Here is a 66784-nt window from a genome sequence, read left to right on the forward strand (position 1 = left end):
CGCTCCCTAGGGGCTGCTTTTGAACGGCCGGGGAGGGGGCGCTGCTGGCTCCACCTACACCTCGTCAGCCTCCCTTGCGAGGGCTGCCGGGTCCTGGCGGCTCCCTCGAGTGGCCTCGATGCCGGAAAAAAAGCCCTGCCTGTCCCGATCCCCCGCTCCGCTGCAGAATGCGCCTGCCCCGGAGCCGATCGCCTCGGCAAGGATCGCTGGAAGGATAGTGCAAGGAGATGTAAGCTGTAAGACCCTCGCCCAGCAGAGCCTGCAGACACACCCCTGGCCTCTACAACAGGAGGGCCGTCCCTACTCACCACTGAAGTAGACTTGAAGAGGAAAACTTCTGCACTGAGATACATCGTGGCAAAATACTACAGTATCATGCTAGTCTGGTTGTCACCTTCCACCACTTCTCACACTGGGGTCAAGAATCACAGAATATCCTGAGTTGGAAGGGACCCACGAGGATCACTGAGTCAACTTCCGAGTCTCCAAAGGACCGCCCAAAAAGTCAGGACCCTGCAGTTAAGAGCGTTGTCAAATGCTGTCTTGAACTTAGGCAGGCTTGGTGCTGTGACCAACTGCCCTGGGGAGCCTTTTCCAGAGCCCGACCGCCGTCTCGGTGCAGAAAGTTTTCTTTCACAACCCAGCCTGACCTCCCTGTCACAGAATCACAGAATCACGGAATGGTTGAGGTTGGAAGGGACCTCCAGAGCTCCTCTAGTCCAATCGCCCTGCTCAAGCTGGGTATTGTCAACCGTAGAGCATGTCACAGAGGATTATGCATCCAGGCAGGTTTTGAATATCTCTAAAGAAAGTGTCTAGACTCTTACGACCTCCCTGGGCATCCCCATTCCAGTGCTAGCTCCATGCCATTCCCTCAGGTCCTGTCGCTGTCCCCAGAGAGCAGAGCTCAGCGCCTGCGCCTCTCAGTTTGACTAACCTCTGTGTCTGCCTTATGCTGTTTTTCATATATAAAAAAAAAAAAAAAAAAAAAAAAAAAAAAAAAAAAAAAAAAAAAAAAAAAAAAAAAAAAAAAAAAAAAAAAAAAAAAAAAAAAAAAAAAAAAAAAAAAAAAAAAAAAAAAAAAAAAAAAAAAAAAAAAAAAAAAAAAAAAAAACATATCTGTAAAAAAAAATTTTGGCAAAACAAAAGAAAACCAAATAAAAAACTACTCCTTGTTTTAACAGCAGTCAATAGTTATCTTGCTAGAACGAAAATCCCTGATTTAAATTTGAAGAGGCCCATGCAAAATGTGTTAGGAAATAAGAGTTTTAGAAAATTATCATCATATGATTTATGTAACAAAAGCAGGAAGCTGTATCTAATTTGAGCTCTATTCCATGGTAAAAATTAGCCAGTCAAATTGAGAAAACTAAAGGTATGGTCTCCTTACTTGAAACTAAAGTGTCATTTTGCATCAAAAATGGAACAGCTTGAAGGAAGTACACAGATTGATAAGACTCTTATACTTTAAAAAAATTTTCTAGACTTTTCACCACTTAAGAAATAATTCAGCTCATTTGTACTATTGACCTTAACTTGGGACAAAAAATAAAAGAAAGTTGCCATCTAAAGCTAACAATTTTGAAAAGATTGAAGCTGAATGAACTTCTCTCTCTAGGTGCATGGCTGGTTCATAAGAATGGCAACATGAATGGGACTTACCAACACTTCCTGGGTGGGCAGAGCTGGACCATTACAAAATGGATCCTGGATAACCAGTTCAGAATCAAGCTGTTTTGAACAAATTAACTCCACACACTAGTCCTTCCTTACTGAACCTTATTTCATGAGTAATTTGGGTATGGCTTTTGTCATGTTTGCTTCCATGCATGGAATTTTGGAAGTTGCAAACAAGCATGCCCTTAATGCTCACTTGTGGCCAAAGTACCTTCAACATTGACCACAGCCACTGCTTTCAGTCCTGAGTTGAGGGACTGTTGGGTAGACCCCGATTTTACCCAAGTTTAGCAAGAAAATTACTTATTGAAGTTGTTACTGATGAGTCCAGCAAAACAGCAAAAACAAGTAAGCTTTAAAAATGGAGATGCATGCTATTAAAAACAAAATCATGTCATTTGGGTATGGAGATCAGAAAAAAAAAAAATACTTTTCAGTAAAAGTACAAATAGAACCATGAAAATACTGGAGACCCCAGAAAACAAACAGGTGTGTAGTTCAATGTTTAAATCTGCTGACCTTCTGAAAAAGAAAAGCATACAGGACATGAGGAAAAATCACAAAAATTTGTTTCCCTATTTGATCAGGGTTTCCTTCTGTGAGAAGGATCTAGAAGCTGCCCCATGTTTGGTAAGGGCCCCACTGCTGACCAGAGCTGAGCCAATAAGTGATGTTGTTTTGCGCCTCTGTGAGAGCATATTTAAGACAGGGAAAAAAAAAAAAAAAAAAAAAACGCTGCACCACACAGCAGCTGGGAGAGAGGAGTGAGGAACAGCCTTGCAGGCGCCAAGGTCAGTGAAGAAGGGGGGAGAGGTGCTCCAGGCGCCAGAGCAGAAGTCCCCTGCGGCCTGTGGTGAGGACCATGGTGAAGCAGGCTGTCCCCCTGCAGCCCATGGAGTACCACGGTGGAGCAGGGTTCCACGCTGCAGCCCGTGGAGGAGACCACGGTGGAGCAGGTGGACCTGCACCGAGAGGCTGCGGCCTGTGGAAGACCCCTGCCGGAGCAGATTCCGGGCCGGACCTGTAGCCCGTGGAGAGGAGACCACGCAGGAGCAGGTGACCTGGCAGGAGCTGCTGCCCGTGGGGGATCCAGGTTGGAGCAGTTTGCTCCTGAGGGATGGACCCCGTGGTACGGACCCATATCTGGAGCAGTTCTTGAAGAGCTGCTGCCTGTGGGCAGCCCACGCCGGATCAGTTCAGCAAGGACTGCATCCCGTGGGAGGGACCCCACAGCACAGGGGACGAGAGTGACCGAAGGAGCGGCGGAGAAGAAGAAGCTATAGACTGACCATAACCCCCATTCCCCCGTTCCCCTGCGCCGCTCGGGGGGGGGAGGAGGTGGAAGAGGGTGGATGGGGGGGAAGGTGCTTTTGGTTTCTTTCCTTTGTTTCTCACTTCTCTAGCTTGTTAGTAATAGGCAATAAATCTTACTATCTCCCTATGCTGAGTCTAATTACTGTGCGATCTCCCTGTCCTTATCTCAACCCTTGAGCCCCTTTTCATCATCGTATTTTCTCCCCGTTTCCTCTTTCCTCTTTGAGGGGGGGAGTGAGAGAGCGGTTGTGGTGGAAAACTTTATAATGGAAAGTGGAGCAGTAAGGTTGCAATAGTAAGCAAGCTGTTTTTAACTGAAGAACCAAGAAGATTATGAGACTTTGATCTTTTTTTGTTTTCTCCTGTAAATTCTAAAAATCTTCCTCTTCCAGATGTATAACTTTTGGAGCCCAATTCTAATAACAGCCTCTGCCATGTGAGGAATTTCCAACGGATCATTAACTGACGTAAGTACTGTAAAGCAAAAATTAAAAATTTATCTGTTTATTTAAAAATTGGGACATTAAGTCTGTAGTTTCTGGCAAATCAAATGCTTGACCTTAGGAAAGCCAGGATTGCATAAAATCTGAGATAGAAAAACATGAGCTTTCCTGCAGAAAGCATTGTGTTCAACAGGCCTTGTTAAAATTTTTCAAGGATTCGTAAAATTTGCTTAAAAATCAAAATGAAACGAAAGGGAAGAAAGTAACAACTTGTTAAACTAGTCTGAAATGAAGCCAAGTTGGGATGCTTTTTGGCCATATGTAAATCAACGTTTGAGAAAAAAAGGAAACCTGTAAAAAGGGAGAATCCAAAAGCCAAGAATTTTCCTCCTAGTAGCTGGCAGGGTGCTATGTTTTGGATTAGGATGAGAAGAGCGCTGATAACATGCTGATGTTTTAATTGTTGTAGAGCAGTGCTTACACCAAGCCAAGGACTTTTCAGCTTCTCGCTCTGTCCTGCTAGCGAGCAGGCTGGGGGTGCAGCAGGAGCTGGGAGGGGACAGACCCAGGACAGCTGACCCAAACTGGCCAAAGGGGTATTCCATACCATCTGACGTCATGCTGAACAATATATAGGGGTGGCTAGCCGGGGTGGGGGGGGGGGGCCGGCTGCTCGGGATAGGCTGGGCATCGGGTCAACGGGTGGTGAGCAATTGCATTGTGCATCACTTATTTCGTACACATTATTACTATTATTATTATTATTATTATTATTATTATTATTATTATTTTTTTTTGTCTTAATAAACTGTCTTTATCAACTCACAGGCTTCACTTTCCCGTTTCTCTCCCCCATCGGAGAGGGAGGGGGGGGGGGGTGAGCGAACGGCTGTGTGGTTGAACTTGACTTCTAAAGCTGGCTGCCCAGATCACTATAAACCACCTCAAGCTTGGCTCACTCCCTAAGGGAAAGGATACATGTCTCTCCACTTCTTGGTTATGCTTAGGTAACGCGATTATTGCTTAGGTAGCAATCATAGAAAAAGCACCCCAGGTGCCAAACACATGTCAACCCCACTACGGCGCTTCTGATGTTACATAACTCCCTACTTCGCCCCCGGACACGAGGAGGGCTGGCGTAGCTATTATGGCATGCCTGCCCTGTAATGAATATCCATCATGGGCCCCACCCGCCCTGCCTCAGCAGTTATGGTCTCTGATGGGCTGAGAGGTGTCTCCGGGTGCCCCGGTGGAGTCCGCCCGGTCCGTCGGGGAACCGGCTGCAACCATCTGGAACAGGCCAGAACCGGCCGTGCAGGCTGTGCCCGGGCAGCCCCAGCCTTGGCTCACCTCCGGGCCGCTCCTGCAGCCCCCCGCAACCCAGCCCTCGCCCCCTGCCCCCAGCGTGGGGCGGGAGGACGAGGCAGGGGGACCATGAGGGGGCAGGCCTCAGCCCAGAGGGGCCGAGCGGCGGCGGTGCGCTGGGCCCTGCCCCGCTCTCCCCTCGCCCAGCCTGGCTGCGGCTGCCGTCAGGCAGCTGAGGCACTCCGTCCCCCCGGCATCGCCCGTGCTGGCTGCTCCCCTCCCAGCCTCGTCTGCACAGGGCTGGAAACGGTTCCCATCCCATCCCATCCCATCCCTGAGGACTGGGGTGAGGCCGACCTGCCCGCAGTGCCCAGGTCTCTCTCCTGCCCCACCTTGACGACAGGAGCAACATTTGCTTTCTCCCGGTCGTCAGCAGCCTCTCCTGATCGCGGTGACATTTGAAGGATAGTCCTGGGAGGCCTCACGGTAAGGTCCGCCAGCTCCTTCAGAACCCATTTGTGCATCCTGCCAGGCCTCGCCCCACAGGCCCCAGCGTGCCCCCCTGGCCCTGGGAAAAAGACCCCTTGTCCACAGTGGTGAGGCCACGTTGAGTTGTATTTCCCCAAGTACACAGCGGTGAGAGACCATGTGCGGAATTTTATTGCCCACAGGGTGCCACAGTCACAGAGGGCTTTGTCTGCCGCCTGCCACGCTCGGGTGTCCTCGGTGCTGCTCCGGCCTTGGAAAGCTGCAACAAGACAGAAAGAGCTGTGAGCAGCCAGCCCAGGCAGCTGTCCCCCGTGCCACCCTGGAGCTGCTCCCCCCTGGCTGGCCGGCCCCTGGTGCCGGGCATTTGCCGGGCTGCTTCTGGGCTCTGGCCTCTGCCCAGACCCACGGATCCGGAGCTCAGCCCCACGTGAACCGACCTGCTATCTGACGGAGCCTCAATTCCTTCTTCTTCTTCTTGCCAGGATGTCATCTAAAGTACAGAGCAAAGAGGCAAACATCAGAGCACTGCTCCACAGCCCTGGCTTCCAGCCCTGCCCTACAGCTGGGACACATACGTGGGGAGCCACTGTGCAAGGCTCTAAATATCACGGCTTGATGGTTGCTAACGCTTTTTAAGGAACTCGGAGGCAGGTTGCAATGAAAAGCCCTGGGTCCCTGTCTACCCCATCTTTAGCCCATGGTACACAGCACGGTGGGTGCTGTGGCTCAGCCTCTGGAGCAGGCCCCGGCAAGGATGAACCAGCAAGCTGGTGCCTGGCAAGCTGCGCGGGCAGGCTGGACCCGCTGCCCACCACGCTGCCTGCACCTCCCCGGGACGGGGCAGCGAGCCAATCTGAGCATCGCCCCGTGAGGGGCCCGGCCACTCTGCTAGCGCCAGCCGTGTGGTGCTTCTCCTGCACACAGGCCAAGCTCTGAGCAACCCTGTCTGCCCTGTTCTGCAAAGGCAGGGCCCAGAGGAAAGAGGAAAGAGAAAGCAGAGGCCCCTCCAGCTCTCTGGTCGGGAAAGGGGAGTGGTAAGTTCCAGTGCGGGCTCTCACCAAGGATTTCGACGGCCGATGTGTGCAGCCTCTGACCGTTCTCTAGGCAGCCTCTCCTGGCGATGGTATGGAGCCTCTCCAACATGGCGGGGGCGTATCTGGCCTAGGGAAAGACAGGAAGGCACAAGTTCATGTGGGTCCGAAAAGATGCCTTCTGTTGACCCTCAGCCAGCTGGCTGGGTGGGCCGCAGGGGGAAGGTGAGAGGCAGCGGGTGGCCAGGAGGGATGGCCATGTCCCAGTCCCGGCCAGCCCAGCATGCGTCACCGCACACTCCCCTCTGGGAGCCAGGGCAGGGCCGCAGGGCCCTGATGTCTCGCCGGAGCACAGCTTACTTACCAGGTGACTGCAGACCTCATACTGCAGCTCGTTTGCACCCAGCCTCATGGAGAGATTGATGATCTCCTGCGCCCGACTCAGCCCCATAAATGGAGCACAGTGACTGAAGGTGATCTTGCACATCTGAAAAAGAGAGTTGTGCCGTCATTCCTCCTCCACCAGAGTGTCTGGGGCCTACCCAGGGAGCTCGTCCAGCTGTGTGCTGCTGAGCTCCACCTGGGGGGGCGCTGCCCGAGGGGCACTCGCTGGCAGGGGAATGCACTGGCGGCAGCAGAGGGGACCTGCTCCATCCCTTAGGCCGGCACCCGACCCAGTCCTGATGCCTGGCGGCCGGATCCGTGGGCTTGCTCCCCACTGCCCTCTCCAGGGGAGCACCGGCTCCGGGAGGCAAAGGCAGGCACGAAGGCACGTGGCCAGAAAAAGGACCAGAGGCCTGAGATGGTCCTGCCAGCGATGCTGCTAAGACTGCCCTGGGCAGCACAGCGGAAGGCTCGGTGGAACACTTTTCGGAGGGATCTGCAGAGACGCCCGGCAGCTGCTGAGCAGGCAGGAGTGGCAGAACGCCTCGGCCGTGGCCGCGCAGCTTTCTGTGGCTTTGGGAGTAAGCTGCAAGGGCACTTACGCTGGCAACTGCAAAGTCGGGATCCCGGAGGTGCAGGAGAAGGCTGACCCATGTTTCTGCACTTCTCCGGCGAAGAACGACCGCTTGACCGAGGCTGAGGAGGCCAGGACTGAATAGAGGCGGAAGGCCGAGTAGCGAAGGTACTCTAGTTCCTGCAAACCAGAAACCCGTTTGTCAGCTGGGTAACGAGGCCAAAGCAGACGTTCAGCCAGCAGAGGCCATCCACGCGGCGCGTGCAGGCCCCTGCCCACCCCACACTCCTCAGACCAGCGGCAGAAAGAGTTGGGTTCACTCACAGACTCGAAGAACATCTTGGTGGACCTGGCGATGTCTTCAAAGGCCGATCCCAAGTTCACTGCCTGCAGCACCCTCACGAGCTCAGCTAGCGCCACCATGCTTTCTGCAACCACCTCGGGACAGGCAGTGTCCGCCAGGCTCTGTTGCAGCACCTGTACAACAGGTCTCCTGTGCTTTTGCACCTGCAAAGCCAAAGACATGCACAGACTTAGGGCTCTCCCTGCCTCAAAGAGCTGCTCTTTACGTGGCTGACGGGTCTGTTACAAAGCATTGTTACTCTGACATTTTGCACCAAATTGTCCCTTGGCAGCCCTGCTGGCATCAGGGAAAGGAGCGTGGCCTTAGGAAAGAGCCCTGTTTTTGCCTTTGCCGCTCTGTCCAGGCTCTCGAAGCAGCTCTCCCCCGGGGTCTTGCTAGGGAGGGGCTGCAGTCAGAGCGCAGGAAAATCCGTCTCACCTCCACGGGCACACTGCTGACTGCGTTGCCCAGAGCTCTCGCTGCCATCTGCCTTATGGTGCTGCTTCGGTGCTGTGCTTTCTCAGTGAAGACACTGAGAATCTTCAGGACGTTCCTCCCCTCGATAGGTGGGTCCTTCATCAGCTACAATAGAGCAACACATCCACGAGAGTCAGGACACAATCTCAGCCCAGGCACAGCACACAAACAGGGTTCGGACAAAGGAGCTTCCATCCGAGTCTCGGTGGTGACGCTTTCTTCCGATCTCTTCCCACGGAAAGAGGCAGCCCAAGCAGCAATACCTTTAAGAAAAGCCCTCTGGAGCCCTCCTGCCCTCCTACTGCCTCACCTCAGCAAAGAAAGCCATGGCCGTCAGCTGCAGGTTTGCTGATGGGCAGTCCAGCCACTGGGAGAAGCTCTCGATCAGCTCCTGTGAGATGAGCTGCGCACGGACCAGGACACTGCACAAAGAGCACAAGAGGCAACGCCTGGTCAGGCGGGAAGGCTGCAGGCTGCCACCCCGGACTTCCCCTCCTCCAGCACAGGCGCTGTTCTGTCCTGCAGCAGAGCTCCCCGAGCACGCAGGAAAGGTTCCCGGCAGCCGTTGCCCTGGGCGCAGCCACCCAGAGGAAGGTGAGACGCTGCCTTGGGGCTCTCACCTCGTCAGGAGGCACATGCCCTCGGCATGAGTGTGGGGGCTCTCCAGCATCGCCGACATTTTTTGCACCCAGAACGGCGTCAGCCAGATCTTCTGAGTGCATTTGCTCAGCACTGACATGAGAGTTTTGCAGAAAGGCCTGGTGAAAGAACAAGAGCCAGAGAAGTCTCAGATCACAGCAGCGTTCCGGAGGGGAAGACTTAGCAGAGCAAGAATGCTCAGCAGCTTTACGAGCCGGTTCTTCACTCATCCCAAGCTCCATCGAGGGAGAGGCAAAGAACGCTGAAGCAACGCTGTGTAGCCGTCAAGTCTGTAAAGCTGGCAAAAAAAAACAACTGTCTTTTTTAGACCTGGCAATGCCCCAAGCCACTTACAGAAGGACAAAGCCCAGGGCCCCCAGGCTCAATCGATGCCAGGCACCCGCAGCCCTCCCTGCGGGCCCTTGCCGCCAGCACGTTGCGCAGAGGGACTTGCAGGCTACAGACGGCCCCGGCTTTCTCCTGCCCTTGAGGAGCGGGAGCAGGGGCAGAGCGCGGTGCTACAAAGAATTCCCGGGATGGGGCCCCCCAGCTGGGCCTTAAGGGGAGGAAAGAGCACGCTGCGGCAAAGTGCCCTGTTATGTTGTGGGGGGACTGATCTGACCACTCGAACCTCCGCAGGGAGGCAGCACCGCCTGAGCGCAATGGATGGTGCACCCTGACAGGCCATGAATTACACCGGCAGAGCCTCTAGGGCAGGAAAGCACAGCTGCCCGTGGCCAGAGCTGGGCCACAAACCCTACGAGGATGTGGTAGCTGTGCTCGTGCTCCCTGGAAGTCACCGCACAGGAAGACCCTCAGCACACAGACATCTCTACCGTAACGGAAACAAACTTCGGACAAGCCATCATGCAATAATTACAGCCTGCCCGAGAGAAAAACAGAGAGAAGAAACCCCAAACAAACGGGGATGGGAGGAAAAAAACAAATCTGCAGCCTCAAGTGGCCTCGTGCCTAGGAAGCAGGACAGGAAGCAAACGAACATGCTTGGCTAGGCAATTCAAGCCCCCCCTTCCCTGCCCCTCCCGCTCCTGACCTGCGCACGTTGTCCTCTCGCCGCTGATCCTCAGAGAGCCCTCTCCAGGGGCTGAGGGGCGCAAACAGCATCTCTTCCCCCAGTGCCTCGCTGACCTGCAGCAGGAGCCCAGGGAGGAGGGAGGGAAGCAAGCTCTGGACCCCCTCCTCGGACTGCACAGACACCACTTCTGAGATGGCGCAGGCGACCTACAGGGAAATTAGACCGAGAACCACCTGTTAAACAAGAGCTTTGCCACCAGCCCCGGCCGCCTGGCTGCCTGGGGCGCTTTTACTGCCTGCACGTCCCGTATCCGTGACAGCCTTGCAGCCTGGGAGCAGCGGCTGTCCCGGCCGTCCCAAGCTGCTAACGCTGAGACACCCCAGCACAGTGTCCTGGCAGTGTCCAGAGACGTTTGCAAAGGGCACCCAACGCCTTTGCCTCGGACTGTGCGTGGGGGAGCAGACGCAAAGCCTCTGCCACTGAACGTACAGTCAAGGACTCCGGAGAAGGCTGCTGGTCCTCCAGCCTGTGACTGGACGAGCTGGGCTCGGAGCTGTTGTCTCCCACTCTCTTCAGCTTCTCCGATAAGCGCTTCAGCACACAGATGCCAATGCTGTCTTTCCCCAGAGTCCTCCACAGCTCCAGTGTGTTTCTGCAAAGGAGATGTGCAACCATGAGCCCGTATGCTCTGTTACCTGTGATGCCTTCACCTCACTCTTCTTCAGCAGCTGGGCTGGGCGAAGATGCCCGGTTCCTACCAGCGATACGAGCACACCTCAGACATTTTGGTGTAGGAAAAGGAGCTGCTGCTTCACTTGGATCACCCTAGTGGAGACAAGCTACGGCCCTCTGACCCCAGCAAGAAAGGGAGTAGTGCATATACCTGTCCATAGGCACAAAGTTCTGGATGATGAAATCAATCGTGAGCTCCTCGTGATAGCGGGCCAGGATCAGCACCGCATCGTGCACAAAGTACATGAACGAGGTCTCCAGCATGGACCATGTGCAGGTGAGCAGGATGAAGAGGACGCCTGGCACCTGAAAGAAGCAGGGGACAAAGAACGTCTTGGTACTTCCTTGCTTCTGCGGGGACGTGGACGTTCAGCCCATGAGCCACGCCTGCTCCCTTGCCACGCTTTCAAGCTCTAAGGCGAAATTTCACCCCTACCACCCTGCCCAAGCCCTGGCTCTGCACCGAGAGCTTCTTTAGCACACAAACGGCAAGACGTGTGGTGCGACAGCCAAAACGAGAAAGTCCAAGTCACGGAAAAATGTCTCTTACGTCTGGAAGAATGTCCTTTCCACATATTTTGAGGAAGGTGATCATCCAGTTCCCTGCAGCACGCACACGTCTTCCTCTGGCACGCCGGAAGGTCTCCTTGATGGCATTCATGAAGTCTGCGGCCTGTTCTTTGGGGAAGTTTTTGCAAACGATCTGGAAAGAAACAAGAAACAGGAGAGATCCTGTCACGGCTCTGCTCCAGCTCTTCAGAACTTAATGCAAACTTGAGGGCACTCTTCACCTCTCCAATTTTGACAGAGGTCTGGAGCTGCTGAGATGTGGCGATCCGGGTACTCAGCCCCTCACACGAGCTCGCAGGGTCGTCTGTCTCGAACACCCTGTTCGTGGCCTTGGCTGGAACGAGCATGGGGAGAAAAGGGGAGTCACACTTAGGGAAACTGAACTTCCGTTCCCAGGCTTTGCTGAAGGGGGACCAGAGGCCAGGGTAGTTAGTCTTGAACTCGGTGCAGCGGGATGTTTCCCTTGCCAGGTTCTGCAGCGGATAAAGCCTGGGCTGAACAGACCCCTCTTTTCCCTGGAGGTGCTTGTTTCAGGGGCTGCAGGCCTCTGCTCCCTGCAGCTGCCTCTCCTCCTGCCACACAGGCCACCAGCGTCTCTGGGAGGCCCACAGGCTCCTCAGCGCAGACAGATGCTGCTCAGTGAAAAGGTGGTAAGAGCTGCCTTCTACGTGATTTCCCGGGGGGTTGGTTGGTGCCCCATCCAGCAGCTTCCTTCAGTACAGAGACTGTTTCTCAAGGGGCTGGAAAGGGGTTGAACCAAAATCCATCGCCTCACGCTCTGGGCCTGCAGCTCAGCTCCCTCCTTCCTAACGCTCCTAACTTTAGGGGTCTACGTCCTGCTGTCAGCAGCAGGGGATGGCCCTGAGTGCCCCCGGCTGCAGGGAAACGCTGCTGGCAGGTGGGACTGGGTGGCCCTCTGCCAGGATCCCTCCCCAGGTGGCTGGGGAGGTGGAGAGGACGAACAGGGTGGGGACAGGGCAGCAGCCGAGCACCGTGCCTCTCCTTTCCCTGCTGGCAGCAGGGCCCAGCCCCTGGGATCCTGGTAGGGCCAGGCGGGGCAGAGAGGGCCGGCAGGCGCCTGCTCTACTCACCTTGGATGTGGAGAAGGGAGCTGAGGCAGGTAGCGGCCAGCTGGCGGGAGCTGGTCACGGGGTCATAGGTCAGAGGCCCCAGCAATCCCGCCAAGGAGCCAAACGGCACGTAGGCACATCTTGTCTGCATGGGGGAGAGGAAGAACAAAGGCTGTAGGTGGCCCCAGCGCCCCCTTGCGTCTCCCACCCGTGCCCCACTCAAGCCAGGACTGGGCAGAGGGGCCACCCCGTAGCGCTGGGGGACCCGAAAGCCCGTGCACAGCTGGGCAGAGCTCCCCTTCCAGGCCCAGTGGTTCCAGGGAGCAGGGGGCACACGGTGGGCATCCTTACTCACCTGGAAAGTGACTCCATCTCTGCAATCCGCCAGCAGCTGGGCGCAAGACCTGCAGGGCCTCTTGCGCACCCACGGATTGTCCGAGGAGAGCCAGAGCCACAGTACCTGGGGCAGAACAGCTCTGTCTCGCAAGGGGCGTCTTTCCCTTCCCGCCATCCCTCTCCATTTCCCTCCCTTCCTGGCACTTTCCCTGAGGGCCTGCCCCGCGGCCCCACCGAGTACTGGCACTGCTGCCTGCACTGCCCCACTCTCTTCAGACACAGCTGCCCCCACCCAGGAGCTCTTTCATGCAGCCATCTCCTTGCTCCAAGCCGGCCCCGGGCTGCCTCTTGGCTTTCCCCCCTGCAGGGCCCGCTTCTTTGCCTCCCTGGGGTCACAGTGACCTGGCGTGGCAGCAGGAGGTTCCTGCTCCTCTGCTAATTCGCCAGGGGCCCCAGATCTCGGTCCCCACTACTGACAGGAGGGATGCTTTCCCCATCGCCCCATGGATACTCACGTGGACGATGTCTACGAAGACGACAGGGGTTGGCTTTGTCTCGAGCACGACTGCCATGAGCCGGCCCAGAGCCTTCGTGGCCACGTGCAGAGACTGGAAGCGGAGGAGAGGGACGGAGATGCGGTATCACGGTTGCTGCCAGCGCACAGGTTGTGCTGGGGGAGGGGTCCTGACCAAGATGTGGGCAGGGAAGGGACAGCAAGGTACCTGTAGCTGCAGCACTGCCACCTCTGCGTTCCCTATCTCCTCCATCTGCTCAGCCGCTGAAGGAGGTATCAGAATGGACTGGCAGCAGTCAGACAGCAGGCTGCAAATTTCCTTCCTGCTAAAAGAGATCTTCAGCTTGCTGGCAAGGGGAAAAAGGAAGAGAGAAAAAAAGAGAAGTTACTAGCGCTCTCCAGAGACGGTCAAATGGCATCTGGGCTTGTCCTCATCGACAGCCCCAAAAACCCAACCAGCCTAGCCTGTGGCGGTGAGTGCTGCCTTCAGCTCCGGCAGCTGCTGTCTCCTCCCCGGCAGCAAATACCCCCCAACTCCAAGTGAGGGAGACCCTGGGGCTCCTTATCTTCCCTGCCAGATGGCAGGAGGACCAGAGCCTTTCTCCCCGCCCAGAACCTTCCCTACAGGTCACTGGGCACAACAGCCCAGCCCTCTCTCTTGTAGATGCTGCTCCTCATCCCCTACCCCCTTTGGGAGCTCCCCGACAGGAGGAACGTCATCCCGCCTCACAGCCCCCGCAGCTCCTCGCTCTTACCTCCACTGCTCCAGGGCCAGAATCACCTTCAGGTGCAGTGACGATGCCGGGAAGTCCCAGAGAGTCTTCTTCATCAAGTTCTGCAAGTCCCAGAGAGAAATTGGCAAAGTGGGCATTGGGCATAGGAGAGCTCTTGCACCCTGCCCAGAGACGGGCACTACTACCAGACACTGGCTCCATCACTCCTGCAGCTCCCACAGAGGCGCTGCAGGATGTAGCAGCTCCCCAGCGGCTGCCCGGCCATGGCCACTGACTGCCAGCACCCAAGGGCCCCACCAGCTGGGGACATGGCTCTAGGAGCTCAGGAGCTCCCACTCGGCTGAGGGAGACCTTCATGCCTCATGGCATGGCCCAAAACTCCCCTGCAAGACAGCCCTGGCTCTGGGCACTCACCTGCAGGATCAGCAGCAGCTTGTGCTGCAGGACGGGATCAAAGCTGCCGAAGTTGCCCACAGCTTGGATGGCACGACCGACCTCGGTGATGCTCTGCACCAGGGCGAGATTTTTCGGCAAGTTCTGAGGTCCAAGAGAGAAGAAAACACTTTGAACTGGATGAAGGGCCACGGGCTGCAAGAGGAACATGTGCACGCGGGGGAAATCTAGGGGAAGGGCTTGGGTCTTCATGCTGGGACAAACCGTTCCTTGGGGGACCTTTAGAAAGAGACGGCCCGTCTCAGTATGCCCTAGCGCGGAGGGACTGGAGCTGGGGCACCCAGCATCCCTGCCCCTGCACGCCCCGAGCTCTCACCTTGCTACTGGAGATGTAGAGCAGCAGGATGTTGCCCACGATGTCTGCCTCCACGCGGGCGAGCAGTTGTTCCTCGGAGGCACGCAGTGCCATGCTGCTGTAGGCGAGCATGGCAGCATTGCAAGCGGCCTGAGCTCTCATGCTGGCCTGGGTCATCTGCGTCGGTAAAGATGCTGTGAGACGTCCGCCCGATGGCCCCCCACACCCCACGATGCCCCTTGGGCTCCCGAGGCAGGAGCTGCCCTGCCCCTGCACCAGCTTCTTATTTCCCCGGGCACGTCCTGGCAGCTCCTCAAGCTGCTCCCCCAGCTCTCTGTGAGCTCTGGGGCCAGGAGTTGTTCCGAGCCCGCAGGTCGGGCTCTCGCATGGGGCTGGGCCGGAAGGGCGCAGCCTCTGTCACGCTGCATTTCAGTCAGGGGAACAGGGCTGTGCGCAAGCGGCCGCTGCAGCTCGGATCCACGAGGCACAAAACCCATCCTCTCCCGAAGACACCCCACGGGCCCCAGCTGCAGGGGGTCCCCTTCGAAGCGCAGGTCTCGAGGGGTTCTTACGCTAGGGGCAACCTAAATGCAGCTGCCATGATTCGGCCGCTACTGGTGCAGAAGTGAAAAGAAGGTGGAAGAAAGCCAATGAGTGAAACCCCAAACACTTCACCTTCTTGCGTCTGGAAACCCCAAAACACCGGACGTTGCACAGTGTGGCAGCAAATGTTGTGAAGGTCTCCAAGACCAGGCGGAAGTGGCTGTCGGCGGCTTGGCAGACAAGAGAAATGATTCCCTGCAACAAAAGGCCGAGGGACAGTTGGCACAGGCCCAGACGTTCAGTCACGGCCAGCCACAGTGGCAGGCAGCGATGAGGAGATGGAAAAGGCCTGGAGCAGGGCCGGGAGAAGCCCTTTCCCCCAGGGACAGTCCAGGGAAACTCACCTGGGCCTCAGATGGCTCCTCAGGTTTTGCTTTCTTCAGATGTTGCAGCAGCTTCTCTTGGACGTGTGGGAGTTCCTGACAAGCTCCCAGCGTCGTCCCAAGAGCCTTGTACAGGAAAGCCTGGAAGGGAAAAAGCCGAGCCCGAGATGCAGCAACAGCGTGGCGTGCTGGAACGGGGCCAGAGCAGGACAGGCCCCAGCGCACGGGAGCAGCCGAGACCGGACGCAGGGATGGGCTTTAGCCAGCCCCGCTCAGCACGGAGGGAAGGGCCGCTGGGGGGCAAGGGCTGGGGAAGCAGCGCAGAGCACCGCCTGCAGCCCCAGCCCCGCAGGCGGGCGCCCCGTGGCTGCGCTGCCAGGGGAGAGCCGGGCAGGGAACCGACCTTCTCCCCAGAGCCGCTGGGAGAGCTGTCCAGCCGCTGGCTCAGCTCACAGCTCAGGCGCTTGACCCAGGCGTCGTCCTTGATGGTTTCCAGTGATGCCCTCAGGAACTACAGGAGAGAACAGGAGAGGAAAGCGAATGTTGCTTTGCCTTTCGCCAGGGCCGTTTCCCACATTCCCAGGTCCCGGGAACCTGCTGGGGGAGAGCTGCCTGGAAGGACAGTCCCTCTCCCCACCTCACCACAACCCTCCCCTCCTTTAACCCGCCTGCGCTCTTCTCCTTTGACACCCCCTTGGCTCAGGACAAGCAGGAAGAGGCAGTGCCAAGGCACACGGCCACGCCGGAGTGGCATTAAATGAGGGCATTCGCGTTCAGCTGTGGCCCGTGTGGGGAGAGACTCCTCTAGGCAGGCAGGCACCTTCTGCAGAAGGAGGCGCAGGGTGCCTGGGAAAACGCCCTGCCACCTGGGAAATGCCACCTCTATATGCTATGCCTCCCAAGGCTGCTGTACCTTAAGCAGACGGCGCTCCCACCCTGCAGAGTCTGGGATGTTCTCGTTTTCTCCTGGAAAGTAGGAAGAAGAAAAAAGCCCTTGCTTGGGATCAAGCCGCAAAAGAAGAGCTGCTGCAAACCTGGCCTGGCCCAGGGAACCTGGTGGCTGCACCCCCTCCAGAGGCAGCCTTCCTGTCCCTCCCCACAAGCGCCGTCCCAGCAGGGACATGGAGGTGCCGCCAAGACCAGCATGCTGTCCGAGGGGACGGCAAGGCCCCATCCATGCGCCGGGACGAATGCATCGCTGTGGGACCACTCCCCCCAGCTTCAGTGCTGGCTCCCTGGAAGGGAAACGGCAGCAGAACAAGCTCCTTCCTGTTTACTGGAGGGCTGATGGCGAGAGGTGATGCCGCTGCCAGCACGGGCAGGTCCCCGTGTCCCCGTGCTGTGCAGGGAAAATGCACGGCCTGGTGCCAAAGCGTGCCCTGACCTCAGGAGAAAAGGCTTCTCCTACATTCTCGCTGTCTCTACGCAGGCCGGAAGGGCCGCCCCGGTGAGCAGGTGGCTTCCCTTTGGCTTCGGAGCAGGAAAACCATAACCACAATTGACCCCTGGCAGGTGAGGAGGGCAGTTCTGCACTTCATCAGGGAGCTGCTCAGTGCCAATGCCCAGAGCTGTTCGGCGTGGGACGTTGTGGGATACATCTTCAGCGAGTTCAGCCAGAGCTCGAGCAGAAGGGTAAGGACAGCGTGCAACATCTTCCCTTGGGAGATCTGCGCTGCCAGGAGGCTGGCATGGGAGCACTGGTGGGGCCACGCCTGAGCCTTCTGGGTCAGGAACTGAGAGCAAGCGGGGGGTTCCCAACATTGTCTCGCAGGCTGCAGGACTCCTGTCTGCCCAGGAAGCCCGGGAAGAAGGAGGTCTCCAAGGGCTGTGCATGGACGTCCTGGGGTCACTGGACATCTCTGTGAGAGGGATGGCCAAAGTAAGTCATACTCTGTCCTGCTGCTGCTGCTCCTCTCCTTCAGGCCATTCGTTCCTAGACCCCTTTGCTCCCCCACAGCGTGCTCTGAAGTGCCCAGGGCTCAGGGGGATGCACACCATCCTCTCCATCTCTGAGCTGAGGCAGAACTGCTGATGGGCTGAATTGTCTCATTGCCTACAGCTCCTGTGGCCGAGGCTGCTGATATATGTGTTGCCAGCCAAGTACACGGGCATGCTGATCCCCCTCTCCCGCTGTCTCCGAGCCCTGGCTGAGAGAAATGAGTTAACAGCAGCGTGTGAGCATCAAGAGCTGGATCCCGATGTCCTCAACTCCCTGTTGCAAGGTAGGAGTAGAAACTCCCCCAATGAGCTCTGCTGACCTCCGTGTCTGCGTCCTGCAGGGACGTCAGAGTGGCAGGGCACGGTGTGGCTTGGCATCTCACCCAGCATTTCTTTCTCCCCGCAGAGACAACGCTGACTCCACATACCTTGCTGGCTCGCCTGCTGGTGAGTAGTGGGGCCCTGGGGAAAGAAAGAGCTTTTCTGGACAGGGCAGCGATGTCCAGAGAGGCCGGGGCAGCGATGCTTTAGAGGCTGGTGCCAGGAGCCCTGAGGAGGGAGCAGCGTGTCCTGAGTGTGCCACCTGGGGACCCCGTTCCCTTCCCGCGGCTGAAGCACGATGGGCGTAGCCATCAGCTGCTCCTTGGCAGCCGGGGTAGCGCCGAGCCGCTTCCTTCATGGGAGAAGTCGCAGGTCTTGCGGCAGAAGTGACCCTGCTTCTCTGTGCTCTCTGTACGCAGGTGGTGGCGGGGTCTCCTTTTGCGGGCAGTGAGCTCCAAGCTGCTGCCTTGCTGGTGATGCAGAGCCTCCACAGCAGGATCCATGGAGCTGTGGGGGCCATGTGGAACACCGAGATTCCCCTGCTGCTGCAGTACCTCAAGGGTAAAGTGCTGGTGGGGATGGAGAGGCAGGGGAGGGAGGGGAGGGCATGACAAGTCAGCTTCCCCGCATGGCTAAGGGAAATCATCGCCTGTTGCCCAGTGCTTGTTCTGCTGCCGTTTCCCTTCCAGGGAGCCAGCACTGAAGCTGGGGGGAGTGGTCCCACAGCGATGCATTCGTCCCGGCGCATGGATGGGGCCCTTGCCGTCCCCTCGGACAGCATGCTGGTCTTGGCGGCACCTCCATGTCCCTGCTGGGACGGCGCTTGTGGGGAGGGACAGGAAGGCTGCCTCTGGAGGGGGTGCAGCCACCAGGTTCCCTGGGCCAGGCCAGGTTTGCAGCAGCTCTTCTTTTGCGGCTTGATCCCAAGCAAGGGCTTTTTTCTTCTTCCTACTTTCCAGGAGAAAACGAGAACATCCCAGACTCTGCAGGGTGGGAGCGCCGTCTGCTTAAGGTACAGCAGCCTTGGGAGGCATAGCATATAGAGGTGGCATTTCCCAGGTGGCAGGGGCGTTTCCCAGGCACCCTGCGCCTCCTTCTGCAGAAGGTGCCTGCCTGCCTAGAGGAGTCTCTCCCCACACGGGCCACAGCTGAACGCGAATGCCCTCATTTAATGCCACTCCGGCGTGGCCGTGTGCCTTGGCACTGCCTCTTCCTGCTTGTCCTGAGCCAAGGGGGTGTCAAAGGAGAAGAGCGCAGGCGGGTTAAAGGAGGGGAGGGTTGTGGTGAGGTGGGGAGAGGGACTGTCCTTCCAGGCAGCTCTCCCCCAGCAGGTTCCCGGGACCTGGGAATGTGGGAAACGGCCCTGGCGAAAGGCAAAGCAACATTCGCTTCCTCTCCTGTTCTCTCCTGTAGTTCCTGAGGGCATCACTGGAAACCATCAAGGACGACGCCTGGGTCAAGCGCCTGAGCTGTGAGCTGAGCCAGCGGCTGGACAGCTCTCCCAGCGGCTCTGGGGAGAAGGTCGGTTCCCTGCCCGGCTCTCCCCTGGCAGCGCAGCCACGGGGCGCCCGCCTGCGGGGCTGGGGCTGCAGGCGGTGCTCTGCGCTGCTTCCCCAGCCCTTGCCCCCCAGCGGCCCTTCCCTCCGTGCTGAGCGGGGCTGGCTAAAGCCCATCCCTGCGTCCGGTCTCGGCTGCTCCCCGTGCGCTGGGGCCTGTCCTGCTCTGGCCCCGTTCCAGCACGCCACGCTGTTGCTGCATCTCGGGCTCGGCTTTTTCCCTTCCAGGCTTTCCTGTACAAGGCTCTTGGGACGACGCTGGGAGCTTGTCAGGAACTCCCACACGTCCAAGAGAAGCTGCTGCAACATCTGAAGAAAGCAAAACCTGAGGAGCCATCTGAGGCCCAGGTGAGTTTCCCTGGACTGTCCCTGGGGGAAAGGGCTTCTCCCGGCCCTGCTCCAGGCCTTTTCCATCTCCTCATCGCTGCCTGCCACTGTGGCTGGCCGTGACTGAACGTCTGGGCCTGTGCCAACTGTCCCTCGGCCTTTTGTTGCAGGGAATCATTTCTCTTGTCTGCCAAGCCGCCGACAGCCACTTCCGCCTGGTCTTGGAGACCTTCACAACATTTGCTGCCACACTGTGCAACGTCCGGTGTTTTGGGGTTTCCAGACGCAAGAAGGTGAAGTGTTTGGGGTTTCACTCATTGGCTTTCTTCCACCTTCTTTTCACTTCTGCACCAGTAGCGGCCGAATCATGGCAGCTGCATTTAGGTTGCCCCTAGCGTAAGAACCCCTCGAGACCTGCGCTTCGAAGGGGACCCCCTGCAGCTGGGGCCCGTGGGGTGTCTTCGGAGAGGATGGGGTTTTGTGCCTCGTGGATCCGAGCTGCAGCGGCCGCTTGCGCACAGCCCTGTTCCCCTGACTGAAATGCAGCGTGACAGAGGCTGCGCCCTTCCGGCCCAGCCCCATGCGAGAGCCCGACCTGCGGGCTCGGAACAACTCCTGGCCCCAGAGCTCACAGAGAGCTGGGGGAGCAGCTTGAGGAGCTGCCAGGACGTGCCCGGGGAAATAAGAAGCTGGTGCAGGGGCAGGGCAGCTCCTGCCTCGGGAGCCCAAGGGGCATCGTGGGGTGTGGGGGGCCATCGGGCGGACGTCTCACAGCATCTTTACCGACGCAGATGACCCAGGCCAGCATGAGAGCTCAGGCCGCTTGCAATGCTGCCATGCTCGCCTACAGCAGCATGGCACTGCGTGCCTCCGAGGAACAACTGCTCGCCCGCGTGGAGGCAGACATCGTGGGCAACATCCTGCTGCTCTACATCTCCAGTAGCAAGGTGAGAGCTCGGGGCGTGCAGGGGCAGGGATGCTGGGTGCCCCAGCTCCAGTCCCTCCGCGCTAGGGCATACTGAGACGGGCCGTCTCTTTCTAAAGGTCCCCCAAGGAACGGTTTGTCCCAGCATGAAGACCCAAGCCCTTCCCCTAGATTTCCCCCGCGTGCACATGTTCCTCTTGCAGCCCGTGGCCCTTCATCCAGTTCAAAGTGTTTTCTTCTCTCTTGGACCTCAGAACTTGCCGAAAAATCTCGCCCTGGTGCAGAGCATCACCGAGGTCGGTCGTGCCATCCAAGCTGTGGGCAACTTCGGCAGCTTTGATCCCGTCCTGCAGCACAAGCTGCTGCTGATCCTGCAGGTGAGTGCCCAGAGCCAGGGCTGTCTTGCAGGGGAGTTTTGGGCCATGCCATGAGGCATGAAGGTCTCCCTCAGCCGAGTGGGAGCTCCTGAGCTCCTAGAGCCATGTCCCCAGCTGGTGGGGCCCTTGGGTGCTGGCAGTCAGTGGCCATGGCCGGGCAGCCGCTGGGGAGCTGCTACATCCTGCAGCGCCTCTGTGGGAGCTGCAGGAGTGATGGAGCCAGTGTCTGGTAGTAGTGCCCGTCTCTGGGCAGGGTGCAAGAGCTCTCCTATGCCCAATGCCCACTTTGCCAATTTCTCTCTGGGACTTGCAGAACTTGATGAAGAAGACTCTCTGGGACTTCCCGGCATCGTCACTGCACCTGAAGGTGATTCTGGCCCTGGAGCAGTGGAGGTAAGAGCGAGGAGCTGCGGGGGCTGTGAGGCGGGATGACGTTCCTCCTGTCGGGGAGCTCCCAAAGGGGGTAGGGGATGAGGAGCAGCATCTACAAGAGAGAGGGCTGGGCTGTTGTGCCCAGTGACCTGTAGGGAAGGTTCTGGGCGGGGAGAAAGGCTCTGGTCCTCCTGCCATCTGGCAGGGAAGATAAGGAGCCCCAGGGTCTCCCTCACTTTGGAGTTGGGGGGTATTTGCTGCCGGGGAGGAGACAGCAGCTGCCGGAGCTGAAGGCAGCACTCACCGCCACAGGCTAGGCTGGTTGGGTTTGGGGCTGTCGATGAGGACAAGCCCAGATGCCATTTGACCGTCTCTGGAGAGCGCTAGTAACTTCTCTTTTTTTCTCTCTTCCTTTTTCCCCTTGCCAGCAAGCTGAAGATCTCTTTTAGCAGGAAGGAAATTTGCAGCCTGCTGTCTGACTGCTGCCAGTCCATTCTGATACCTCCTTCAGCGGCTGAGCAGATGGAGGAGATAGGGAACGCAGAGGTGGCAGTGCTGCAGCTACAGGTACCTTGCTGTCCCTTCCCTGCCCACATCTTGGTCAGGACCCCTCCCCCCAGCACAACCTGTGCGCTGGCAGCAACCGTGATACCGCATCTCCGTCCCTCTCCTCCGCTTCCAGTCTCTGCACGTGGCCACGAAGGCTCTGGGCCGGCTCATGGCAGTCGTGCTCGAGACAAAGCCAACCCCTGTCGTCTTCGTAGACATCGTCCACGTGAGTATCCATGGGGCGATGGGGAAAGCATCCCTCCTGTCAGTAGTGGGGACCGAGATCTGGGGCCCCTGGCGAATTAGCAGAGGAGCAGGAACCTCCTGCTGCCACGCCAGGTCACTGTGACCCCAGGGAGGCAAAGAAGCGGGCCCTGCAGGGGGGAAAGCCAAGAGGCAGCCCGGGGCCGGCTGGAGCAAGGAGATGGCTGCATGAAAGAGCTCCTGGGTGGGGGCAGCTGTGTCTGAAGAGAGTGGGGCAGTGCAGGCAGCAGTGCCAGTACTCGGTGGGGCCGCGGGGCAGGCCCTCAGGGAAAGTGCCAGGAAGGGAGGGAAATGGAGAGGGATGGCGGGAAGGGAAAGACGCCCCTTGCGAGACAGAGCTGTTCTGCCCCAGGTACTGTGGCTCTGGCTCTCCTCGGACAATCCGTGGGTGCGCAAGAGGGCCCTGCAGGTCTGCGCCCAGCTGCTGGCGGATTGCAGAGATGGAGTCACTTTCCAGGTGAGTAAGGATGCCCACCGTGTGCCCCCTGCTCCCTGGAACCACTGGGGCCTGGAAGGGGAGCTCTGCCCAGCTGTGCACGGGCTTTCGGGTCCCCCAGCGCTACGGGGTGGCCCCTCTGCCCAGTCCTGGCTTGAGTGGGGCACGGGTGGGAGACGCAAGGGGGCGCTGGGGCCACCTACAGCCTTTGTTCTTCCTCTCCCCCATGCAGACAAGATGTGCCTACGTGCCGTTTGGCTCCTTGGCGGGATTGCTGGGGCCTCTGACCTATGACCCCGTGACCAGCTCCCGCCAGCTGGCCGCTACCTGCCTCAGCTCCCTTCTCCACATCCAAGGTGAGTAGAGCAGGCGCCTGCCGGCCCTCTCTGCCCCGCCTGGCCCTACCAGGATCCCAGGGGCTGGGCCCTGCTGCCAGCAGGGAAAGGAGAGGCACGGTGCTCGGCTGCTGCCCTGTCCCCACCCTGTTCGTCCTCCACCTCCCCAGCCACCTGGGGAGGGATCCTGGCAGAGGGCCACCCAGTCCCACCTGCCAGCAGCGTTTCCTGCAGCCGGGGGCACTCAGGGCCATCCCCTGCTGCTGACAGCAGGACGTAGACCCCTAAAGTTAGGAGCGTTAGGAAGGAGGGAGCTGAGCTGCAGGCCCAGAGCGTGAGGCGATGGATTTTGGTTCAACCCCTTTCCAGCCCCTTGAGAAACAGTCTCTGTACTGAAGGAAGCTGCTGGATGGGGCACCAACCAACCCCCCGGGAAATCACGTAGAAGGCAGCTCTTACCACCTTTTCACTGAGCAGCATCTGTCTGCGCTGAGGAGCCTGTGGGCCTCCCAGAGACGCTGGTGGCCTGTGTGGCAGGAGGAGAGGCAGCTGCAGGGAGCAGAGGCCTGCAGCCCCTGAAACAAGCACCTCCAGGGAAAAGAGGGGTCTGTTCAGCCCAGGCTTTATCCGCTGCAGAACCTGGCAAGGGACATCCCGCTGCACCGAGTTCAAGACTAACTACCCTGGCCTCTGGTCCCCCTTCAGCAAAGCCTGGGAACGGAAGTTCAGTTTCCCTAAGTGTGACTCCCCTTTTCTCCCCATGCTCGTTCCAGCCAAGGCCACGAACAGGGTGTTCGAGACAGACGACCCTGCGAGCTCGTGTGAGGGGCTGAGTAACCGGATCGCCACATCTCAGCAGCTCCAGACCTCTGTCAAAATTGGAGAGGTGAAGAGTGCCCTCAAGTTTGCATTAAGTTCTGAAGAGCTGGAGCAGAGCCGTGACAGGATCTCTCCTGTTTCTTGTTTCTTTCCAGATCGTTTGCAAAAACTTCCCCAAAGAACAGGCCGCAGACTTCATGAATGCCATCAAGGAGACCTTCCGGCGTGCCAGAGGAAGACGTGTGCGTGCTGCAGGGAACTGGATGATCACCTTCCTCAAAATATGTGGAAAGGACATTCTTCCAGACGTAAGAGACATTTTTCCGTGACTTGGACTTTCTCGTTTTGGCTGTCGCACCACACGTCTTGCCGTTTGTGTGCTAAAGAAGCTCTCGGTGCAGAGCCAGGGCTTGGGCAGGGTGGTAGGGGTGAAATTTCGCCTTAGAGCTTGAAAGCGTGGCAAGGGAGCAGGCGTGGCTCATGGGCTGAACGTCCACGTCCCCGCAGAAGCAAGGAAGTACCAAGACGTTCTTTGTCCCCTGCTTCTTTCAGGTGCCAGGCGTCCTCTTCATCCTGCTCACCTGCACATGGTCCATGCTGGAGACCTCGTTCATGTACTTTGTGCACGATGCGGTGCTGATCCTGGCCCGCTATCACGAGGAGCTCACGATTGATTTCATCATCCAGAACTTTGTGCCTATGGACAGGTATATGCACTACTCCCTTTCTTGCTGGGGTCAGAGGGCCGTAGCTTGTCTCCACTAGGGTGATCCAAGTGAAGCAGCAGCTCCTTTTCCTACACCAAAATGTCTGAGGTGTGCTCGTATCGCTGGTAGGAACCGGGCATCTTCAGCCCAGCTGCTGAAGAAGAGTGAGGTGAAGGCATCACAGGTAACAGAGCATACGGGCTCATGGTTGCACATCTCCTTTGCAGAAACACACTGGAGCTGTGGAGGACTCTGGGGAAAGACAGCATTGGCATCTGTGTGCTGAAGCGCTTATCGGAGAAGCTGAAGAGAGTGGGAGACAACAGCTCCGAGCCCAGCTCGTCCAGTCGCAGGCTGGAGGACCAGCAGCCTTCTCCGGAGTCCTTGACTGTACGTTCAGTGGCAGAGGCTTTGCGTCTGCTCCCCCACGCACAGTCCGAGGCAAAGGCGTTGGGTGCCCTTTGCAAACGTCTCTGGACACTGCCAGGACACTGTGCTGGGGTGTCTCAGCGTTAGCAGCTTGGGACGGCCGGGACAGCCGCTGCTCCCAGGCTGCAAGGCTGTCACGGATACGGGACGTGCAGGCAGTAAAAGCGCCCCAGGCAGCCAGGCGGCCGGGGCTGGTGGCAAAGCTCTTGTTTAACAGGTGGTTCTCGGTCTAATTTCCCTGTAGGTCGCCTGCGCCATCTCAGAAGTGGTGTCTGTGCAGTCCGAGGAGGGGGTCCAGAGCTTGCTTCCCTCCCTCCTCCCTGGGCTCCTGCTGCAGGTCAGCGAGGCACTGGGGGAAGAGATGCTGTTTGCGCCCCTCAGCCCCTGGAGAGGGCTCTCTGAGGATCAGCGGCGAGAGGACAACGTGCGCAGGTCAGGAGCGGGAGGGGCAGGGAAGGGGGGGCTTGAATTGCCTAGCCAAGCATGTTCGTTTGCTTCCTGTCCTGCTTCCTAGGCACGAGGCCACTTGAGGCTGCAGATTTGTTTTTTTCCTCCCATCCCCGTTTGTTTGGGGTTTCTTTCTCTGTTTTTCTCTCGGGCAGGCTGTAATTATTGCATGATGGCTTGTCCGAAGTTTGTTTCCGTTACGGTAGAGATGTCTGTGTGCTGAGGGTCTTCCTGTGCGGTGACTTCCAGGGAGCACGAGCACAGCTACCACATCCTCGTAGGGTTTGTGGCCCAGCTCTGGCCACGGGCAGCTGTGCTTTCCTGCCCTAGAGGCTCTGCCGGTGTAATTCATGGCCTGTCAGGGTGCACCATCCATTGCGCTCAGGCGGTGCTGCCTCCCTGCGGAGGTTCGAGTGGTCAGATCAGTCCCCCCACAACATAACAGGGCACTTTGCCGCAGCGTGCTCTTTCCTCCCCTTAAGGCCCAGCTGGGGGGCCCCATCCCGGGAATTCTTTGTAGCACCGCGCTCTGCCCCTGCTCCCGCTCCTCAAGGGCAGGAGAAAGCCGGGGCCGTCTGTAGCCTGCAAGTCCCTCTGCGCAACGTGCTGGCGGCAAGGGCCCGCAGGGAGGGCTGCGGGTGCCTGGCATCGATTGAGCCTGGGGGCCCTGGGCTTTGTCCTTCTGTAAGTGGCTTGGGGCATTGCCAGGTCTAAAAAAGACAGTTGTTTTTTTTGCCAGCTTTACAGACTTGACGGCTACACAGCGTTGCTTCAGCGGTTCTTTGCCTCTCCCTCGATGGAGCTTGGGATGAGTGAAGAACCGGCTCGTAAAGCTGCTGAGCATTCTTGCTCTGCTAAGTCTTCCCCTCCGGAACGCTGCTGTGATCTGAGACTTCTCTGGCTCTTGTTCTTTCACCAGGCCTTTCTGCAAAACTCTCATGTCAGTGCTGAGCAAATGCACTCAGAAGATCTGGCTGACGCCGTTCTGGGTGCAAAAAATGTCGGCGATGCTGGAGAGCCCCCACACTCATGCCGAGGGCATGTGCCTCCTGACGAGGTGAGAGCCCCAAGGCAGCGTCTCACCTTCCTCTGGGTGGCTGCGCCCAGGGCAACGGCTGCCGGGAACCTTTCCTGCGTGCTCGGGGAGCTCTGCTGCAGGACAGAACAGCGCCTGTGCTGGAGGAGGGGAAGTCCGGGGTGGCAGCCTGCAGCCTTCCCGCCTGACCAGGCGTTGCCTCTTGTGCTCTTTGTGCAGTGTCCTGGTCCGTGCGCAGCTCATCTCACAGGAGCTGATCGAGAGCTTCTCCCAGTGGCTGGACTGCCCATCAGCAAACCTGCAGCTGACGGCCATGGCTTTCTTTGCTGAGGTGAGGCAGTAGGAGGGCAGGAGGGCTCCAGAGGGCTTTTCTTAAAGGTATTGCTGCTTGGGCTGCCTCTTTCCGTGGGAAGAGATCGGAAGAAAGCGTCACCACCGAGACTCGGATGGAAGCTCCTTTGTCCGAACCCTGTTTGTGTGCTGTGCCTGGGCTGAGATTGTGTCCTGACTCTCGTGGATGTGTTGCTCTATTGTAGCTGATGAAGGACCCACCTATCGAGGGGAGGAACGTCCTGAAGATTCTCAGTGTCTTCACTGAGAAAGCACAGCACCGAAGCAGCACCATAAGGCAGATGGCAGCGAGAGCTCTGGGCAACGCAGTCAGCAGTGTGCCCGTGGAGGTGAGACGGATTTTCCTGCGCTCTGACTGCAGCCCCTCCCTAGCAAGACCCCGGGGGAGAGCTGCTTCGAGAGCCTGGACAGAGCGGCAAAGGCAAAAACAGGGCTCTTTCCTAAGGCCACGCTCCTTTCCCTGATGCCAGCAGGGCTGCCAAGGGACAATTTGGTGCAAAATGTCAGAGTAACAATGCTTTGTAACAGACCCGTCAGCCACGTAAAGAGCAGCTCTTTGAGGCAGGGAGAGCCCTAAGTCTGTGCATGTCTTTGGCTTTGCAGGTGCAAAAGCACAGGAGACCTGTTGTACAGGTGCTGCAACAGAGCCTGGCGGACACTGCCTGTCCCGAGGTGGTTGCAGAAAGCATGGTGGCGCTAGCTGAGCTCGTGAGGGTGCTGCAGGCAGTGAACTTGGGATCGGCCTTTGAAGACATCGCCAGGTCCACCAAGATGTTCTTCGAGTCTGTGAGTGAACCCAACTCTTTCTGCCGCTGGTCTGAGGAGTGCGGGGTGGGCAGGGGCCTGCACGCGCCGCGTGGATGGCCTCTGCTGGCTGAACGTCTGCTTTGGCCTCGTTACCCAGCTGACAAACGGGTTTCTGGGTTGCAGGAACTAGAGTACCTTCGCTACTCGGCCTTCCGCCTCTATTCAGTCCTGGCCTCCTCAGCCTCGGTCAAGCGGTCGTTCTTCGCCGGAGAAGTGGCAGAAACATGGGTCAGCCTTCTCCTGCACCTCCGGGATCCCGACTTTGCAGTTGCTAGCGTAAGTGCCCTTGCAGCTTACTCCCAAAGCCACAGAAAGCTGCGCGGCCACGGCCGAGGCGTTCTGCCACTCCTGCCTGCTCAGCAGCTGCCGGGCGTCTCTGCAGATCCCTCCGAAAAGTGTTCCACCGAGCCTTCCGCTGTGCTGCCCAGGGCAGTCTTAGCAGCATCGCTGGCAGGACCATCTCAGGCCTCTGGTCCTTTTTCTGGCCACGTGCCTTCGTGCCTGCCTTTGCCTCCCGGAGCCGGTGCTCCCCTGGGAGAGGGCAGTGGGGAGCAAGCCCACGGATCCGGCCGCCAGGCATCAGGACTGGGTCGGGTGCCGGCCTAAGGGATGGAGCAGGTCCCCTCTGCTGCCGCCAGTGCATTCCCCTGCCAGCGAGTGCCCCTCGGGCAGCGCCCCCCCAGGTGGAGCTCAGCAGCACACAGCTGGACGAGCTCCCTGGGTAGGCCCCAGACACTCTGGTGGAGGAGGAATGACGGCACAACTCTCTTTTTCAGATGTGCAAGATCACCTTCAGTCACTGTGCTCCATTTATGGGGCTGAGTCGGGCGCAGGAGATCATCGATCTCTCCATGAGGCTGGGTGCAAACGAGCTGCAGTATGAGGTCTGCAGTCACCTGGTAAGTAAGCTGTGCTCCGGCGAGACATCAGGGCCCTGCGGCCCTGCCCTGGCTCCCAGAGGGGAGTGTGCGGTGACGCATGCTGGGCTGGCCGGGACTGGGGACATGGCCATCCCTCCTGGCCACCCGCTGCCTCTCACCTTCCCCCTGCGGCCCACCCAGCCAGCTGGCTGAGGGTCAACAGAAGGCATCTTTTCGGACCCACATGAACTTGTGCCTTCCTGTCTTTCCCTAGGCCAGATACGCCCCCGCCATGTTGGAGAGGCTCCGTACCATCGCCAGGAGAGGCTGCCTAGAGAACGGTCAGAGGCTGCACACATCGGCCGTCGAAATCCTTGGTGAGAGCCCGCACTGGAACTTACCACTCCCTTTCCCGACCAGAGAGCTGGAGGGGCCTCTGCTTTCTCTTTCCTCTTTCCTCTGGGCCCTGCCTTTGCAGAACAGGGCAGACAGGGTTGCTCAGAGCTTGGCCTGTGTGCAGGAGAAGCACCACACGGCTGGCGCTAGCAGAGTGGCCGGGCCCCTCACGGGGCGATGCTCAGATTGGCTCGCTGCCCCGTCCCGGGGAGGTGCAGGCAGCGTGGTGGGCAGCGGGTCCAGCCTGGCCCGCGCAGCTTGCCAGGCACCAGCTTGCTGGTTCATCCTTGCCGGGGCCTGCTCCAGAGGCTGAGCCACAGCACCCACCGTGCTGTGTACCATGGGCTAAAGATGGGGTAGACAGGGACCCAGGGCTTTTCATTGCAACCTGCCTCCGAGTTCCTTAAAAAGCGTTAGCAACCATCAAGCCGTGATATTTAGAGCCTTGCACAGTGGCTCCCCACGTATGTGTCCCAGCTGTAGGGCAGGGCTGGAAGCCAGGGCTGTGGAGCAGTGCTCTGATGTTTGCCTCTTTGCTCTGTACTTTAGATGACATCCTGGCAAGAAGAAGAAGAAGGAATTGAGGCTCCGTCAGATAGCAGGTCGGTTCACGTGGGGCTGAGCTCCGGATCCGTGGGTCTGGGCAGAGGCCAGAGCCCAGAAGCAGCCCGGCAAACGCCCGGCACCAGGGGCCGGCCAGCCAGGGGGGAGCAGCTCCAGGGTGGCAGGGGGGACAGCTGCCTGGGCTGGCTGCTCACAGCTCTTTCTGTCTTGTTGCAGCTTTCCAAGGCCGGAGCAGCACCGAGGACACCCGAGCGTGGCAGGCGGCAGACAAAGCCCTCTGTGACTGTGGCACCCTGTGGGCAATAAAATTCCGCACATGGTCTCACCGCTGTGTACTTGGGGAAATACAACTCAACGTGGCCTCACCACTGTGGACAAGGGGTCTTTTTCCCAGGGCCAGGGGGGCACGCTGGGGCCTGTGGGGCAAGGCCTGGCAGGATGCACAAATGGGTTCTGAAGGAGCTGGCGGACCTTACCGTGAGGCCTCCCAGGGCTATCCTTCAAATGTCACCGCGATCAGGAGAGGCTGCTGACGACCGGGAGAAAGCAAATGTTGCTCCTGTCGTCAAGGTGGGGCAGGAGAGAGACCTGGGCACTGCGGGCAGGTCGGCCTCACCCCAGTCCTCAGGGATGGGATGGGATGGGATGGGAACCGTTTCCAGCCCTGTGCAGGACGAGGCTGGGAGGGGAGCAGCCAGCACGGGCGATGCCGGGGGGACGGAGTGCCTCAGCTGCCTGACGGCAGCCGCAGCCAGGCTGGGCGAGGGGAGAGCGGGGCAGGGCCCAGCGCACCGCCGCCGCTCGGCCCCTCTGGGCTGAGGCCTGCCCCCGTCCCCCTGCCTCGTCCTCCCGCCCCACGCTGGGGGCAGGGGGCGAGGGCTGGGTTGCGGGGGGCTGCAGGAGCGGCCCGGAGGGAGCCAAGGCTGGGGCTGCCCCGGGCACAGCCTGCACGGCCGGTTCTGGCCTGTTCCAGATGGTTGCAGCCGGTTCCCCGACGGACCGGGCGGACTCCACCGGGGCACCCGGAGACACCTCTCAGCCCATCAGAGCTGCTGAGGCAGGGCGGGTGGGGCCCATGGCCGCAGAGTCATAAGGGCAGGCTGTAACAGCACGCCAGCCCTCCCCAAGATGGGGTTTCGGGTCCCCCAGGGCCCGGTGGCGTGGAGTCGGCATTTGTTCCCAATGTGCGCGTTTGATAAGAAACTTACCGAGGCAGATGCTTACAAACTTAGCGGGTTGGCTCCTTGGCGGGATTGCTGGGCCTTTTTCACTTCTAGTGCTAGAAGTGAAAGACAAGAGAAGCCAGAAGAAATGTAAAGCTATACTTACTGAAATTTCAATGCATTAACATGACCGTATCCTAAACATATCTGCTGATGACGTAAGAGGTGCGCTTGTCGCCCAAAGCTGCACGCTTTTCCTTGCCTTGTCAGCAGAAGGTGAGGTACTTTACTAGGAAGTCCTGCATACACTGCTCAAAAAATAGAGGCAGTTGCATAAACCGTAGATTAGAAACCTCATACTTGCCCTTCTCCTTATCTCTGGTTTGATTTCCTGTAACAACAGTCACAAATCTGTAGCTACAAATATTTTTCCAAAATGATATGTAAATTCAGAAGCCCAGCAGGTCTGACAAATCCTTTTACAGTCAGTTAATTTGTGAACTCTCATATGGTTTTATCACTCTGACCAGACACAAGCAGATTCTTTTAGTATATGAAAGCAGCTGCTGACAGGTATTTATTGCTGCCATCATCCACTCTTAATATTTAGACTGCAAATTTGACTCCAGCCTGTCAGCCATTAAGCAGCAGTAATTACGTCTGAAGTAGTGAAAGCGAAGTGTGACAGCCATTTGATACCTGCTCCTTTAACGGATCTTATATAACCTCCTGAATTATTTTTATTCTGTACTTTTCATGCCCCAGTCAAAAAGATGAGTGTGTTTAGGAAGAAGAGTAAAGGTTGGACATGACAATAAAAGCGATTCTATTGCACTATTGTAAGAGTACTACCGTGCATACGATGGATGTTACAGTGCAAATTCCTGAAAACAAGCAAACAAACAAAAAACCTTGGTGTTGTTTCTTTTTTAATTTGTGAATACACCAGTAAACAACATTCTTTAACTAGATACACTGGCACTGTAAAATAAGGGCTTGCTACTGCAACTGAGCAGCAATTAACTGTCTTCGAGGCGGGCCGGGCACAGCCGGTTCTGACCTGTTCCGGATGGTTCCGGATGGTTCCAGCCAGCTCCCCAGCGGACCGGGCGGACTCCACCAGGCCAATCCGGGCAGCCAGTGGCACCTCTCAGCCCATCAGAGCTGGTGGCGCCGCTGTGGTGGTATCAAGAATATTAGAAAGAACTCTTTTTTTGTTGTGGTCCGTGGTTGAGCATATACTTGAGGGCGAGAAGAATGTATGAAATGGTATTTAAAGCTTCAGAGTCTTTCTCAATCTGTTCTGTCAAAGCTGTTCCATTTTGTGCAAAACACTTCAGTATTCACGAAAGGAAAGCCTGGGACCTCCGTATCTCAGATGAATATGCTCTCTACCAGGCTAGAGCGTCACTCTTATCATCCTTCTCTTTGGACCATACAAATCAGTATGATGATGAATGGGAGTCTAGTTCTGGTGATTTATTTCCAGAACATTTTTATATAAAATTGCCATCAGACTCGTCTCTCAGAAAGATAACCTGGTTTTGCTGACTGCAACAAGGAAAGATTTCTATTTGGGTTCAATGCAGTATCAGTATATACAGATATGTTCGTTCGACTTCTGATTTTATTGAGTTTGGTGCTTTCCTAAAGAAAGGTAGAGCAGTAGATCACAGAAATATCCTACCAAATTTATTTTCATTAATGTATTAATTATAAGCATTATCTTCCTGAAGTAGTTACCTTTTTAATTTCAGGAAATGTTTTTTTGTTTTGTTTTGTTTTTGTTTTTGTTTTTGTTTTTTTTTGTATAGCTGTAAGACTTTAAACTGCTGTTTAGGAATACAGTATGCTGATAATTCAGTAAGTAGCTACCTCAAATTCATGCTACTCAGCTTCTATTTTCATTTTACAGAAAAATGATAAAAATCAGTTATTTGCAGTGGAAAGTGATTTATGTACCTGGCATATACCTGGAAAACCATCTCCCCAGTAAAAACATTAGTCAGCACACTTCACAAAGCTCCAGTGTACACTTTAATACAATTCTGTATGTACAGCTTCATGTCCTTTCTTTTGTGAAAAGCGGAATGGAAGCATCTGGGACATACGTGCATTTCTCAACACTGTTTTTCATAAAACAGCATAAGGCAGACACAGAGGTTAGTCAAACGCAAGAGGCGCAGGCGCTGAGCTCTGCTCTCTGGGGACAGCGACAGGACCTGAGGGAATGGCATGGAGCTAAGCACTGGAATGGGGATGCCCAGGGAGGTCGTAGAGTCTCTTTCTTTAGAGATATTCAAAACCTGCCTGGATGCGATCCTCTGTGACATGCTCTAGGTGACCCAGCTTGAGCAGGGCGATTGGACTAGAGGAGCTCTGGAGGTCCCTTCCAACCTCAACCATTCCGTGATTCTGTGATTCTGTGACAGGGGAGGGTCAGGCTGGGTGTGAGGAAAACGTTCTGCACCGAGACGGTGGTCGGGCTCTGGAAAAGGCTCCCCAGGGCAGTGGTCACAGCACCAAGCCTGCCGGAGTTCAAGAAGCGCTTGGACAACGCTCTTGGATGCAGGGTCTGACTTTTTGGGCGGTCCTTTGGAGACTCGGGAGTTGGACTCAGTGATCCTCGTGGGTCCCTTCCAACTCAGGATATTCTGTGATTCTGTGACCCCAGTGGAGAAGTGGTGGAAGGTGACAACCAGACCATGATACTGTAGGTTTGCCACGATGTATCTCAGTGCAGAAGTTTCCTCTTCAAGTCTACTTCAGTGGTGAGGTAGGGACGGCCCTCTGTGTGGTAATAGGCCCTGGTGGTGATGTCACAGTGCTTGGCTCCTATATCCCTCTGGCATGGGTGCCAGCTGTGGCCCAGTTGCTTGTGGGGCCTGTAGGAGGAGGACCCAGAGAGAGCATTGGGTCTATCTGGGGACATCCTACTGCGATGGAGAGGCTGAGAGCCCTTAGCGGTGAGGGGCAGCGGGAGGGAGGTTGGGGGCTGAAGCAGGACCCTTCACAGCAGGCTGCTCGGGGCTGCATCTCCTGCGGAGATTTCTCTCCAAACTGGCCAAGATACTTGTCCCTACCAGCTCCAGCCCCCTGCAGCCAGCAGCACCAATGACACCTGCTCCGTTCTTTCCTTCCAGGTCTCTTTACTTGTGTGGGCTGCCGGCCCAGACGTAGACGTCACCACAGCAGAGGCAGGGTGACGGGGCCTGTCCCTGAAGCGGCCCCGACCTTTGCCACTGTTGTGACTTCTCTGCTAGAGCGTCTGCAAGACGAGGAGGTGAGCTGGGGGCGCCCCACCATGATGCAGTGGGGTTCCCTGGGTGCCGCAGGGGGAGACTGTGCCTGTCGGCACCTCTGCCCTCTTGGTTTCCTCGTCCAGAAGCCCCGGCACGGGGCAGGGCCCAGCCTGGAGCTGCTCAAGGAGCAGTCATTTGCCCTGGCCCCGTCCCAAGGTCCCATGGGTGCCAAAGCCTAGAGGCCAGGGGATTTGTGTTGCCATTGCAGCTTCCCAGCCCCAGCGGCACGTCCCTAGGCTCTGCAGAGCGAGGGTGGGCAGCTGGCGGCTCCCTGGGAAGAAGGGCAAAGCAAGTGCAACTGATCCCTGTCATGCTCTGTCCCCAGGGTGACAGAGCGCAGACTTACTGCGAGCTGGAGAGCGTCTTGTGGGGAGATGACAGCCGCCTGCAGTGCGGTGTCGTGAACCGGCTGATAGCAGAGGTGTCCCGTGACCTGACAGCTGAGCAGGTGAGATGGTGCTCTTGGAAGGCGATGGGAGCAGCCTGCCAGGCATTTTAGGGAAATCCGGAGCAGTGCAGACAGGTTTTTCTGGCATTGGGGCCCAACAGAGGCTCCCCAGTGGCCCTGAGGGACAAAGCGGCTGGGGAAACGCCTGCCTGGGCTAGGCGGGGAGCGACAGCCGGGGAGCTGCTCCCCTTCTTTCCCCAGGGGACCAGAGGTGGCTGCCGCCCAGCCCCAGGCACAGCTGTCCCCAAGGGGTGTTGTGGGGGAGTAGGGGCCATCTTCCCAGTGGCTCCAGCACACAGAGAACGTTAGAGCTGAAGCCCCGTAGCCGGTGCCGGCTGGTTCGCATATCAGGGTATCACAGGATGGCTGAGGCTGGCAGGACTGTCTGGGTCCACCTGGTCCAACCCCTGCTCCAGCAGGGCCACCCAGAGCAGGCTGCCCAGGACCGCGTCCAGGCGGCTTCTGAAGATCTCCAAGGAGGGAGACCCCACAGTGTCCCTGTGCCAGTGCTCCGGCACCTGCACCTGTTCAGCCCGTCCAAGTGCCTCAGCCTGTCTCCCGGGGGGCAATTCACCTGAGCCTCTTTTTCAGGGCGTGACGGAAGACACAAAGATGGCTGCTAGTGACGTCCTGGTGGCTCTGGCCCGCTCCCACTTCAGCTTTGTGATAGCCGAGCTCCAGGCCCAGCTGAAGGCCCCGGGGGAGATCTCCAAGGAGTTCGTGCTCATCACTGTGGGCAAACTCATCAGCACCTATGGTACGGTCCAGCACCCCCATCCTCCCGCTTTGGGCCAGTCTGTGATAGCTGGGAAAGGGATCCTTCCCCTCTCCACGCGACCCGTGCTGAGCTGGGGGGCACCGTGGCTGCAGCGCCTCTTCCCTCACTGCCAGTGCCAGCTGGGGGCTCTGACCGTGGCCACTCTCCATTCTCTTCGCAGCCCTGCAGTGCATCCCCTTCATGCGCATGATGCTGTTGGGCCTGCGCACCGTGGTGGGCCAGTTAGGGAGCAGCCGGATCCTGCGTGCCGCCTGTGGTGGTGAGTGGACCCTGGGGAGGGGCAGGGGCAGGGGCAGGGCAGCCCTTGGCACCTCGCTCCGGTCTCAGCGCGGGCATGGCGGGCCTGAGCCCACAGTGCCGCCAGACCTCGGCCATCCCAGAACGTTGGGGGCACCTGGAAAGGGTGGGTGAAGGCCACGAGGTTTCTGTGGGCTGGAGGTGAAGGTGCCCGGGAACTCCTGGGTCTCTTTGCTGCCTTCCTGGGCTTTGCTCCCGGGTTAATGTCCCTGTGCTGATGGGCAAAGATTTGGGAAGGGAAGGGCAGGGGCTGCAGAGGAAAATGCTGGAGACTGTGAGGAAAAGGTGTCATGTGGAGGACAGAAACAGCGTGGCGTTGTCATCTAGACACCTCGAGCACACAACTTGCCCTCAAACCTAGCTCTGCTCCTGAGCTGAACCCTGGCGAGCCTTGAACTGTGCTTACAGCAGGCTGGCGGGGGGTGCCGCTACCTTCCCTGCTACAGGCTCCTTTTTCTCTTCTCTTGGTGCAGTTCTGGAGCAATGGGCGAAAGGGGTCAACATTTACATCTGCACCTGGAAAGGATGCCCCTTGCCTGCCACGGAGAAAGAGCAGCTATACGAAAACCTTTCCCAGGTGTTCTGCTCTGTGGCAGGAAACTGGCTGGACTGCCAGGAGGAAGAGGTGAGGACTGCTGCTTTCCCGGCTGGGGATGGCAGCAGGGATGTCCCCGACGGTGCCTCTGTCCGTGCCCAGCGGGCTGGCTGCAAAAGGCCCCAGACTGGCTCTGTGCCTGCGGCTGGGGGCTCCCTGCGGGGAAGCAGCTGAATCCCCGGGCATTTGGGCAGGCAGGGTGGGGGGTGAGGGGTGGGGAAAACCTCTCTGCCCTCCAGAGCGAGCCCGTCTCGTGCAGGGCAGAAGGGAAAGGGGAAATGGGAATGGGAATGGGAATGGGAAGGGGAAGGGAGAGGGAGAGGGAGAGGGAGAGGGAGAGGGAGAGGGAGAGGGAGAGGGAGAGGGAGAGGGAGAGGGAGAGGGAGAGGGAGAGGGAGAGGGGAAGTCCTCTCCGTGGGCAGGGCAGACCTTCAGCCTTTGACGCTGGGCCTCCCCGGTTCCTCTCCAGGACAAGCAGGCCGTCATCAGGGCCATGACTCCACTGATGTGCGTCCTCCTGCACAAGGAGGAGCACCGGGAGCAGGTCTGGGAGCAGCTCCTCTGGCTCCTGCACCAGTATCAAACGGCCCAAGACACCTCCAGGGTGACCAAGGTGAGGTGTGGTGCAGCGCCTGGCACGGACGTGGGGTCTGTGCGAGTGGCACGGGGGCTCGGGGATCTGTGGCATGCAGGGAGGAGCCAGGGAGCTCCCCTTAGAGAAAGATGGAACAGGGAGATCAATGGAGATCTGAGGCTCCCTGGGCTCTTCAGGCAAGAGAAGAGCAACCGTGATGGGGCCAGGAGGGAGCCGGGAGTCAGTGGGGCCCATCTCTGGGAGCTGGGAGGCTTTGCTACCACCTCCGTGGGGGCTGTTTGCATGGGGAGCTCTGTTCTAAGATGCAGGGCCATGTCCAGTTGTATCTGACTTGGGGGGGGGGGGCGGGCGGAGCGGGGGGGAAGAGGCCTGATGGGTAGGAAATGCCTGGAAACATTGCCAAAAGAAGGCTCTGTTCAGAGAAGAGACTCCTAGTGCTGCCGTGAGGGGAGGGTGAACAAGAAGCCCTGTGCAGGAGCACTGGGGACTCCCCTGATCTCAGCTGTGCACAGTTTCTCCATTCGCAAGTGGCTTGACGTGGCTTCGGCCCTTTCTTCCTCTCTTGTTCTCTTGCAGAGCCTCATTTATTTCCTGGAGGCCTTGGAGCAAGTTCAGACCCTCATCCCCAAGGGCAAGTGTCTTGCCATCACCAGTGTGGTGTACAACGAGGTAAGGGGAGCCTGCACCCACGCAGCCACAGCAATTACCTCTTGGCTGAGCCTCGGGAGGACTCCAGAGCCCCGAGTCTTTGAAGGCTGCTCAGCCTTGGCTCCTGGGTGGCTCCTGGGTGCTCCAGACCTGTGCGTGTGTCCCTGGGGACGCTGTGGGGTGGGCTGGGTCCTGGGTGGGGGTCCTCTTCCCACGAGTGCCCAGGGAGATGAGAGCTGGCAGCGCCGTTCCTTTTCGGTCCCTCTCGATGCTGATGTGACTTTCTCCAATGGACCTTGTTCCCACAGCTCACTGACGAGACCAAAGAGCGCAGCCAGGACCATAAGGCAGAGCTGACCCAGTGCATCCTGCTGCAAGGTAAGGAGAGCAGATGTGGCGATGCCCTGTGGTGTCCCGGCAGCTCTCTCCCAAAGCTCAGAAACGGGTGTAAGCTGCTTGCTAATGCAGGATGGGATTTCCTCCCCACAGCTCGGATCTGCCCAGAGGAGACGATCCTGTTCCTGGAGTCCCAGCTGGGCCACGAGAGGGAGGCCGGGCGCGTGGCAGCCCTGGGTCTGCTCGGTGCTCTGGCACGCTGTGATGGTCAGTACTGCGGGGTCAGGGCTTTGAGGGCTCTCTTCCGCCCTCTGGGCTGTGACTCCACGCATGCCTCGCTGTATCTCTTGCAGAGCCCGCGATGACAGAGAAGCTGCCCCAGGTCGTGGAGGCTGTCAAGTGTGTGTGCAGGGACCCCAGCACGCGGGTGAGCTGCTTTGGGAAGGGACTATGCCGTCGGGGTGGTAAGAAACCTTTTCCCTCAGGGCAGAGCCTGGCGAGACTGTACCGGAAGGGCTCTGACCTAGACAACCATTTCCCCGCTCCTTCCTGTTTACTGGAGGGCTGATGGCGAGAGGTGATGCCGCTGCCAGCACGGGCAGGTCCCCGTGTCCCCGTGCTGTGCAGGGAAAATGCACGGCCTGGTGCCAAAGCGTGCCCTGACCTCAGGAGAAAAGGCTTCTCCTACATTCTCGCTGTCTCTACGCAGGCCGGAAGGGCCGCCCCGGTGAGCAGGTGGCTTCCCTTTGGCTTCGGAGCAGGAAAACCATAACCACAATTGACCCCTGGCAGGTGAGGAGGGCAGTTCTGCACTTCATCAGGGAGCTGCTCAGTGCCAATGCCCAGAGCTGTTCGGCGTGGGACGTTGTGGGATACATCTTCAGCGAGTTCAGCCAGAGCTCGAGCAGAAGGGTAAGGACAGCGTGCAACATCTTCCCTTGGGAGATCTGCGCTGCCAGGAGGCTGGCATGGGAGCACTGGTGGGGCCACGCCTGAGCCTTCTGGGTCAGGAACTGAGAGCAAGCGGGGGGTTCCCAACATTGTCTCGCAGGCTGCAGGACTCCTGTCTGCCCAGGAAGCCCGGGAAGAAGGAGGTCTCCAAGGGCTGTGCATGGACGTCCTGGGGTCACTGGACATCTCTGTGAGAGGGATGGCCAAAGTAAGTCATACTCTGTCCTGCTGCTGCTGCTCCTCTCCTTCAGGCCATTCGTTCCTAGACCCCTTTGCTCCCCCACAGCGTGCTCTGAAGTGCCCAGGGCTCAGGGGGATGCACACCATCCTCTCCATCTCTGAGCTGAGGCAGAACTGCTGATGGGCTGAATTGTCTCATTGCCTACAGCTCCTGTGGCCGAGGCTGCTGATATATGTGTTGCCAGCCAAGTACACGGGCATGCTGATCCCCCTCTCCCGCTGTCTCCGAGCCCTGGCTGAGAGAAATGAGTTAACAGCAGCGTGTGAGCATCAAGAGCTGGATCCCGATGTCCTCAACTCCCTGTTGCAAGGTAGGAGTAGAAACTCCCCCAATGAGCTCTGCTGACCTCCGTGTCTGCGTCCTGCAGGGACGTCAGAGTGGCAGGGCACGGTGTGGCTTGGCATCTCACCCAGCATTTCTTTCTCCCCGCAGAGACAACGCTGACTCCACATACCTTGCTGGCTCGCCTGCTGGTGAGTAGTGGGGCCCTGGGGAAAGAAAGAGCTTTTCTGGACAGGGCAGCGATGTCCAGAGAGGCCGGGGCAGCGATGCTTTAGAGGCTGGTGCCAGGAGCCCTGAGGAGGGAGCAGCGTGTCCTGAGTGTGCCACCTGGGGACCCCGTTCCCTTCCCGCGGCTGAAGCACGATGGGCGTAGCCATCAGCTGCTCCTTGGCAGCCGGGGTAGCGCCGAGCCGCTTCCTTCATGGGAGAAGTCGCAGGTCTTGCGGCAGAAGTGACCCTGCTTCTCTGTGCTCTCTGTACGCAGGTGGTGGCGGGGTCTCCTTTTGCGGGCAGTGAGCTCCAAGCTGCTGCCTTGCTGGTGATGCAGAGCCTCCACAGCAGGATCCATGGAGCTGTGGGGGCCATGTGGAACACCGAGATTCCCCTGCTGCTGCAGTACCTCAAGGGTAAAGTGCTGGTGGGGATGGAGAGGCAGGGGAGGGAGGGGAGGGCATGACAAGTCAGCTTCCCCGCATGGCTAAGGGAAATCATCGCCTGTTGCCCAGTGCTTGTTCTGCTGCCGTTTCCCTTCCAGGGAGCCAGCACTGAAGCTGGGGGGAGTGGTCCCACAGCGATGCATTCGTCCCGGCGCATGGATGGGGCCCTTGCCGTCCCCTCGGACAGCATGCTGGTCTTGGCGGCACCTCCATGTCCCTGCTGGGACGGCGCTTGTGGGGAGGGACAGGAAGGCTGCCTCTGGAGGGGGTGCAGCCACCAGGTTCCCTGGGCCAGGCCAGGTTTGCAGCAGCTCTTCTTTTGCGGCTTGATCCCAAGCAAGGGCTTTTTTCTTCTTCCTACTTTCCAGGAGAAAACGAGAACATCCCAGACTCTGCAGGGTGGGAGCGCCGTCTGCTTAAGGTACAGCAGCCTTGGGAGGCATAGCATATAGAGGTGGCATTTCCCAGGTGGCAGGGGCGTTTCCCAGGCACCCTGCGCCTCCTTCTGCAGAAGGTGCCTGCCTGCCTAGAGGAGTCTCTCCCCACACGGGCCACAGCTGAACGCGAATGCCCTCATTTAATGCCACTCCGGCGTGGCCGTGTGCCTTGGCACTGCCTCTTCCTGCTTGTCCTGAGCCAAGGGGGTGTCAAAGGAGAAGAGCGCAGGCGGGTTAAAGGAGGGGAGGGTTGTGGTGAGGTGGGGAGAGGGACTGTCCTTCCAGGCAGCTCTCCCCCAGCAGGTTCCCGGGACCTGGGAATGTGGGAAGCGGCCCTGGCGAAAGGCAAAGCAACATTCGCTTCCTCTCCTGTTCTCTCCTGTAGTTCCTGAGGGCATCACTGGAAACCATCAAGGACGACGCCTGGGTCAAGCGCCTGAGCTGTGAGCTGAGCCAGCGGCTGGACAGCTCTCCCAGCGGCTCTGGGGAGAAGGTCGGTTCCCTGCCCGGCTCTCCCCTGGCAGCGCAGCCACGGGGCGCCCGCCTGCGGGGCTGGGGCTGCAGGCGGTGCTCTGCGCTGCTTCCCCAGCCCTTGCCCCCCAGCGGCCCTTCCCTCCGTGCTGAGCGGGGCTGGCTAAAGCCCATCCCTGCGTCCGGTCTCGGCTGCTCCCCGTGCGCTGGGGCCTGTCCTGCTCTGGCCCCGTTCCAGCACGCCACGCTGTTGCTGCATCTCGGGCTCGGCTTTTTCCCTTCCAGGCTTTCCTGTACAAGGCTCTTGGGACGACGCTGGGAGCTTGTCAGGAACTCCCACACGTCCAAGAGAAGCTGCTGCAACATCTGAAGAAAGCAAAACCTGAGGAGCCATCTGAGGCCCAGGTGAGTTTCCCTGGACTGTCCCTGGGGGAAAGGGCTTCTCCCGGCCCTGCTCCAGGCCTTTTCCATCTCCTCATCGCTGCCTGCCACTGTGGCTGGCCGTGACTGAACGTCTGGGCCTGTGCCAACTGTCCCTCGGCCTTTTGTTGCAGGGAATCATTTCTCTTGTCTGCCAAGCCGCCGACAGCCACTTCCGCCTGGTCTTGGAGACCTTCACAACATTTGCTGCCACACTGTGCAACGTCCGGTGTTTTGGGGTTTCCAGACGCAAGAAGGTGAAGTGTTTGGGGTTTCACTCATTGGCTTTCTTCCACCTTCTTTTCACTTCTGCACCAGTAGCGGCCGAATCATGGCAGCTGCATTTAGGTTGCCCCTAGCGTAAGAACCCCTCGAGACCTGCGCTTCGAAGGGGACCCCCTGCAGCTGGGGCCCGTGGGGTGTCTTCGGAGAGGATGGGGTTTTGTGCCTCGTGGATCCGAGCTGCAGCGGCCGCTTGCGCACAGCCCTGTTCCCCTGACTGAAATGCAGCGTGACAGAGGCTGCGCCCTTCCGGCCCAGCCCCATGCGAGAGCCCGACCTGCGGGCTCGGAACAACTCCTGGCCCCAGAGCTCACAGAGAGCTGGGGGAGCAGCTTGAGGAGCTGCCAGGACGTGCCCGGGGAAATAAGAAGCTGGTGCAGGGGCAGGGCAGCTCCTGCCTCGGGAGCCCAAGGGGCATCGTGGGGTGTGGGGGGCCATCGGGCGGACGTCTCACAGCATCTTTACCGACGCAGATGACCCAGGCCAGCATGAGAGCTCAGGCCGCTTGCAATGCTGCCATGCTCGCCTACAGCAGCATGGCACTGCGTGCCTCCGAGGAACAACTGCTCGCCCGCGTGGAGGCAGACATCGTGGGCAACATCCTGCTGCTCTACATCTCCAGTAGCAAGGTGAGAGCTCGGGGCGTGCAGGGGCAGGGATGCTGGGTGCCCCAGCTCCAGTCCCTCCGCGCTAGGGCATACCTGAGACGGGCCGTCTCTTTCTAAAGGTCCCCCAAGGAACGGTTTGTCCCAGCATGAAGACCCAAGCCCTTCCCCTAGATTTCCCCCGCGTGCACATGTTCCTCTTGCAGCCCGTGGCCCTTCATCCAGTTCAAAGTGTTTTCTTCTCTCTTGGACCTCAGAACTTGCCGAAAAATCTCGCCCTGGTGCAGAGCATCACCGAGGTCGGTCGTGCCATCCAAGCTGTGGGCAACTTCGGCAGCTTTGATCCCGTCCTGCAGCACAAGCTGCTGCTGATCCTGCAGGTGAGTGCCCAGAGCCAGGGCTGTCTTGCAGGGGAGTTTTGGGCCATGCCATGAGGCATGAAGGTCTCCCTCAGCCGAGTGGGAGCTCCTGAGCTCCTAGAGCCATGTCCCCAGCTGGTGGGGCCCTTGGGTGCTGGCAGTCAGTGGCCATGGCCGGGCAGCCGCTGGGGAGCTGCTACATCCTGCAGCGCCTCTGTGGGAGCTGCAGGAGTGATGGAGCCAGTGTCTGGTAGTAGTGCCCGTCTCTGGGCAGGGTGCAAGAGCTCTCCTATGCCCAATGCCCACTTTGCCAATTTCTCTCTGGGACTTGCAGAACTTGATGAAGAAGACTCTCTGGGACTTCCCGGCATCGTCACTGCACCTGAAGGTGATTCTGGCCCTGGAGCAGTGGAGGTAAGAGCGAGGAGCTGCGGGGGCTGTGAGGCGGGATGACGTTCCTCCTGTCGGGGAGCTCCCAAAGCGGGTAGGGGATGAGGAGCAGCATCTACAAGAGAGAGGGCTGGGCTGTTGTGCCCAGTGACCTGTAGGGAAGGTTCTGGGCGGGGAGAAAGGCTCTGGTCCTCCTGCCATCTGGCAGGGAAGATAAGGAGCCCCAGGGTCTCCCTCACTTTGGAGTTGGGGGGTATTTGCTGCCGGGGAGGAGACAGCAGCTGCCGGAGCTGAAGGCAGCACTCACCGCCACAGGCTAGGCTGGTTGGGTTTGGGGCTGTCGATGAGGACAAGCCCAGATGCCATTTGACCGTCTCTGGAGAGCGCTAGTAACTTCTCTTTTTTTCTCTCTTCCTTTTTCCCCTTGCCAGCAAGCTGAAGATCTCTTTTAGCAGGAAGGAAATTTGCAGCCTGCTGTCTGACTGCTGCCAGTCCATTCTGATACCTCCTTCAGCGGCTGAGCAGATGGAGGAGATAGGGAACGCAGAGGTGGCAGTGCTGCAGCTACAGGTACCTTGCTGTCCCTTCCCTGCCCACATCTTGGTCAGGACCCCTCCCCCCAGCACAACCTGTGCGCTGGCAGCAACCGTGATACCGCATCTCCGTCCCTCTCCTCCGCTCCAGTCTCTGCACGTGGCCACGAAGGCTCTGGGCCGGCTCATGGCAGTCGTGCTCGAGACAAAGCCAACCCCTGTCGTCTTCGTAGACATCGTCCACGTGAGTATCCATGGGGCGATGGGGAAAGCATCCCTCCTGTCAGTAGTGGGGACCGAGATCTGGGGCCCCTGGCGAATTAGCAGAGGAGCAGGAACCTCCTGCTGCCACGCCAGGTCACTGTGACCCCAGGGAGGCAAAGAAGCGGGCCCTGCAGGGGGGAAAGCCAAGAGGCAGCCCGGGGCCGGCTGGAGCAAGGAGATGGCTGCATGAAAGAGCTCCTGGGTGGGGGCAGCTGTGTCTGAAGAGAGTGGGGCAGTGCAGGCAGCAGTGCCAGTACTCGGTGGGGCCGCGGGGCAGGCCCTCAGGGAAAGTGCCAGGAAGGGAGGGAAATGGAGAGGGATGGCGGGAAGGGAAAGACGCCCCTTGCGAGACAGAGCTGTTCTGCCCCAGGTACTGTGGCTCTGGCTCTCCTCGGACAATCCGTGGGTGCGCAAGAGGGCCCTGCAGGTCTGCGCCCAGCTGCTGGCGGATTGCAGAGATGGAGTCACTTTCCAGGTGAGTAAGGATGCCCACCGTGTGCCCCCTGCTCCCTGGAACCACTGGGGCCTGGAAGGGGAGCTCTGCCCAGCTGTGCACGGGCTTTCGGGTCCCCCAGCGCTACGGGGTGGCCCCTCTGCCCAGTCCTGGCTTGAGTGGGGCACGGGTGGGAGACGCAAGGGGGCGCTGGGGCCACCTACAGCCTTTGTTCTTCCTCTCCCCCATGCAGACAAGATGTGCCTACGTGCCGTTTGGCTCCTTGGCGGGATTGCTGGGGCCTCTGACCTATGACCCCGTGACCAGCTCCCGCCAGCTGGCCGCTACCTGCCTCAGCTCCCTTCTCCACATCCAAGGTGAGTAGAGCAGGCGCCTGCCGGCCCTCTCTGCCCCGCCTGGCCCTACCAGGATCCCAGGGGCTGGGCCCTGCTGCCAGCAGGGAAAGGAGAGGCACGGTGCTCGGCTGCTGCCCTGTCCCCACCCTGTTCGTCCTCCACCTCCTCAGCCACCTGGGGAGGGATCCTGGCAGAGGGCCACCCAGTCCCACCTGCCAGCAGCGTTTCCTGCAGCCGGGGGCACTCAGGGCCATCCCCTGCTGCTGACAGCAGGACGTAGACCCCTAAAGTTAGGAGCGTTAGGAAGGAGGGAGCTGAGCTGCAGGCCCAGAGCGTGAGGCGATGGATTTTGGTTCAACCCCTTTCCAGCCCCTTGAGAAACAGTCTCTGTACTGAAGGAAGCTGCTGGATGGGGCACCAACCAACCCCCCGGGAAATCACGTAGAAGGCAGCTCTTACCACCTTTTCACTGAGCAGCATCTGTCTGCGCTGAGGAGCCTGTGGGCCTCCCAGAGACGCTGGTGGCCTGTGTGGCAGGAGGAGAGGCAGCTGCAGGGAGCAGAGGCCTGCAGCCCCTGAAACAAGCACCTCCAGGGAAAAGAGGGGTCTGTTCAGCCCAGGCTTTATCCGCTGCAGAACCTGGCAAGGGACATCCCGCTGCACCGAGTTCAAGACTAACTACCCTGGCCTCTGGTCCCCCTTCAGCAAAGCCTGGGAACGGAAGTTCAGTTTCCCTAAGTGTGACTCCCCTTTTCTCCCCATGCTCGTTCCAGCCAAGGCCACGAACAGGGTGTTCGAGACAGACGACCCTGCGAGCTCGTGTGAGGGGCTGAGTAACCGGATCGCCACATCTCAGCAGCTCCAGACCTCTGTCAAAATTGGAGAGGTGAAGAGTGCCCTCAAGTTTGCATTAAGTTCTGAAGAGCTGGAGCAGAGCCGTGACAGGATCTCTCCTGTTTCTTGTTTCTTTCCAGATCGTTTGCAAAAACTTCCCCAAAGAACAGGCCGCAGACTTCATGAATGCCATCAAGGAGACCTTCCGGCGTGCCAGAGGAAGACGTGTGCGTGCTGCAGGGAACTGGATGATCACCTTCCTCAAAATATGTGGAAAGGACATTCTTCCAGACGTAAGAGACATTTTTCCGTGACTTGGACTTTCTCGTTTTGGCTGTCGCACCACACGTCTTGCCGTTTGTGTGCTAAAGAAGCTCTCGGTGCAGAGCCAGGGCTTGGGCAGGGTGGTAGGGGTGAAATTTCGCCTTAGAGCTTGAAAGCGTGGCAAGGGAGCAGGCGTGGCTCATGGGCTGAACGTCCACGTCCCCGCAGAAGCAAGGAAGTACCAAGACGTTCTTTGTCCCCTGCTTCTTTCAGGTGCCAGGCGTCCTCTTCATCCTGCTCACCTGCACATGGTCCATGCTGGAGACCTCGTTCATGTACTTTGTGCACGATGCGGTGCTGATCCTGGCCCGCTATCACGAGGAGCTCACGATTGATTTCATCATCCAGAACTTTGTGCCTATGGACAGGTATATGCACTACTCCCTTTCTTGCTGGGGTCAGAGGGCCGTAGCTTGTCTCCACTAGGGTGATCCAAGTGAAGCAGCAGCTCCTTTTCCTACACCAAAATGTCTGAGGTGTGCTCGTATCGCTGGTAGGAACCGGGCATCTTCAGCCCAGCTGCTGAAGAAGAGTGAGGTGAAGGCATCACAGGTAACAGAGCATACGGGCTCATGGTTGCACATCTCCTTTGCAGAAACACACTGGAGCTGTGGAGGACTCTGGGGAAAGACAGCATTGGCATCTGTGTGCTGAAGCGCTTATCGGAGAAGCTGAAGAGAGTGGGAGACAACAGCTCCAAGCCCAGCTCGTCCAGTCGCAGGCTGGAGGACCAGCAGCCTTCTCCGGAGTCCTTGACTGTACGTTCAGTGGCAGAGGCTTTGCGTCTGCTCCCCCACGCACAGTCCGAGGCAAAGGCGTTGGGTGCCCTTTGCAAACGTCTCTGGACACTGCCAGGACACTGTGCTGGGGTGTCTCAGCGTTAGCAGCTTGGGACGGCCGGGACAGCCGCTGCTCCCAGGCTGCAAGGCTGTCACGGATACGGGACGTGCAGGCAGTAAAAGCGCCCCAGGCAGCCAGGCGGCCGGGGCTGGTGGCAAAGCTCTTGTTTAACAGGTGGTTCTCGGTCTAATTTCCCTGTAGGTCGCCTGCGCCATCTCAGAAGTGGTGTCTGTGCAGTCCGAGGAGGGGGTCCAGAGCTTGCTTCCCTCCCTCCTCCCTGGGCTCCTGCTGCAGGTCAGCGAGGCACTGGGGGAAGAGATGCTGTTTGCGCCCCTCAGCCCCTGGAGAGGGCTCTCTGAGGATCAGCGGCGAGAGGACAACGTGCGCAGGTCAGGAGCGGGAGGGGCAGGGAAGGGGGGGCTTGCATTGCCTAGCCAAGCATGTTCGTTTGCTTCCTGTCCTGCTTCCTAGGCACGAGGCCACTTGAGGCTGCAGACTTGTTTTTTTCCTCCCATCCCCGTTTGTTTGGGGTTTCTTTTCTCTGTTTTTCTCTCGGGCAGGCTGTAATTATTGCATGATGGCTTGTCCGAAGTTTGTTTCCGTTACGGTAGAGATGTCTGTGTGCTGAGGGTCTTCCTGTGCGGTGACTTCCAGGGAGCACGAGCACAGCTACCACATCCTCGTAGGGTTTGTGGCCCAGCTCTGGCCACGGGCAGCTGTGCTTTCCTGCCCTAGAGGCTCTGCCGGTGTAATTCATGGCCTGTCAGGGTGCACCATCCATTGCGCTCAGGCGGTGCTGCCTCCCTGCGGAGGTTCGAGTGGTCAGATCAGTCCCCCCACAACATAACAGGGCACTTTGCCGCAGCGTGCTCTTTCCTCCCCTTAAGGCCCAGCTGGGGGGCCCCATCCCGGGAATTCTTTGTAGCACCGCGCTCTGCCCCTGCTCCCGCTCCTCAAGGGCAGGAGAAAGCCGGGGCCGTCTGTAGCCTGCAAGTCCCTCTGCGCAACGTGCTGGCGGCAAGGGCCCGCAGGGAGGGCTGCGGGTGCCTGGCATCGATTGAGCCTGGGGGCCCTGGGCTTTGTCCTTCTGTAAGTGGCTTGGGGCATTGCCAGGTCTAAAAAAGACAGTTGTTTTTTTTGCCAGCTTTACAGACTTGACGGCTACACAGCGTTGCTTCAGCGGTTCTTTGCCTCTCCCTCGATGGAGCTTGGGATGAGTGAAGAACCGGCTCGTAAAGCTGCTGAGCATTCTTGCTCTGCTAAGTCTTCCCCTCCGGAACGCTGCTGTGATCTGAGACTTCTCTGGCTCTTGTTCTTTCACCAGGCCTTTCTGCAAAACTCTCATGTCAGTGCTGAGCAAATGCACTCAGAAGATCTGGCTGACGCCGTTCTGGGTGCAAAAAATGTCGGCGATGCTGGAGAGCCCCCACACTCATGCCGAGGGCATGTGCCTCCTGACGAGGTGAGAGCCCCAAGGCAGCGTCTCACCTTCCTCTGGGTGGCTGCGCCCAGGGCAACGGCTGCCGGGAACCTTTCCTGCGTGCTCGGGGAGCTCTGCTGCAGGACAGAACAGCGCCTGTGCTGGAGGAGGGGAAGTCCGGGGTGGCAGCCTGCAGCCTTCCCGCCTGACCAGGCGTTGCCTCTTGTGCTCTTTGTGCAGTGTCCTGGTCCGTGCGCAGCTCATCTCACAGGAGCTGATCGAGAGCTTCTCCCAGTGGCTGGACTGCCCATCAGCAAACCTGCAGCTGACGGCCATGGCTTTCTTTGCTGAGGTGAGGCAGTAGGAGGGCAGGAGGGCTCCAGAGGGCTTTTCTTAAAGGTATTGCTGCTTGGGCTGCCTCTTTCCGTGGGAAGAGATCGGAAGAAAGCGTCACCACCGAGACTCGGATGGAAGCTCCTTTGTCCGAACCCTGTTTGTGTGCTGTGCCTGGGCTGAGATTGTGTCCTGACTCTCGTGGATGTGTTGCTCTATTGTAGCTGATGAAGGACCCACCTATCGAGGGGAGGAACGTCCTGAAGATTCTCAGTGTCTTCACTGAGAAAGCACAGCACCGAAGCAGCACCATAAGGCAGATGGCAGCGAGAGCTCTGGGCAACGCAGTCAGCAGTGTGCCCGTGGAGGTGAGACGGATTTTCCTGCGCTCTGACTGCAGCCCCTCCCTAGCAAGACCCCGGGGGAGAGCTGCTTCGAGAGCCTGGACAGAGCGGCAAAGGCAAAAACAGGGCTCTTTCCTAAGGCCACGCTCCTTTCCCTGATGCCAGCAGGGCTGCCAAGGGACAATTTGGTGCAAAATGTCAGAGTAACAATGCTTTGTAACAGACCCGTCAGCCACGTAAAGAGCAGCGCTTTGAGGCAGGGAGAGCCCTAAGTCTGTGCATGTCTTCGGCTTTGCAGGTGCAAAAGCACAGGAGACCTGTTGTACAGGTGCTGCAACAGAGCCTGGCGGACACTGCCTGTCCCGAGGTGGTTGCAGAAAGCATGGTGGCGCTAGCTGAGCTCGTGAGGGTGCTGCAGGCAGTGAACTTGGGATCGGCCTTTGAAGACATCGCCAGGTCCACCAAGATGTTCTTCGAGTCTGTGAGTGAACCCAACTCTTTCTGCCGCTGGTCTGAGGAGTGCGGGGTGGGCAGGGGCCTGCACGCGCCGCGTGGATGGCCTCTGCTGGCTGAACGTCTGCTTTGGCCTCGTTACCCAGCTGACAAACGGGTTTCTGGGTTGCAGGAACTAGAGTACCTTCGCTACTCGGCCTTCCGCCTCTATTCAGTCCTGGCCTCCTCAGCCTCGGTCAAGCGGTCGTTCTTCGCCGGAGAAGTGGCAGAAATATGGGTCAGCCTTCTCCTGCACCTCCGGGATCCCGACTTTGCAGTTGCCAGCGTAAGTGCCCTTGCAGCTTACTCCCAAAGCCACAGAAAGCTGCGCGGCCACGGCCGAGGCGTTCTGCCACTCCTGCCTGCTCAGCAGCTGCCGGGCGTCTCTGCAGATCCCTCCGAAAAGTGTTCCACCGAGCCTTCCGCTGTGCTGCCCAGGGCAGTCTTACCAGCATCGCTGGCAGGACCATCTCAGGCCTCTGGTCCTTTTTCTGGCCACGTGCCTTCGTGCCTGCCTTTGCCTCCCGGAGCCGGTGCTCCCCTGGGAGAGGGCAGTGGGGAGCAAGCCCACGGATCCGGCCGCCAGGCATCAGGACTGGGTCGGGTGCCGGCCTAAGGGATGGAGCAGGTCCCCTCTGCTGCCGCCAGTGCATTCCCCTGCCAGCGAGTGCCCCTCGGGCAGCCCCCCCCCAGGTGGAGCTCAGCAGCACACAGCTGGACGAGCTCCCTGGGTAGGCCCCAGACACTCTGGTGGAGGAGGAATGACGGCACAACTCTCTTTTTCAGATGTGCAAGATCACCTTCAGTCACTGTGCTCCATTTATGGGGCTGAGTCGGGCGCAGGAGATCATCGATCTCTCCATGAGGCTGGGTGCAAACGAGCTGCAGTATGAGGTCTGCAGTCACCTGGTAAGTAAGCTGTGCTCCGGCGAGACATCAGGGCCCTGCGGCCCTGCCCTGGCTCCCAGAGGGGAGTGTGCGGTGACGCATGCTGGGCTGGCCGGGACTGGGACATGGCCATCCCTCCTGGCCACCCGCTGCCTCTCACCTTCCCCCTGCGGCCCACCCAGCCAGCTGGCTGAGGGTCAACAGAAGGCATCTTTTCGGACCCACATGAACTTGTGCCTTCCTGTCTTTCCCTAGGCCAGATACGCCCCCGCCATGTTGGAGAGGCTCCGTACCATCGCCAGGAGAGGCTGCCTAGAGAACGGTCAGAGGCTGCACACATCGGCCGTCGAAATCCTTGGTGAGAGCCCGCACTGGAACTTACCACTCCCTTTCCCGACCAGAGAGCTGGAGGGGCCTCTGCTTTCTCTTTCCTCTTTCCTCTGGGCCCTGCCTTTGCAGAACAGGGCAGACAGGGTTGCTCAGAGCTTGGCCTGTGTGCAGGAGAAGCACCACACGGCTGGCGCTAGCAGAGTGGCCGGGCCCCTCACGGGGCGATGCTCAGATTGGCTCGCTGCCCCGTCCCGGGGAGGTGCAGGCAGCGTGGTGGGCAGCGGGTCCAGCCTGGCCCGCGCAGCTTGCCAGGCACCAGCTTGCTGGTTCATCCTTGCCGGGGCCTGCTCCAGAGGCTGAGCCACAGCACCCACCGTGCTGTGTACCATGGGCTAAAGATGGGGTAGACAGGGACCCAGGGCTTTTCATTGCAACCTGCCTCCGAGTTCCTTAAAAAGCGTTAGCAACCATCAAGCCGTGATATTTAGAGCCTTGCACAGTGGCTCCCCACGTATGTGTCCCAGCTGTAGGGCAGGGCTGGAAGCCAGGGCTGTGGAGCAGTGCTCTGATGTTTGCCTCTTTGCTCTGTACTTTAGATGACATCCTGGCAAGAAGAAGAAGAAGGAATTGAGGCTCCGTCAGATAGCAGGTCGGTTCACGTGGGGCTGAGCTCCGGATCCGTGGGTCTGGGCAGAGGCCAGAGCCCAGAAGCAGCCCGGCAAACGCCCGGCACCAGGGGCCGGCCAGCCAGGGGGGAGCAGCTCCAGGGTGGCAGGGGGGACAGCTGCCTGGGCTGGCTGCTCACAGCTCTTTCTGTCTTGTTGCAGCTTTCCAAGGCCGGAGCAGCACCGAGGACACCCGAGCGTGGCAGGCGGCAGACAAAGCCCTCTGTGACTGTGGCACCCTGTGGGCAATAAAATTCCGCACATGGTCTCACCGCTGTGTACTTGGGGAAATACAACTCAACGTGGCCTCACCACTGTGGACAAGGGGTCTTTTTCCCAGGGCCAGGGGGCACGCTGGGGCCTGTGGGGCAAGGCCTGGCAGGATGCACAAATGGGTTCTGAAGGAGCTGGCGGACCTTACCGTGAGGCCTCCCAGGACTATCCTTCAAATGTCACCGCGATCAGGAGAGGCTGCTGACGACCGGGAGAAAGCAAATGTTGCTCCTGTCGTCAAGGTGGGGCAGGAGAGAGACCTGGGCACTGCGGGCAGGTCGGCCTCACCCCAGTCCTCAGGGATGGGATGGGATGGGATGGGAACCGTTTCCAGCCCTGTGCAGGACGAGGCTGGGAGGGGAGCAGCCAGCACGGGCGATGCCGGGGGGACGGAGTGCCTCAGCTGCCTGACGGCAGCCGCAGCCAGGCTGGGCGAGGGGAGAGCGGGGCAGGGCCCAGCGCACCGCCGCCGCTCGGCCCCTCTGGGCTGAGGCCTGCCCCCGTCCCCCTGCCTCGTCCTCCCGCCCCACGCTGGGGGCAGGGGGCGAGGGCTGGGTTGCGGGGGGCTGCAGGAGCGGCCCGGAGGGAGCCAAGGCTGGGGCTGCCCCGGGCACAGCCTGCACGGCCGGTTCTGGCCTGTTCCAGATGGTTGCAGCCGGTTCCCCGACGGACCGGGCGGACTCCACCGGGGCACCCGGAGACACCTCTCAGCCCATCAGAGCTGCTGAGGCAGGGCGGGTGGGGCCCATGGCCGCAGAGTCATAAGGGCAGGCTGTAACAGCACGCCAGCCCTCCCCAAGATGGGGTTTCGGGTCCCCCAGGGCCCGGTGGCGTGGAGTCGGCATTTGTTCCCAATGTGCGCGTTTGATAAGAAACTTACCGAGGCAGATGCTTACAAACTTAGCGGGTTGGCTCCTTGGCGGGATTGCTGGGCCTTTTTCACTTCTAGTGCTAGAAGTGAAAGACAAGAGAAGCCAGAAGAAATGTAAAGCTATACTTACTGAAATTTCAATGCATTAACATGACCGTATCCTAAACATATCTGCTGATGACGTAAGAGGTGCGCTTGTCGCCCAAAGCTGCACGCTTTTCCTTGCCTTGTCAGCAGAAGGTGAGGTACTTTACTAGGAAGTCCTGCATACACTGCTCAAAAAATAGAGGCAGTTGCATAAACCGTAGATTAGAAACCTCATACTTGCCCTTCTCCTTATCTCTGGTTTGATTTCCTGTAACAACAGTCACAAATCTGTAGCTACAAATATTTTTCCAAAATGATATGTAAATTCAGAAGCCCAGCAGGTCTGACAAATCCTTTTACAGTCAGTTAATTTGTGAACTCTCATATGGTTTTATCACTCTGACCAGACACAAGCAGATTCTTTTAGTATATGAAAGCAGCTGCTGACAGGTATTTATTGCTGCCATCATCCACTCTTAATATTTAGACTGCAAATTTGACTCCAGCCCGTCAGCCATTAAGCACCAGTAATTACGTCTGAAGTAGTGAAAGCGAAGTGTGACAGCCATTTGATACCTGCTCCTTTAACGGATCTTATATAACCTCCTGAATTATTTTTATTCTCTACTTTTCATGCCCCAGTCAAAAAGATGAGTGTGTTTAGGAAGAAGAGTAAAGGTTGGACATGACAATAAAAGCGATTCTATTGCACTATTGTAAGAGTACTACCGTGCATACGATGGATGTTACAGTGCAAATTCCTGAAAACAAGCAAACAAACAAAAAACCTTGGTGTTGTTTCTTTTTTAATTTGTGAATACACCAGTAAACAACATTCTTTAACTAGATACACTGGCACTGTAAAATAAGGGCTTGCTACTGCAACTGAGCAGCAATTAACTGTCTTTGAGGCGGGCCGGGCACAGCCGGTTCTGACCTGTTCCGGATGGTTCCGGATGGTTCCAGCCAGCTCCCCAGCGGACCGGGCGGACTCCACCAGGCCAATCCGGGCAGCCAGTGGCACCTCTCAGCCCATCAGAGCTGGTGGCGCCGCTGTGGCGGTATCAAGAATATTAGAAAGAACTCTTTTTTTGTTGTGGTCCGTGGTTGAGCATATACTTGAGGGCGAGAAGAATGTATGAAATGGTATGTCTATGCTGCAGACCTCATTCATGTACTTCCTGCACCATGGAGTGCTGATCCTGGCCCGCTGTCACGAGGAGCTCACGATTTTTGGAGTCTTTTAGTCACTTAAGGCTTAATTTTTCTTGATGGATAACTTGGATTAAGGTTAGGAATGGATTTGAAAAATTACCCTAGAATACTGTGTTTATGTGCTACAGAATTGCCACGATGACTTATCTTAAACCATTTTCAAAATGGATCATGTTAAACCAGATGTGCCACTTTTATCCTGGAACAACAGTATTCACAGATGAATTATTCAGAGACTGCTGTTCTGGAAAAGCTATTCTTCAGTAAGTATTCCTGAGAAACTCACATATAGACAAGATTTTCTGCTGATGTTCTTCATAATTCACTCATCACTCCCAACATTTAGTGTAACAGCAGTCAGGAAGCAGGGGTGAAAAGAACCACAAACCTCACTTGATATGCTATGTGGGTTGTTTTTCTTGCAAGTAGCTTAGATGTTCCTTTATGGCCATTAAAATTTTATTAAAATGCATGAGAGACATCCGTTATAAACCAGTAAAAAAAATCAATTGATATTCCATATCAACTGAGAGTAATTTATCCACCTCTCCTCCCAGTTCCCCCCCCCCCCCCCGAAAAAAAGCTCCCCCCCAAAATTAGTAATTTAGAAAGGACAGGAAAATATTTTCATACTGTACTGAAAAACTGATTAAGCGGTTAGTTTTGGATCAGTATTGAGACCTTCTGCCTAGAAATCCAGCCAGTTCCAAACAGTGCTGGCTTAGCTCCTTGACATTGTGGTGCAAATGACTTTTCCTGACCTTGCATACTTTGAAGGCAAAGTGTATGGCCTTCACACAATAGCTCTGGGAAGAATGAGAGTAACCCATAAATTTTTGAAGTGTAGTGATAGTAAGGAAGAATAACCCTTTAGAATAAATACAGTGGTGTGACTGGAGTGAATAGGAAGAAATTAAGGAAAAGGTGAAATGTAGGTGGACTGCCACGAGAAAATTCCTGTTCATAAGTTTGTGAACTTGTGATTTCCCAAGAGAAGTGGGGGAAAATGCTCTCACTGAGATCTTTTCATGCTGGCCTATGCTGGTCTGTAGTCACATGCAACCCTGCTATAGCATTGACTGAGTGTAGACAATCTGTGAAGTACCTGAAGGTTTAGTTTACCCATGAGGTTTGTTTGCTTCAGTTACATGCTGGAAAACTGACATAGAGTGAAATTTTCAAATGTGTAAAATATAAAGAAGTGAACAAGCATAAAATGAAGTCCTAAAATAATAATTATTCCTGACTACAGCTTTAAAGACATTACTGTTTTCTTTGTGGTCAGTTCTACCTGTTTTAGCTTCTCAGTTCCCCACAGGACTTTCTACTGCAGCACCCTCGCAAAATCAGGTTTCTTTCCTGACATGTGTGCAAAGTTAGGGTATCTGTGTAATTCTTGCAGTTCAGCTCAGCAGGCTTTTGCCAAGTAGCAGATTTCAAGGGAACTTCCTATTGGTCTCCTCTGGAAGCAATTGGTTAGTAGCTTTGTTTTAAACAAAATATTTTCTCCAAAATATTTTCTCCTTAAATAAGCTTCTTATAGCTTGTAACCATTTTAATTCTTCTGTAAATTATATTTTGGGAGGAAAAATCACTCTTTTTCCAGTACTAGGAAGTTAATATGTGCTGATCTCAGCCAGTAGAGCCAAAGGTGTCTATGAAACATGCCAGGTGGATAAGCTGCTTTGCTATTAATGATGAATCATCGCTTGTTTGCATTTATTTCACTCATCTCTTAAAATTGTAACCCTGAAAGTCTGAGAAGAAATAAATTAGGTTTTAAAAGTTTCCACCTTTCTGACAGCTTCTAAAATTGTACTGCAAAACTTAATCCTTAATCCTTAATTTTTGCAGCACCCTCGGTATTATAGCACATAATTTTAGGTGGTCTTCTCCAGGTAGAAGCCGTGAATTAAATTCTCCACGTAGACATTAATCTGCTTCTACAGTTTACTTGCAAGCCCAGGAAATGTTACCAACTTTGTCCACTGAAACAGCACAAACCTTTAACAGAACAACACGATTCATAACATGATGTGGTGGTTTTACTTGGGTGGGCGGCTGAGCTCCACCACAACCGCTCTCTCACTCCCCCTCCTCAAAGAGGAACGGGGAGAAAATATGATGAAAAGGACTCAAGGGTTGAGATAAGGATGAGGAGATCGCACAGTAATTATCGTGACGGCCAAAACAGACTCAGCATAGGGAGATAGTAAGATTTATTGCCTATTACTAACAAGCTAGAGAAGCAAGAAACAAAGGAAAGAAACCAAAAGCACCTTCCCCCCCGTCCACCCCCTTCCACCTCCTCCCCCCAAGCAGCGCAGGAGAACAGGGGAACGGGGGTTATGGTCAGTCCATAGCACTTCTTCTCCGCCGCTCCTTCTCGGTCACTCTCGTCCCCTGTGCTGTGGGGTCCCTCCCACGGGATGCAGTCCTTGCTGAACTGATCCTGTGTGGGCTGCCCACAGGCAGCAGCTCCTCAAGAACTGCTCCAGATATGGGTCCGTACCATGGGGTCCATCCCTCAGGAGCAAACTGCTCCAACCTGGATCCCCCACGGGCAGCAGCTCCTGCCAGGTCACCTGCTCCTGCGTGGTCTCCTCTCCACGGGCTACAGGTCCGGCCCGGAATCTGCTCCGGCAGGGGTCTTCCACAGGCCGCAGCCTCTGTCAGTGCAGGTCCACCTGCTCCACCGTGGTCTCCTCCACGGGCTGCAGCGTGGAACCCTGCTCCACCGCGGTACTCCATGGGCTGCAGGGGGACAGCCTGCTTCACCATGGGCCTCACCACAGGCCGCAGGGGACTTCTGCTCTGGCGCCTGGAGCACCTCTCCCCCTCCTTCTTCACTGACCTTGGCACCTGCAAGGCTGTTCCTCACTCCTCTCACTCTCCCAGCTGCTGTGTGGTGCAGCGTTTTTTTCCCTGTCTTAAATATGCTCTCTCAGAGGCACAAAACAACATCGCTTCTTGGCTCAGCTCTGGTCAGCAGTGGGGCCCTTACCAAACATGGGGCAGCTTCTAGATCCTTCTCACAGAAGCCACCCCTATGGCCCCCTGCTACCAAAACCTTGCCACATAAACGCACTACACGAGTGACCAAGAGTCCTCTCTGTCTTTGAAATCACTGTTTTCTTCTCATATGATATTAGACAAATGGACACTGCAAACAAGCGCAAAATATCGTGATACTACATGTACAGGGGACTGGAAATGTTTGGAATACATCACATCAACTCTGCTAACAAATTAGGTCCCAGTCATATTTTTTTTTTCCGATTTTTTTTAAGGTATATTAGTGTATATGTGTATAAATCTGCTTAGCATTAATATGCCTAGATTGCTGAGTTACACAAGCAGAAAACTTTTAACTCACACTTAAATTGCTGCTACTAGTTCTGTCTAGAATAACACCTAAACTTTGAATTTTATCACAGTTTTCCATGGGCATTAGCAAAGATTACTGGCAACTGGTCATCTGCTACAAATATATATGCATTTAATCATAAGAGCTCAGTACTGACAACTACAAAGAACTCCTTTGTTAACTCTGCCCTTAGTACATTTCTGTAGATATTGCCAAAATACACCTAGTGAAAATATATGCTTATCTGCAGACAGCTTTACAACTTTCTATAACCATTTTTTGTTGTTTGTTGTGGTTTGTTTGGTTTTTTTTTTAGTTTTAGCATTGTTTGTATTCCTGCCCTCTGGGCTGTAAACTGTCTGCAAAAACATGTGTTAATAAATCCTTGCATTTTCCCTCTAGATAAATAAACTGATTTGAACTTGCTTATTTTAAAAAGAGTATCTCTAATTAAATTGTAAATCCTGTTTTTTGTACATTGCAATATTTACTTTACTTTTGAATTCCATTCTTGGACACCATTTATCCAGACAAAACATTAAATTTAATTTTGAAACAGGACTGTAAATGTTAAAGAGCATTAATCGTTGGGTTAACTATAGGCAAAGGTTAAATTTCTGGGGTTCTGGGGCAATGAACATGAACAGAGTTAGTTTGGCAATGAGTGCTTTCAAAAATCTATGCCATGCACCTAATTTCCAGTAATTTTCAGTAGGGGTTGGTTTCCCATAATTTGAAGATGTCATAAGATCATTTAAATATATATAAATCATATATTTAGTAGCTTCAGCATTTCAGTGCTGAAGTAGCATGGAAAACAATGCTACCCTGCAATGCTACCATGCAATGCTTCCCTGCAAATGCAGGGAAGTTACAGCAAGTTTTAGAAATTAACACATCCTTCATCGAGGATCTGTGGCATGGATTTAAGGTCTAGCTAGCGTAGGCACCTAAGGTTTCAATGACTTCGAGATGAGTGCTTTTACAAGTGTAAGGAAATGAACAGTCTACTCTAAGTAGGGTGTTTAAATTTCCTGTAATGAATTAAAGCAGATGGGAGAGCAGTATAATGAATTAGAAACAAGCCCAGCAGATTGTAGATGAAAAAGATGTAATTATGTACAAGTCCATTTTTTGAACTAGCAGCTGACAATCATATTGATTGAAATGATCAAGAGTATCAGAAAAACAAATACCTTTCAGTGCATATGAATAGGAATGACTGTGAAAGTACCTAGGGAGAGTTCAGAAGAAAATGTACTTAAAATTTGGAATCAACCAAAATTCACAGGGGGCAAGAGATATCCCTTGGGGCCACAACACACACAACTGGTTATGTTGCTGTTTGAGAGAAAGTGGATGTTCTAGATGTTTCAGACCACACTTTTTTTTTCTTTCAGAAATAGATGGATAAGCTTTTCCTACACGATAGCAATTAATCTCTAGGAAATAAGGAGCTTTCCACAGAGGCCCTGGTGCTTCTGTCCAGTTGTGGCAGATGTGGACCAAAAAAATGACACGGAGCAGTTTTTGCTAGACAGTCACCTCTGGAGTTCAAACCAGCAGACTACTCCAACTTCTCAGGCTAAGCACTGTAACATTTTCCCTCGCATATAGAACATCACCATTTGTTTAACCCATTGCTGCTTTCCTCTCTAAAGGTGCAGGTTTTTGTATTTTTCTGCAAAGAGGGATGTTCTAAGGGGGGGAAGCAGTACCAACTAAAAGTGCTCTGCTGTGAGAACCCACTCTCAGCTGGCATTTGAATTAGTGGTATGGTGCAGGTTAAAAAAACCAGCATAAATCAGTAAATTTGCACTGAAAATTCATAGGTCCTTTTGGACTTATATCTAAAATTCTGTATTTCAACACAATGCTTGACAAACACAAAGCTTCGCAAATTAGATAGTATGATCTAGTTATAAATAAAGGTATCAGCTGCTCCTTGAGGATCCTCCATTAGTCCATCTTTTGCATATTTAAGTTTCATTCAACCATCCAGATAAGTTATTGTACCCAAGCACATCATGAAGTATAGTTTCTGTAGTGTCATTAATGTATAACAAACACAAGAAATGATTCTTTGCACAGATCCTAAACAAACCAAAATAAAATAGTCTCCTGATATTTTACAAAAGTTTCCTAACTGTTGATTTCAACAGCTACAGTGCTTTAATGGGAGATGCTAGGAATTTGAAATCCAACAATTTTCTCATCCCTGGTCACATAAGTGCTTTCAGGTAATTTCGTGAGGCAACGACGGGGACGCAGTCTCTATCTTAAAGACTGCTAGCCTAGAAGCTATATTGCACACTAGCCTGGAAAATACACATTACAATAGGTTAACTGTTAGAACTCCCCACTGTGAACACTCCTAGTTTAATCTAAGGAAGATTACACAGTTGGTTGTTTTTTGTTTGTTTGCTTTTGGTTTTTTATTGGAAACCATGGAGAGAGCATATCTATGCCATTTAGCAGAATACAGCATAGACAGCCTGCAGCTACCTCTCTCAATCTGGTACGTACACATGACCTTATGGAGAGCTATTAACCAAATTAATCTAAAAGGAGTGCAGCTACATCATCTTCATGGCAATGCAGCTCTGACATAACCACAGTGCTTCAATTTCTGAAACTAGCATGGGTACTTCTGCACCATTGTGGGCATGTGCTCTGAAATTGTCTATGCAAGCAGCTAGTATAAAGAGAGTACTCAGAACAAATTACAGAGATGAATATACAGCTTATTTTACTTGCAGTAATTCCTCTCTCAAGGCAAGACCTGTTATGCCACAGGGTATGCTTAAATCCTGATTTGGATTAAACAGCCCTGCAATTGAGTGCAGCAATCTGAAAAGTCTCTATCATCAGCAAAGAATAATGTAGTATGGACAAAGATTTGGGAGATTTTAGCATTTTTCAAGCTTTGGAGGAGTTGGAGTTTGTTCCCTCTCCTTCCCCTCCCCACCCGTATAAGACCAATAACACACAGGAGCAGGCTGATAGCTTTTAAGTGTAGGCTCCTTTGTTACCTAATTCTAGTTCATATAGTTAAAGGGGTCATAATCCCAAGTTAAGACAGTGACTTAACAAAGACTTGATAATTCCACATTTTCTTCAACTTTATAGTTTGAACACAACTTCGAGCCAGGAAGCAGGGCCTGGAAGCTGTCCACGTGGGAAGAATGTGCATCGTACTTTACAAAGCACTGTATAGAACCCATAAGGACATGGTAGCGAGAATGAATTCTCACATCAACATAGCCAAGAGAAATCTGTTAAACTTCTTGGAACATACACAGCTGATTGAGCTGAGTAAACAACAGTGTCAATGAAGTTACTTCAAAGCTAAGTGGGAACTTCAGAAGAAACCACAACAAAACTGAGGGATTTGCATTTTATTTGAGGAAATCTGCTCATTCGTTTTTTTGATGTGAACAGTAAGACATCTAAAGTATCGCATAGCATTTATAATAACATTGAAGGTAAAGATATGTGAGTTTTACATCTCTTCAGAGTTAATATTTTTCTACAGTGAGACTGGTTGTGGTTTATTAACGTGCTTTCAAAATGAAAACCGGCAAGTACCCTTAGCCGCACCATGAATATACCTCGTGAGAGGTTTCACAAGGCTGTCATAGCAGAGCACAGGCCTGAGTGCTGGAAGGTGCTCAGAATATGGAATTCTGTCACTATCCAGTTAAATATAAAACTGCAGTTTAATTCACTGACACCAAGCAACCCTTGCTTCTGAAGGGCGCTGATTTTTTCAAGGCCTCTGGTTCTACATCTCTGGTTCAGAAGAGGACAAAATCTACCTAAACACAGTTCTATTGAACAGCAATAGGTTCAGGTTTAGAGATGATAAAAGCAGAATCCTTGAGAGTCTTTGAGAATTCCCACTCCTCTTTGTTTCCCTCTGTCCTAAGAGAGATGATGCAGTTCGAATAGCCCACTTAAAATTGGTGGCACTAATACCTACCCACCTATTCTTTATTTCATTTCAAGTAAAAAATACTGAGTGCAAAAAAAAATTTCTCACCAGCACTGCCTTTCATTTCCTCCAGGTTGAAAACGTGCAAAAAGTGCATATAATTGCCATCAAGAATCCAAGCCATCCACAGCACTTTACAGCAGTTTCCAATTAAACAAGGATACATAAGCAAAAGAGAGAGCAATGCAAGCTGCAACAAGAACAGGGAGGGAGGAAGGGAGTGAAGAGTGAGACAGGGAAAGGAGTGTCCAAAACGCTGTATTATTTTTGTAGATTTTCGGCATGAGAGGTTATTTGGGCTTAGTCAGTATTAATGCCTGGAGAGAGCCAAGGTTCACGGCCGAGTGCTTAGTTTTGCTATTTCTGGTATTACCAAGAAAAGATATTAAAATGCTTCACAAAGGCTATTGCTTTACTCACAGAAATCAAGTTTGTCCATCTAATTAAAACTCTTTTCATGCAGCAGTAAACTGAGGCTGAACATCCTAAGACCAGCATGCTCTAAATTCCCATAAAATGCTTAATATGATTAACACAGCTTCAGAATCAACAGTAAGAGGCTTCTGTGCCAGGAGCTAGTGGAAAAAGGCTTGAGCTCATGAGCACAAAATGCCCCTATTTAATTATTCCCACATTCAGGAAAACAGATTCTATAAATAAATGAAACGACATCAATGAAATATATCCATCTTCTCCTTATAAGTGAAGCAAGCCTGAATGTTGTACTGCTTGGGTCAACAAACTATAATAGTAATGATTTTTGTAACACCTTCTATTTCACATTACAGCCCCTGAGAAACTAAACCCATCGCAGTCAATGCCAGCAACACAGGAGCCTTGCAATCACAACTAAAGAGGTATGAGTCCAAAGAGAAATGACTGTAAGTTTGTTTTGTTTGGCTTAAGTATGGTTCACTATTAAAAAAGAACAAGTCTGTCCCTAAAAGTTCAGTGACACCTTTGTAAAATGCACAGCACAAACATTAGCGAAGGGATCTTGAATAGAAAGTACAGTCCAGAAGATGACACTGCATTACATCTCAGAAAAATAACATTAGTCTTCAAGAGCAAATACCTAACTGTTCTTTACTTCATTTCTTAAAAAACTAAGCTAAACTAATAAACATATAAATAAATAAATCATAGTAAGCACAGACATAACAGTACTGGAAGTTAAGTACACTTAAGTGGAATCTGAACTTAGCAAGGACTTACAGTTGAACTCCAGAGGTCTTAATCAAGAAAAAGGGCTTCCTAGAGCAGGTTTTCCTTTCCCATGGTGCAGTATTTACATAGGATTGAAGTTATTCAGATGACCTTGGTTACCATGAGGCTATTCAGACCTGCCACTTGAAGCAAAATGTTATCATTACCTTTGGGGACTGGAGCAATTACAATCAATTTGCTGTGTTGATTGGCTAGTGACCTAATCTTCAACTTCTTAATCTGCAATACAGAGAAAACTCTGAATGAAGGGAGTGAAGGGCCATAAAGTGATCTGCCATTCGAAGAAATATAGCTACATCATTGCTGAAAACTCCATTTAATATCCATTTGAAGTTTTAGAGGCCCTGCTAATTCTCTCTATTGCTTTCATCTATTGTGACCCTTTAGGAGACCAAGCTTCAGTGTCACCTGAAGGAGTGAATAATGTTGTTAGCGGTAGTCATTTAGAACTACTCATATGGAGACCAAGAACTGATTTCGAAGTAAACCTTCTTCTGGCTGTAGTCTCACTTTAACCATTCTGTACCACTGTAATTTCTTTGATTTATGTGGAGTGACTGCAGTTTGACAGCAAGCTTCACAAAGTAGCAAGCAAAAATACCTTTTCATTGATAAAGTATTTTAAAAATAAAGCCACACATCAGTCAGAATTAGACTCTTGGAAGCTGCAGATGTTTATATTTATTACTTAACCACATCTGGCCAAATGAACTTCCTCTCTAATGACTGCTGTGTTCTAGATTCCTCTGCAAACCATTTTTCAGAAGGAAATCTGCATTTGAGCTGACAATTTTCATGTCAGGTCTCATTCAACTGCAAATTACCATAGCTGAATTATATAACCACTGAAAGCAGTCTTTAAAGCAAACTGCAGTCTTTAACTCTGGCAATGCTGCTGAATGTGACCGTAATTACTGCTACACCAGCACTTTACTTAGACTCCCCTAATGCCCTGTGTCTATTGCCAGTAACATATTATGGATTACCAACCTAGTTGGTTGCTGTTAAATATATAGTCTGTCTAGTATTTGAATTAACAACCTGGAGATAACTGACTGAAGTTATGTCATGTCAATACAACACCTATAGGAATAAGAGGAAAAAAGCACGAATTGGAAAAAATAATGTGAAAGGTATGCATAGATAGTCTCAGGACTTTTTTCATCTTGTTTAATAAAGTATATTTGAATCAAGACGAGAATCTGGAAGGAAAGGAATACCTCACCCACTCTTTTACAGCAAATAGAGATAGGACACAAAATGTTCTTTTACCCATAAATACAACTTATTTTTGCTTTATCTTTGTAAACATTTTTTTCAGTCTATTGCTTGGCAGCTTCTGTTGGAGTTGAAGCTGGTTAACACAGGAAAATCAGCTTTTGGAACCGTGATTAATTGATGCAGTCTAGTAACACAATCATAGGAACAAAAAATACCTTGATGTCATGCCAGTGACTATTTCTGGTAGCATGTTACACAATACAGAAAAAAAATTTGTTTGAACTTGCCAAAGAGTTGGACTTTCTATTACATTTCTCCACATTTTTTAACTTTATTTTGCTTTACACTGGAGTTAGTATTTAAATTTCCTTTTGTTATTGTTGTTTGTTTGTTTCCAGTTTGGAGTTATAGAAATCCATAAAAGGTTGCATGTACAGAGCTAATATTGGAAATCATTAAAACCATGTAAATTGCACCTTGGTATTATCCTTGGCTCACAAGCAAAATGATAAAAATGAGGACTCTGAGAGGAATCATACAGGCGTAGGGGTTTATGCACGGAAACATGTGAACTGTATGCCCACTGATGTTATGTGCTGAGGCTGCCTGTATCCTTTTCGGGTATTTATGGTGGTCCCACTGAAGTGGCTGGACCACCTGTTCGGATCTCCGTTCACAACCTTCCTATTTTATATAACATTCCTATTCAAGGTGAAAAAAAATAAAATTGCAGGTAAATATCAACTGAGGGAAGAAAGAATGAAGATAAACCAATAGTAGAGTGTATCCAGAATGGTAAAACACAAAGAGATGAATACAGACTCTACCTCAGGAAGTCCTTAAGCTACTAAAAACAGAAATCGGATCAACATGCCAGGGGAAGTATCACTGTTTTTACTGCCTTTCCCTAAGCGTTTGCTACAAACACAAGCTGCCAGGCTAGGTGAACACCTGATCTGACACAGGACTACCTTTCTCAGGTTCTTATTAGTAAGTATATTCATTCCTGGTAGTGTCACTGATTACAAATATTCATCAAATAAATGAGAATTAACCAGCAGTCCCTAGGACATAGGCACAAATTTTCAGTGTATCTGAACGGTTGTAATTTTCTTGCTGTCAAAATTGCTATGTTGATTTATATCATCCTAAGATCTTGACCTGCAGATCTGTTTGACCGGGTCGATTTTACCATGCTATTATTATGACAGTATTTATAAATAATCAACAGTGCAGAGCACCGGTCTACTATAATTAGTGAAAGAGTAACTTTTAATTTTACGGGAAAAAATATTTTTTGCAATGCATAATGAAGTTTGAAAGTAAATTTCTAATTAAAAAAATACACTTTCCTAGTATCTCCTTAGATTTATAGGCAAGTTTTCAGTGTGCATTTAGTAAATGCTTTTAGCTACACAGTACTTTTTTCCACTATTACTTCTTGCTTCTGCATTAATGCTACCAGTTCTGGTAAGAAAATTTTCCTTGAAATCATATTTATTAGAAGCGAGAAAATTGTCTGGAAGTAATGAACTTCCCAAAACCATCCTTTATGGAAATTTTGAGAAATAAATTTCCAGGACTATATTTATAGGTTCCTTAGCTAAGCAAAGAACGTAGTAGGGCAAAGGATGCTTACAGATTCTGTTAAAGGCTTTTGTAAAGTGATTTTCAGAATGTACAATGGCATAGGGTAATAGAGAGTATTACAGCAGACATCTTTTTGTTTTGTGTTTATAGAGCACAAAGCACAATAGGATCTTAGACAATAGGTAAGACCTTCTAGGCCCTTACAGAATGCGTATAAAGAACAGTATGATGCAGTTTATATTTGTGTGTTTATATGTTTATTTATTTATTAAGCCTTTTAAAAATGTCTTTACAGTTTCTGAATTTGAAACTGTTTCTGAGCTGTTTCCTCATTAGCACCCTGAGGAGTAACTGCTGAAGATAGGTGGAAAATACCAGTTTAGTCCTTGAAAAGAATGATTTGTCTAGACCTAATAACAGTGAGTGGCGTACAAGAGTTGTGCAAACGAGGCCATCTCTTGACAGAATTGACAGAAGCAGTATGTGGACTGCTAGGGAGATGAAAGATTGCAGCTGTTCAAAAGCTGGCATGATGTCATAAGCTGGTCTTCTCCTGCATGGATCCACTTGTTTGGTTTACAGGTGTACAATTTAGCTTTTAAGAAATTTGGCTAAAAAAATCAAAGGCTCATCATCTATTATACTCAAAAAAAAAAAAAAAGCCCAAATAATTCTCACATAGAATGCTATAAGATGATGATATGTTGCCATTTTCCTAGCCACAAGGGCACAAAAGATAAAAGATGGTTAGTTTCTAAGGTACAATCTGACTTTTCAACTGCACTGTGTCCCAGCTTGGTAGCTATTTAAAGAATTTCACAACTGCTGTCACACTTCCCATAACAAGGAGAGGATATTACAAGTGAGGCGTTTCTCTTATTGCTACCTAGATCCTATGAAAAATCATACAGAATGTCAGGCTTGACCTTATGGCACTGAAAAAGAACTTCACCATATTATCTCCTTGGAAATGCTGACTTTTTTTTACAGGGTACTTGCCCCCTCCAGTACAGGCTAGTCATGATATTTGGTGAATTCTTAGCCTGCTGAAGGACAAAACAGTGTCAAAAGGGAAATTGTGTTGCCCAGCTGGACAGACAGTGTGTGGATCCCACTGAAATACTTTTCCATACTCTGGGCTTTATACTTCACTTTCAAGTTATAGTTATCAGTATATATGAAACTGAAAACAGGCAGCTCCTTATTGGAGCTTGACTGATACACAAACATAGTAGGAACTGTTTTGTATTTCTAAGTAATTCCACTTTTGTCTTGTAAAGGTACTCTTGGAAGAGAGGTAGTAAAAATAGGGATGAAAATGAATGCAGGAAATAAAGGAAAATAGAACTGTCCTCATAACTGCAGAGTACTTAGAGCAGTAATTCACCTGAAGGGAAATAACTAGCTGGTTGTCAGTGAACAATTTGCTTTCATTGATCTCTTGGTTAAATATTGAAGACATTTGCCTGTGGGGTTCAACGAATGAGAATAAATTCCTTAATCAAACCCCCTTTTTGAGCATATGCTTGCAAATCAAGATCTGTCACAAGAGGAAGACTGGCAATGTTTTCAAGAATGCTCTACCACTGTCACCTGAGCCCTGCAGTTGCCCATGATATGAACTCAAATTCAACTGAAGTTTTCTAACTGTTCTGTAAAATACAAAGTTTTCAGGAAGACAAATATTATACGTAATTATATATGTGGTCAGATAACATGCATGTTAAAGCACACATTACAGCAAAGAGCTTGTTAAACTCTAGTGTTCTCTTATTAACCTTCTAAAAGAATCTTTCTACATAAGATTTAATTAAAGTGGATTGGTTTTGTTACTTTTTTCCACTATGACTAACTCATAAGATGTAGCTTCTTTTTCCCTCACCAAGTTGTCTATGAATCAGTTAAGCACATACGAGCCACAGACTCACACTAGAAGTCCATTTAGCCGAACATACTATTCTACAGAGGACAAAAGTGGATGTTTGAGAAGACGTAGCAGAACAACATAAGTATATTTGCAAAGCAACCTCACAGTGTCTGATCGGTTTAGTTCATGGATTTACTGAGACAGATATGGTTAATTTGTATTTAGCAATCCCAAGGGATAATTGAGCTCATTTTAACTCCATGTGACTTTTTGCCAATCCATATCTTGTGGCAAAGAGCTCTACTGCTATGACTATAAACTAATCCCCTGCTCAGCCTTTTATCTTGAACTCACTTTCAGCTATCTTCATGCGATGTCGCTTACTTTTCATTAAAAAAAATGAGTTTTTTGTAAGATATTCCCCAGTATCTCACAGGTAGTCTTGATGAATGCATTACTGGTTACTTTGGAATTACTCGTCAACACATTTAAATGATTATTACATTCACAACACCAGTTAAGGATGCTTTAAAAGTCTGTTTGTGCTCTGAAGAAAGCCCACAGGATTGTCATTATAAGGTTTCATGTTTCTTGGTCTGCCA

At 54.3% G+C, this 66784-nt stretch overlaps 5 protein-coding genes across 5 annotated transcripts; 4 read left to right on the forward strand and 1 right to left on the reverse strand.

Annotated features, from left to right (window-relative positions):
• Positions 1–6277: 6277 nt before the first annotated feature.
• LOC126913283 (maestro heat-like repeat-containing protein family member 2B) lies at positions 6278–9182 on the reverse strand. Its single transcript, XM_050710321.1, has 8 exons — positions 9031–9182; positions 8658–8795; positions 8348–8459; positions 7999–8142; positions 7542–7724; positions 7246–7397; positions 6624–6746; positions 6278–6389 (listed from the first exon to the last, which is right to left on the reverse strand). Exons 2-7 carry the CDS (start codon positions 8774–8776, stop codon positions 6701–6703), a joined length of 756 nt encoding a protein of 251 aa, XP_050566278.1. The 5' UTR covers positions 8777–8795; positions 9031–9182; the 3' UTR covers positions 6278–6389; positions 6624–6700.
• Positions 9183–15374: 6192 nt separating this feature from the next.
• On the forward strand, positions 15375–25227 carry LOC118250104 (maestro heat-like repeat-containing protein family member 2B). Its single transcript, XM_035550805.2, has 23 exons — positions 15375–15905; positions 16855–16974; positions 17114–17221; positions 17402–17564; positions 17687–17727; positions 18021–18162; positions 18561–18613; positions 19015–19122; positions 19386–19505; positions 19655–19777; positions 20276–20431; positions 20664–20786; positions 21100–21179; positions 21587–21725; positions 21841–21933; positions 22324–22416; positions 22640–22763; positions 23516–23628; positions 23717–23869; positions 24114–24268; positions 24496–24658; positions 24942–25129; positions 25212–25227. Exons 1-23 carry the CDS (start codon positions 15375–15377, stop codon positions 25225–25227), a joined length of 3105 nt encoding a protein of 1034 aa, XP_035406698.2.
• Positions 25228–25676: 449 nt separating this feature from the next.
• Positions 25677–29196, forward strand: LOC118250905 (protein maestro-like). Its single transcript, XM_035552508.2, has 9 exons — positions 25677–25828; positions 26064–26201; positions 26400–26511; positions 26717–26860; positions 27135–27317; positions 27462–27614; positions 28115–28237; positions 28473–28575; positions 29144–29196. The coding sequence occupies exons 2-9, from the start codon at positions 26083–26085 to the stop codon at positions 29176–29178; spliced, it is 972 nt and encodes a 323-aa protein (XP_035408401.1). The 5' UTR covers positions 25677–25828; positions 26064–26082; the 3' UTR covers positions 29179–29196.
• A 3973-nt stretch (positions 29197–33169) lies between these two features.
• Positions 33170–46565, forward strand: LOC118251812 (maestro heat-like repeat-containing protein family member 2B). The gene is made up of 33 exons (XM_050710375.1): positions 33170–33287; positions 33465–33604; positions 33949–34071; positions 34663–34828; positions 35010–35108; positions 35620–35771; positions 36211–36354; positions 36913–37005; positions 37293–37362; positions 37474–37587; positions 37674–37747; positions 38113–38232; positions 38372–38479; positions 38660–38822; positions 38945–38985; positions 39279–39420; positions 39819–39871; positions 40273–40380; positions 40644–40763; positions 40913–41035; positions 41534–41689; positions 41923–42045; positions 42359–42438; positions 42846–42984; positions 43099–43191; positions 43582–43674; positions 43898–44021; positions 44774–44886; positions 44975–45127; positions 45372–45526; positions 45754–45916; positions 46200–46387; positions 46559–46565. The coding sequence occupies exons 1-33, from the start codon at positions 33263–33265 to the stop codon at positions 46563–46565; spliced, it is 3765 nt and encodes a 1254-aa protein (XP_050566332.1). The 5' UTR covers positions 33170–33262.
• A 370-nt stretch (positions 46566–46935) lies between these two features.
• LOC118250972 (protein maestro-like) lies at positions 46936–50646 on the forward strand. Its single transcript, XM_035552669.2, has 10 exons — positions 46936–47087; positions 47323–47460; positions 47659–47770; positions 47976–48119; positions 48394–48576; positions 48721–48873; positions 49374–49496; positions 49731–49833; positions 50402–50454; positions 50633–50646. The coding sequence occupies exons 2-9, from the start codon at positions 47342–47344 to the stop codon at positions 50434–50436; spliced, it is 972 nt and encodes a 323-aa protein (XP_035408562.1). The 5' UTR covers positions 46936–47087; positions 47323–47341; the 3' UTR covers positions 50437–50454; positions 50633–50646.
• Positions 50647–66784: the final 16138 nt, after the last annotated feature.

This window comes from Cygnus atratus, chromosome 4 (genome assembly GCF_013377495.2).
Source record: "Cygnus atratus isolate AKBS03 ecotype Queensland, Australia chromosome 4, CAtr_DNAZoo_HiC_assembly, whole genome shotgun sequence".
Classification (NCBI taxonomy): Eukaryota; Metazoa; Chordata; class Aves; order Anseriformes; family Anatidae; genus Cygnus; species Cygnus atratus.

Bases quoted from the DNA above. Each gene is read 5' to 3' on its own strand.
- LOC118250104 (XM_035550805.2), top strand. From the start codon at position 15,375: ATGGCTCCTCAGGTTTTGCTTTCTTCAGATGTTGCAGCAGCTTCTCTT. The intron at 17,728-18,020 runs GTGAGTAGTGGG...CTCTGTACGCAG, and splicing joins CCTTGCTGGCTCGCCTGCTG to GTGGTGGCGGGGTCTCCTTT. The intron at 20,432-20,663 runs GTGAGAGCTCGG...CTTGGACCTCAG, and splicing joins TCTACATCTCCAGTAGCAAG to AACTTGCCGAAAAATCTCGC.
- LOC118251812 (XM_050710375.1), top strand. From the start codon at position 33,263: ATGGAGAGGCTGAGAGCCCTTAGCG. The intron at 34,829-35,009 runs GTACGGTCCAGC...TTCTCTTCGCAG, and splicing joins CAAACTCATCAGCACCTATG to CCCTGCAGTGCATCCCCTTC. The intron at 37,363-37,473 runs GTAAGGAGAGCA...TCCTCCCCACAG, and splicing joins CCAGTGCATCCTGCTGCAAG to CTCGGATCTGCCCAGAGGAG.
- LOC118250905 (XM_035552508.2), top strand. From the start codon at position 26,083: ATGTCAGTGCTGAGCAAATGCACTCAGAAGATCTGGCTGACGCCGTTC. The intron at 27,318-27,461 runs GTGAGTGAACCC...TCTGGGTTGCAG, and splicing joins CCAAGATGTTCTTCGAGTCT to GAACTAGAGTACCTTCGCTA. The intron at 28,576-29,143 runs GTGAGAGCCCGC...TCTGTACTTTAG, and splicing joins ATCGGCCGTCGAAATCCTTG to ATGACATCCTGGCAAGAAGA.
- LOC118250972 (XM_035552669.2), top strand. From the start codon at position 47,342: ATGTCAGTGCTGAGCAAATGCACTCAGAAGATCTGGCTGACGCCGTTC. The intron at 48,120-48,393 runs GTGAGACGGATT...TCGGCTTTGCAG, and splicing joins TCAGCAGTGTGCCCGTGGAG to GTGCAAAAGCACAGGAGACC. The intron at 49,497-49,730 runs GTAAGTAAGCTG...GTCTTTCCCTAG, and splicing joins ATGAGGTCTGCAGTCACCTG to GCCAGATACGCCCCCGCCAT.
- LOC126913283 (XM_050710321.1), bottom strand. From the start codon at position 8,776: ATGTCAGTGCTGAGCAAATGCACTCAGAAGATCTGGCTGACGCCGTTC. The intron at 8,143-8,347 runs GTGAGGCAGTAG...GCTCTATTGTAG, and splicing joins CCATGGCTTTCTTTGCTGAG to CTGATGAAGGACCCACCTAT. The intron at 7,398-7,541 runs GTGAGTGAACCC...TCTGGTTTGCAG, and splicing joins CCAAGATGTTCTTCGAGTCT to GAACTAGAGTACCTTCGCTA.